We start from the raw sequence: 72,089 nt of genomic DNA, 5'->3' as shown, positions 1-72,089 counted from the left end.
TAGATTTGATAAGCAAAATCATTTGTGATAAAATAAATAATTGAGTTCGTTTGCATATCATGGGAAAGCATCTCCATCTCCATCTCGACCTCTCTGGGTAGTCCCCTAACCATTCATATTCCCATCCCCACTGTGGACAGAAAAACCTTAATAAATTCATAGGCACACTCATAATTTTTACCAATTGTGTCACAGATTAGAGACACAGAGACCCAGACAGGCACCCACCAAAAACGTCTTTAGACAGACTTCAATCAAATCGGGCTATCGGCGAGCAACTATCTCGGAGCCCCACAGGGGCGCACCTTCAATTGCGATAAGGCGTTAAAATTAATTATCGACTGCCAGCAGCTCCAGCAGCAGTGCGTTGTGCTGTCAAATCTTTATCGCATAATTGATTTCATAGCTACTGCGTTTGCTTTCAGCGTTCAGCGTTCTGCGTTCCGCGTTCGCCTTAAATTACACGCCAAGGGCCCAACAATTGGGGTAAAGCGCTACCTCAAAAAATAATAAAAACAACCACAACACGGCGGGAGAACCATCAAGAGACAACAACAAATCAACATCACGATAAGAAACTGTGATTTTTATTTTTGAAAACTGATTTTTGATTTCCTGTACAATTTTGATTAAAAACTCTGCCCCAAAAGCCCCCCCTCCCTCCACGGCCGTCTACCCTCTCTTTCGTTTTTCGTGTCTGTCAGGTTGTCTTCGTTGTGGCACCTTCTCCGCCACTCCACAAATTGAAAGGCTGAAAGACAAATTGAAAACAAAGTCTAATCAGTTGAGCAATTGAGCAATTTTATATACCACTTACTTACCGGATTAGGAGGTATACATACGAGCAGTTATAGGGCCCTAATTTAGATCAAGAGGTTTAGTCGCAGTAAAGGTATTCAAGATAACAGTTAGTATTTCGGGTATATGATTGATTAATTGAACTTTTGAATGTTGATTTGGCAAAACTTGGTGTGGTCTGTAGGCTCTCTGTTGCATATAGCATACATCATAAAGGAATCAGTATCAGCAGTAATATTAGTTATACTAATCTCTCCCTCTCTCCATAATATACCAACTAAAAAACGATTCATTCTTCTTCCAAGGTACTCTCCTTGTCGACTACATAGCCATTCCGATGGAAGTGTTGCCTATAATTTTCTTTGTTGCTTTTCCTAGCATTGTTAAAAGCGAGTTTGGAAATCTAATCACTGACAAGCTATGGCTGCCTGTATTTGATAGATAGTTGCTGATGGCACCCCACAAAAAAAAAAAAGAAAACAGTGGGGATGAGGAGGTAAGTGAGTTTGGGGCGAGGGCTTGAAATTGATTCGGACTGGGTTGAGAAATACTTTCAGATTTGGCAGCCGATAGGCCTCATGCAAGGTGCCAGTTAGCACTCTGTTCCATGGATCGAATATTGGTCCTACTGTCACTATAGTCCCTCAGGTACTGCCCTACCCTTTGCTGCGATTTCCACTTGAACAGACCACCATGTGTCGGGGCTGATTCTCTTCCCCGTGCTTCTCCCTGCAGCAACCTCCTCCTCTGGCTGCTGCTCGGTCTCCAGTTCATTCTCTCGGCCTTTTGTGTCTGGCGTAATTAAAACTTAAAACGCTTTTTGTTTTGCAAGCAGCACTTGAACCATTGTTCTCCACCCCACCCCACCACAGCCCACTGCCAGCCACCCCCTCGACTGAAGAAAAGGAGGAGGATGATAAAAGTATCTCAAGTGTTCCCTTTGTGGAAATTCCAATAGAGAGCGTGCGACTTCTTTGGTACAAAAAAATCCCCCCAATTGTTGAAAACTTTTTTCATAGCGGCCCACCCGGTAGGAGTTCACCAAGGAGCAGGAGCAGTGGCGGGAGCAGTGGCGGGAGCAGGACCTATACCACCACTTGGTGTACGGGGTTCAAGTGCGGCACGAAGCGCGTGCCCTGGCACGGGCCCTTCAAGTGCGCCAATATGTTGCAACTTCGAGCCCGGGGCACATGCCAAGGCATGGCTGCCAGGATGCCAGGACACGGAGATCATATGCACCTCGTATACGAATTTTATTTGCAGCAATGCATCGACAGCCGGCCATATGGAAAAGTTTTTTTGAATCAATAAATTTGAACAATATTGGAGACTGTGGATTGTTACAGAACAAAACCAAATCATTGAAAGCATTGGATTGACTGGGAATGGAAATTTATGAAGATATTCTGTTAAGATTTTATATAGAACTAATCCAAAAACTATTAGCTCTCAGATATATCTTTAGGAAACATATATGTGGACACATCTCCATAGATTTGCCGTCTCTTATTTGGATGATGGTACTCAAATCTTAAGAGGTGAAGTTTCATCCTGTCTTTGACGACCCCGTTGTAGGATATCCTAGATATTAATTTCGGGGGGCCAGCGCGAGAGCTAAATGGAAAGTTTGTCCTGTGCGAGAGCCTATATGTAGAGAGAGAGAGACATATGTAATGCCTTTCCTTTTACCATTGACGTCAGTACTTCGATAGTGGAAAGTTTCGTGCTAAAACGGACTTTCTAATCAATTCTAATCAATGTCCTATCCCGAAAGGCTATACTTTCTGGAGGAGTGCCACGGGTTTCCAAAAAGGAAAGGTTACCATATTCAGGAATGACCATATTTTGGGATCCAAGGATATTGAAACTCAAGTATTGGATCGTTATTAGTAGAAACTTACACTATAGTTCCTATTGGACATTCGATGGACTACCTGTAGTCCTGCTATGCGCCTACACCTGTAACCCTAGCCAGTGCATAAATCATCAATGTAACTGCAGCCAGGCCAGGCCAGGGTTCAGGGACAGGGACAGGGCCAAATAGAAATCTACCAAAATAAACGCCCGCAGAGCAGTCCGATTCTTTTGGCCCTTTCGCCTACGCCCTCGTTTACCCCTGCCAGCCTCCGTCTCCGTCTTCTGCCGTCTCTTTAGCTACCTCTCTCTGTCCATCGCCCTTTGCCAGGGCCTGTGACGAAATATTTAGTCGAAAATATTGTCCCTAATGCTGGCGCCAGACAAGTCTTATGCTGATGATGATGACAGACTTAGGCACCGTACACAAAACAAATCCAACCTGTCACACTAACGACTTCTGCGAAGACAATGGCCTGGCTGGGTCTGTTCTGGCCTGGCCTGGCCTGCTCTCTGCTCTCCGCTCTCTACTCTCCGCTCTCTACTCTCCGCATGCTGGCCTGTAGTTCGCTTTGGCTTTGTCTATAAGCCAAAAGTGTTGCACTAGTTTTGGGAGATTTTCCTGTGAGACAAAGGGCCCGGGGATCTGCATGGCTTTTGTGTTCGTGTCCGTTCGGCTGCCGTGTGCATATTGTGTATACATTTTATGGTGCAATTCCTTTGTCCTCGCAGCGCCGAAGGCAGGCCAATATTTTTATTGCTCGCTTCTGCCAGAGCAACTATCCATGGATGTAGTCGTATATGAGATGTACAAATAGCTGCCGCTAAGAGTTATGACCCGGCGCCTAGGAGCTCATCCCTCTAACAAAGGGCTGTGCTGTGAAAGGCAGTTTTCGCCTGGCGGGGATGGCATAGTATGGAATGAGCTGATATCATGTAGCGATCGGGGCCCGGCAGCACCGATCCTCGATCTGCACAGGCAAGATCTGTAGTCAAGTGGCGCAAGCAATTCAAAGGATAAGCTGTAAAAGTAGTGCAGATATTAGTAGCCCAAAGTGCCTTAGATGGGGCCACTGCTGATCGTTCTGATGTGGATCCAAGATTAGTGTTGATTTACTTTTAGTGGTTTGATCTTCAGAGATTATGGCATATATCCATAAACATTTTTCTTGCAATATACTTCCGAATTCTCGCTTTTCCATGCTATATAGCTATTCCATTTGGGCTGTTGTTGGAATAAGCTCGAACTGAACCAGAATTAAATCATCATGGGAAAACATGATGTAGATTTACAAAAACGAGAGCTCTATTAGGTTACATGTATCATTTGCTTTACATGTTTTGTATCCATGTTTGATGGACAGATACGAGTAGTATTGAATACATTGTACCATCAGAAAAACAAAGTAATTAAGTTTAGTTTGTTTATTAATCCTATAAAACATGATAAACGATACTGATTCTTTCAGTTCCTAATTGAATCTTTGGAGGTCAACAATGTCGGCGTTGATTTTGTCGGTCTTTATTTTGCTGTTTGCGGAAGCCTATGTAACGTATCAGAAAGAGCATATAGACAATCCTAAAGGTATAATCTTTACACATGTGCATCCTCCAGACGCTTTTCATATTAAAGCCTTACGATGCCCGTTTGGTGTCCTTCATCTCGCTGAGCGATGGGGTCTGGGATGTCAGCAAAGTGCGTATCATAGGCCGTGACCGCAAGATGAATGGAACAATCAGCTTACTGGAAGACATGGACGATGATCAATATTCATTCTACGCCGAGGCATACATCGATACGAGTGGCAGTGGCAACTACAAGAAGCTTCCCTACACGATGCCCATGACGCCCGCCTGCAAGGGATTCAAGATGTATCTGCCGTACTTTGCGGACAGTGCCAAGGTCGGAGTGAACATCGATTTTCCCGTTGATGGACCGCCATGTCCGTTACCAAAGGGCACGTATTATCTAAAGGACATTCTTCTCAACACGACCAAGTGGCCTTCTGTAATGCCACGGGGTTACATGAAGGGAGTATCGTATTTCTTCAAGAATGGCAAAAGTGCAGGAGTCCTTGAAGTAACTACCCATGTGGTGGATCGAGATTAGCCCCAAAAACAGGACAGGAATCGTACGATCAGTCGGCAGATCTCGCACCTTTTCCATATACTATTTGGATCTCTCCTAATCACCTGAAATCCAAACGATTGTTAAATCTCTAATAGATCTACTTGAACCATGTTTCAATACAGAATTTGTCAGATCCGTATCAAGTTTTGAGATGTCCCAAAGACCTAAATTCCTACAGAAATTGATATATAATCCCACAGATTTTCAGCAATCAAGATCGCCAAGTGCCAAAAACACTTCGGACACTGGATTTCTAGAACATTTTCAGGAAACCCCACAATTGTGAGTGCCAAAAGATTAGCCTATCTTCCCGCTGCTGCTATCCGATCTGCAGTCGTAGACAATTCGGCTGGCCGGAGATCAGAGACAGCAGCCGCCAGAGCAACACCTCCTCCATCAATACGGATCGATTCAGCTGCATTGATAGGCAAATCCAGTGATTTCCAGGGAAATCTGATATGCTTTCGGCTTGGACCCATTTTCCGGGGCAAGAATCAATGCCGGAAATTGCGATATGATCACTTGTCCGATCGGCAATCTACAGAACGAACTCGAGATCAGCAGAGAAGGAGAAGAAAGGATCGGTCCGAGCCGGACCGGACCGGACCGGACCGATGATGATGTGCACATTTTCTGCTAATCCTTCCTCGGATTGGCTCGGATTGGTTCGGCTAACGCCCAGCACAGACAGACAGAGCCGCAGACGGAGCCCGAGACGATTGCCTGTCGCCGTTGTGGCTTTATGCTAATGATCGGTTCCAGGGCTAGCCGAAAACTAGGCCAAAACTGTCCGGGAGAGGGGGGAGGAGAGAGGACCACAGCGTTAAAACCACTCATGGCTCATTGTCCGGCGATTGTTCCGTCAAAACCAAAACTAAAGAAGAAACCAACCAATTCGCAGTTGCTGTTGCTGTTGCAGTTCGCCTAAATGTTGCAAATCTGCCCCGTCGACTGGGCCATTGTTTCGGAGTGGCAGGCAGTGGCTGGCAGTGCGGCGAGTGCGAAAATAAAAATCTCTTAATCGGCACTGGCGACAGCATTCAATGAGTTCTGCACTGCCTCTGGCTTGGGCACTAGGCACTGGGCACTGGGAATGGGAACTGGCACTTGAAACATGACAATATCAATTTGTACGTACAATGGCCTAATCTGATAATCAGTGCAAACATGTCCTTTGTGTCCATTGTGCGTGGAACAATGCAAACGGCATAGTTGTGCGCCAGGATTAGGTGCCAAAGCCAGAGCCCACAGCCAAAAAAAAATAAAGGAAAAGGGCTCCCAATCGAGCGGACCTGGCGCGGGGTGGAGGGGAGCGGAGCAGTGCCAAAAGTTTTGGTTTTTGGCAAGCAGCCGAGAGCAGGCCGGGGAAAAAAGCTAAGTTCATTATGCGGACTATTAAATGATTAATGTGCATTTTATGGTAAACTCTTTCGGGGCGAGTCCCGGCCGGCCGGCCCCACAAAACGACCGATGATCATCATAAAAGGTAGACAAATAAAAACACGAGAGGGCCCAAAGATGATCGCTGCATGTAAAATGAACTCTCAGTCGAAGCGGAGTCGACTCCGACTCCGACTCCGACTGGCTTGTCAATCAAATTGTGGAGGCACACAACATAAAAATGATCGACAACAATGACACTTTGGGCGGCAGGAATGTCGCGGATAAGCATCAACACACACACACACACGCACACACATTTTGTGGCCAGCGCCAGGCGGAGAGAGAGAGATCGGAAAAAGAATGTTCATTTATCATCGGGAATTGGGAATCGGGTTGGGAATGGGAATGGGTAGGGGAATTGGTAGGGGAATTGGTAGTCTTGAGTAGGTGTGGCTTATGCCCAGCATGAATTAATCATCGCACAAATCAAATTGAAATCAAGCCACCGCAAAAACTACTCAAAATATCATAACAAATGCAGGACTTCAATCCGACCACAATTTAATGAGGTTCATCTGGCGAGGGTTGTCCTCCCCATTAGACACAGCATTCAAGAGGGTTAGGGAAGAGATAGGGGTGGGGGTAGGGCCTTAGAGACACTGCAATTCAACCGCAAATTGACTTGTTTTGCATTGTTGAACTCCACTCCCCACAAATTAGTTGCTCAATTGGGTAATAAAACCAAATGTGCCAAATGTTACGAAAAAGACAACTTTACCCTCCAACTGGAAGTTCTTCTGGGGATTGTCTCAATACACATAGAACCCTAAAAACAATTGTGCAATGGCATTAATTGCATTGCAGTCGAGTAACGGACAAAAACAAAAGCCACAGGACATCGCCTCAAATGGTCACTCCATATGCTGGGATTTCGATTGGGTTTTGGGATTGAGTTTTGGTTGGCTGGCGAGGACTACCCTCAATTATGTCATATCGGTGAATGCTAAATGGACTTTTAACTTGCTTTGATTGTATAATTTGCCTCATTCTTGCGGGGCTTACCTTTTATGGGCTGGCCATTAAAAAGGAGAACGAGCTTGCTCAGATTTATCAGCGTGCACGCCATAAAGTAACAAATAAATTTAAATACTAATAATAATAAAAAGTAATACACGCACCGCATGGGTGTTTGGGGGTATGGGGCTTGGGGGATCACTTTCGGTGGCATCCTCGCCAAAGGATATGCCAGGCACACACATTTATGGCCAGCAATTAAATGGGGCTGACTGCCATTTGTTTTATTATACGACTAACAGCGAGCGAGCAGCAGCAGCATTCCCCATCCGCAGGAGCATCGGCATCAGCGATAAGGCTCCGTTTTATTATTATCCTTTATACTTTTCGTGGGCTTTTTTTTTTGTTTTGGGTCCTTTGTTGGGGGCATGGCCTAGGCAGGAGCCGCCACACATTAGAATAGGCAAAGGCGAAGCGAGACACCAGAAATGGCTGTCATCGCAGCGAAGCCTGAATGCTCTTTCTAATTTCTAGCTAGTTATTCGAAACATTCAAAAAACAATGTACAGAATTAGGAACTTTGGAGTTTGATTTTAATTTTAATTAAAGAATACATTTTTTGTTATTTTAAGGAACAGTTTAACTGGGAACTGGAAAAAACTATGACTGGGGATTGTTGAAATATTTCCTTATAGTTTGAGTTCGTGTCTTCTATGAGTAATGTCATACTCCTCAAGTGGATTGGACCTTCGACATCTATAAGCAAGAATCTATGTACATTATACAATATACTCAACAGACTGGCCCAAATTTCGACTGAAAACTATCAGCATTAAAACTAGATGGTATTTTTACGTTGTTTTTCTCAGAAGTGGTGTGCAATATTTTACCAAAAGGTGCTTTGAATCATATATTGATAGGAAATGAATGATAGGTACATATTCACATGTTCAAGAGTCTTTTTAATATGTGTTTTCACTATAAAATTCTACCCCCAGATGGTTCTTAGTAGAAGCAATCTCTTTGGCCAACCAAAAGACTCGCTTTCATGGCAGTGTAGAGCAAGACAAGGCCATAAAAAGTCGCAATGCGCCATAAAAACAGTTAAAGCCAAGACAAAAGTCACACACAAACACAAACACACACAACACATACACCTACATACAAAGGCGATTTGGGAGTCGTTAAATGTGTGCGTGTGTGTGTATTTGTATATGTAAAAAGTCCTGAACAAATTAAGCCTTTCTACGCAAACAAACGAGCGCATATCCTTGTTAAATTTATACATATATAGAAAATATATATTCAAGAGATCTCCCCCCCCGTACAGCACCCCCCTCAGCCCCAGCGAGAGAGCATGTGCAAAGTAGGTTGCTCAAATCGCACACAACATAAAACATTTTTAATGCCAAACAACAGCAGTGGCAGAGGCTACAAAAAAGAGAGAGCCAGAGAGAGAGAAGAGACAATAAAAAGCACACAAAACGAGCATAAAAATGGCAGCTGGCAAAAGAAAATGGCCGCCCAGCCCAGCAATCCTCCGCCGTCGCCCCAACCAAAACGAGCACCCTCGCCATCCATTTTGGCGGTCATACATACAGGATATTGTGTAAAAAGGATTAATGTACCCCTTTTTCCTTTTGTTTTAATTGCATTGAGGTGCGCGGGGGCGTTCGGAGAGGTTCAGGGGCTTTGGGGCCGAAACAGAGAATGTAAATTGCCCAAAGGCGCCAGAAAATATATTATGATCAGAAGCGTAGCTGAAAGTATTCCAGAGGGATGAAAGGGATCGCTGAAAGGGTCTGGTCTGCTTGGACGCCTCTGGGGCTCTGACCACACGACGAATAAAATATATATTTGATGCCATAAAAATGTCACAGACGCCTTGAGTTATGCACCGTGGCTGTGGCTTATGTGGCACCCACTGCCCCATCCCAATCCCTTTTCCCATTTCCATTCGCTTTCCCCCATTTCCATTGCCATTGCCACATCTTTTTGGGCCGCAAACTGCTGGAAGCGTAACCCTTTTGTTTTGTATGCTATTAATTTATATGCGATGCTCAAGGAATTTATTGCTATATTATATAATTGTATTACATAAAGGGAGCCCCCTCTCCCACTCTCTCTCTGGTAGTTAAGATTCTGGATTAGCCGAATGGAAATGGTTGTCTTTTTCTCTTCGAGTTAAAATGGTGGCAACCTTAAGGATTTAATGTCGTGATGAATTGGAATTGATTGCAAATTTAATATTTTTGTACTCCTTCGAAAGTTATGTTCTGAAAACTTTGAAAGGTTTTTCCCATCATATACAGCCCAGGCATGTTCCCATTTGTTCGCCCAACACCCAGCCAGCCAGAGTTAACCAAGTCCCAATCAGAGCACCATCTAGACCCACGCTCTCGATGCGGCCATCGCATGTGCGGTTCTGCCACTTTTTCCGCGGAGTCTGCGAGTGTGCGAGTGTGTCTCTTAGTTAAACATCTCTCATTTATAAGCGCCCAGAGCCAGAGCCAGAGCCCAGAGAGGCCTAAAGTGCGGTAGCCGTTTAGCTGTCCGCACACGCAAATTTCCAGGCGCACACCTGCAGCCAGCGCCACAGCCAGACCTGTAGTCGGAGTTGGGAACGGGAACGGGAAGGGGAAGGGGGGCTGGGATGCCTGTGTCCCCAGATCAGGACAAGCTACCAAGTGCGGAGGGGCTAACTCTTTAATTTATGGCGCTTGTCATATTTTGTTAGACACGGCGATTAATTAAAGTGCAAAGCCCGAACCCGAACCAGAACCCAAACCCAAACCCAAACCCAAACCCTACGCTTGCCCATGGGCCGGGCTAGGGCCCGCAGCGGGCTAATTGAAAACCGCGCCAGGAGATGGAAAGCAGAAAGCAGAAGGCAGGCGACCCAGAGGCAACCGATTATTAAAAACGCAAGCCCAAAAAAATACTAAAAGACAGAAAAACAAAACTCAAGTGGCGCTCTTTGAGTAGTGGGCTAATAAATATCCCAAGATGTGGCGGGCAGACCCTGTCAGTCAACCAGTCAGTCGGGGAGTCAGTTCAGCATCATCCAGCAGGCACAGAAGGAACAGGAGGCTATGGCCACTCAATGGTCGAGTCATCGATATTAGCTCGATTCCGCGGAAGGCCGCAAAAAGCGCCAATCATTGCAGGAGCGGCAGCGGCGGAGGCCCCTGTGCCTGAGTGGCAGCCGGGGCGATGGCAAACACAAATGAGCAGCGCGAACCCACAAAATATTTAAAAAGTAAATTGAATTTACTGCAAGTCATCGAACGAAATGCACTTCCCTCCCTCTCTCCACTCGCTCGCTGTGGGCGTGGCAGGAGACAGCTCAAGTGCTGGTGCGGTCGCAGATGACATGCTAATTAAAAGACAGCAGCAAAACAGCCGCCAACTCGGGCAAATGGAGGTAAGGCATGGGCACAGGTACTCCCCTTCCTTCAGGCTAATCTATCTTATGCTGACTGCAATTTGTCAACCACAATTATGAGCCGATCAGAGATGGTAACGTGATAGGAACACGATCACGAGGCTGAAAGTTCTTTGCTCCAAATGTAGCTCCAATAAATGCAAAATATATATAGAGAGTACCACTCACGACTCGACTTTCGTATTCACTTTCGACTGTTGACTTTGTGAATCAGTCATCTCGAAATCTTGTGCCCTCTGTTCAGCAGCTCTAGGCCATCTCTAGATCTGGTCTCTGCCCACGCATTTCTCGGTAATCCGCTCCAGTTACTCTCATTGCCGGAGCCAGCCGGTATGCCTCAAATAATTACATAGCTTATTGTCATACGCCTATTCAGCTTATTATCCAAGGAGAAGGCGCGCGCGCCTTTGCCTTAACTGATCGATTTGGTGATCGAAACGCGATAATCAGCGCGCACACACAGAGGGAGAGGGAGAGAGAGAGGGAGAACGAGGGGGATCGAGCTTATAGATCCCCATTGAGACGCTGGCCAACCTACCTAAAATTTGAGATTGCTTTGTTTTTGTTTACTTTGTCACTCGATCGTAGGCGAGAATTTCCGATCAACCGGCTTCGCTCGTTGATTTTGATCGACGGCAGCAGGCCAATGTAGGCCCAGAGACAGACACAGACCCGACTACAACAGACAGAGTCATAGCCGGGCCAAGATGGATCGTTGACGAAGCCACACAGCGTGTTGATTTATTCCCCATAGACTTGGTAACTGAGCTGACTTGCCCGGCCTGAGTGGCATACGAGTGCACACATATATGGCATCAGATATATAGATACATCTATGTAGTATATACAAGATCTCTGCCATAATAATAATAATAATGCTGAACCACACAACGATGACGACCATAAAATGGAATGGCTTAGAATCGAATGGAGAATGCCCTTATAAAAGTATTGAATGCTCTCGAAAGGGGCTTTGGTTACACACAGACAAGCAGTTTTTGTCATTGAGAGATGATCGATTCTTGAACAGAATACATCTCTCTTAGATCTCCAACTAGCCCTAAGTCTAGCAAAAGCTCTAAATCATTTGGAATTCTTTTTGAAGGGCCCCATAGAGCCTTGATAAGTGCACATTATGGCATGTTAGGCAGTACATTATTCCAACACCCTCTTCAAACACGAACAAACAGATATATTTACGAGTTCTTGTAGTTATTCATCAAGCATAGCTAGTTTCGTATGCAGCTCAGGATTGTCGCTTGCTCCTCGTCGCTGTCACTGTCGACATCGTTGATCATTGGCCATGGCCAAGGCATGAGGCAAAGGCAACAGGCAACAGGCAACAGCCAACAAACCAGCCATGATTATGATCATGATGATGATGTTGTGGTTCCTTGGTGCTGGCTGTTCCCTGATTGTGGCCCTGTTGCTTCTGTGATGATTTCGTTGATCGCGACTGCAGCGGCGGCAGTTTGGGGCGCGACAAGAATAATTACAAATGTCACATGAAATCAGAAAACATCATAAATCAAATCAAATTATAATTAAGCATATTTGATCAGTTTCTCCGTGTCGCAGTCTCAGTTCCAGTCCCTGCTTATCTGGACACTCTGGTAATGGTAAATGGTGGCAGTTCCTGGCTCCTTGCACCTTATCTGCTATCTGATTGTGCCTCTCCGTGTCTGTGTGTCTGTGTGTCTGTGTGTGTGTGCTTGGGCCTAGTTTCGTTTTGTATCTGCGTTTGCTTTATTGAATCATTTCTACTTATTTGGCATAAGTAATTGAATTCGTGTTTATTTATGCTGTCCCATTGACGATGATGATGATGATGATGTTGTCGTTGATGGTGATGCGACCCAGGATAATCGCCGGGAATTCATTAATTTCCAAAGGCTCTCGCTCCAGCGATGTGTGTGGCTCGTATGTGGATTATTATGGAGGGTACTTCCCATCCAGTCTCCACTGTACATATGTAGTCTCTCTCCATTTTTGCCTTTAATAACATTAACATTTTGTCTCCGATCTGACTCATTCGAGTTGTTCCAATTCCATTTCGTGTGTCGGATTAGAGAGTCGGCTGCGTGTTTGTTTTGACGCGGCTAATGCCGCCATATCTTATAATTTGATTAATATGTGGACTGTATCTGTGAGTGAGAATAATTAGATTGTCATTGGCGTTTAAAGTGCTTCGGCCGGCCCGCTTAAAGCCATGTTTATGGCCAAAGCCATATATTGCACAATTTATCAGCGCCAAATAAAAGAGAATGAAATAAATACAAGCTCTGCTCATATGCTCCACAGAGGGTGGGTATATTTATGTTTAGATTTAAACATTTGCAAAACGAAAAGTCATAAATTACTTCCGCAGTGGCAAGGATGCGCCCAAGGATACAACCACATGCGTCTCCCCCCCCCCCCTGGAGCAACAACAACAACTACCACACAATCCACATGAAAAATCTTCATTTTACGATTTTCGGCAGTGGGCAGGAGGAGGAAGAGGGTGGGGTGGGGAGGGGAGGGCTGGGACAGGAAGTACAAAGCCGAAACACACATATCAAGAAAAGAAAAGCCAAAGCGCTTCCCTATGCCTGCTGAGATAAAACGTTGGCATAGAAATCAGTGGCATGTATCTTATGGATACAGCAGCCATTTTTATTGTGGATTCACTTCTTGGCGGCGGGGAGAGAGAGAGATGGGGGGCTGGAGCACGCTTGATGGAGCTGGCTGGAGCACTGAGGTGGGCCCTCAATTGTAGTCCTGCCGCAGTATCTGTAGCTGTAGCTGAAGCTGCCTCAACATTAAAATAAATATGTACAAATGCTTAGATAAATAGATACGCCAGCCCAAGTGATGTGCCCCCTGCAAAGGATGACAACCAAAATGGCGCAAAGGAGGCACGAACAGAAAGAGATGGCGATAGAGAGAGAGAGCGGTAGAACGGAGAAGGACGTACGGACGGACGGACGACTCATACACACAACATTTATATTTCAGCGGAGAAAGCTCGTATATTATCATAAAACAAGTTGCTGGATGCCGCCAGAGTGAGGAGGAGGAGACACCAGCACGGACAGGGGGATGCGATGCTGCTGCCGGAGTGGGCTGGGGCCTGGGTGCAGGGGTTGGGGGGTTGGGGGGTGGCGTGTGATGCGCAAAAGTCGGGTCGTAAATCTTGGCGATAACATTTTATGCGAAACATTTCTTTTTCTGGTCCAGAGGGAGCAGGCACCACGAACAACAAAAACAACAGCAGCAAGGACACCCACGAAAGGCTAACGGAGGGGAGGGGAGAGTGGGTGGGGGCGGGGGCTGGTGGTTGCGGGTGGTTTTGGTTTGGCTCTCGGGAGCTGCGTTTAACATTGGAAATCGCACGGAAAATGGCGCGTACAGTGTGCTCCGGCTCCGGCTCCGGCTCCTTTTCCTCCTTTCGCTGTCCCCCTCCACCCGCCACGTCTCTTCCTTTTTTTTCATGTCCTTCCAAAAGGAAAAAGGCAAAAGAAACAGCCACAGAAGCAGCAGCAGGAGCAACAACAACGCAACTTTTTGGGCCGTGACTTGGGGGCCAGGTTAAAGGCAACGTTTTTTTTTGCCGGGGAGGCTGTTGGAGGCCAGGCAGGATGGAAGCAGGATGTGCCTTGCCACGTTTTATTGTTTTTGTTGTATTGCCGAGGCTGCTCAGGGATGTGGGTGGTTTAGGATCTGCTCTGCTCTGGTGTTTGAAGAATTTATGGCTTTCAGAGATGTATCTATGTGTGGCAAGGGAGTAAGCGAGCCCAGAGGGAGTGGGCGTGGATAGGGGAAAGCCTGCAAGATAGAAGATTCTTTCCTGTGCAAAAACTGTACTTGAATACGAACACTTGGCCTAGAGAGAAGGAGATTTTACTCATTCAGGTGTTGACTGCCAACGCATGGAGATTTCATAGTTTTACAGAGGACACCGCTCCCTCTCCTGGCCCCCTCTCCACTCGGGAAAACTATGTCGAGTGTTTTGGCATAACAATCAACTATAACAAGAGTACAGAGAAGGTACGACGGCATGGCTATGAAGCAGTGAAACCCAACTCTCGAGGACAACAGAGGTAGGGGCTGGGATCGGGGACAATGGGAGGATACGCAACATCAAAGCCGGTGCAAATGCAACACGAGAGAGAGAAAACAGACCGAGGCTGCCTCCAGCCTCCAGCCTCCATGATGTGACAGTTTTCCATCAGTTTCCCTCCTCCCAGAAACAGAGGAAAAAGAAAATAAACTCAAACCGAAATTGTTTGCTGTTTTTTGTGCCTGTCGTGGCTGTGTAAGTGCCCGAAATCAGTGCAAGGATTCACATTTTTTTTTGTTTTTTGTGTTTTTGTTGTCATTGCATTTTGTCAAACATGAAAAGCACTTTTCACGATGTGCCCATGCCCTTTTGTTTGGTGCCCTGGCCATGTCAGGTGCAGACATTCGCCCCCATTGTCTGGATCGGCACAGAAAAGGGAAGGATGGAACCTCAATGGGAGAAAAGGATTCCTTATAAATGAAATTATCATAATTTTTGTTAAGGGTGTGCTCCCAAATTGTGGGAGATTAAGAGTCAGCAAAGTTTCTCACAATTAAAACGAAATCAGGTTGAAGGGAAACTTTCTCACAGTCTCACGGCCCAGCACTGGTCGCTGGTCGCTGGCCGCTGCTCGATCATAAAAATTGCAATAAAATTATGCGCCTAATTTTTGCATAACAACATTTTCGTAGCCAAACTGTCACAACAAATCACAACACAACAGTGGGGGTACGGGGGATGGGATGGGATGGGATGGGATGCGGCTGTGGCTGCCGTTGCACTAACCCCTAACGAGGCACAAATTGGTGGCAGGACCAGCGCTCTCTATGGGCAATAAAATGCCCAAATCGATTCGTTGCGGTCTCGCATAAACAGAGAGTACGAGAGGCGGTGGCATCATCCTCTTGGCTGTGTGTCCCTCCCCCCCCCCAGTTGCACTGCCGCTGACTATCTCTCCATACACTTCTTTTCTAATTAGCTTGTCTGGCAATTGTTGTTGGTGTCTCGGGTGTTGGTGCTGCCACTGCAGCGTGTTGCCGTGTAATTGCTGCGGTTTGTTCAAATAATTGCGCATGCAAATTTCTATTAGTCACACGTGGCCTCCGCTATCGAACCTGCATCCGCCATACACTGCGGGAAATCTAAAGCCAAAGGAAGCTTCTCCAAATTCTAGGGCTATTTGTGGAAAGCAGGTGTACAGTTTTAAGTGCTTAAAGAAGCAAAATATTGGCTTAGAATGCTCAAATAAAGGCTCCAAATTGTATTGATACAGGGTCTTGTCTGTTGAGATTCGTTCTCCTGGCAGAATCCTCTTGCAGTTGTTTTTCTTAGTGCATATGTGTGCCTGTTTCCATCTCACTCTATCAATGCATGTTCTATCTTCGATCTGGCTGCCTGTCTCCTGTGACTTTTATAATTATTTGCCAGCCAGGCTGCCAGGCTGCCAGGCTGCCTCCCAGGCTGCCAGGCTTCGACAAGGATGAGAATTTGATGTAATTTGGTTTTGATTCGTTGGCTCGCTCTCGTGTGCGAGATACATGACATATCTTGTATCTCGGATCGGGCAATCTTATCTCAATTGTGGGCCAGGCAATTCCCCCCTCAGAGCCACCACCCACTTTAGCCCTGCCACTGCCACTGCCACACCAGCACAATCCATCCCCACGCACACGTTTGCCGTTTGCCGTTTGCCTTTTGGTAATTTAATAGAACGATGCAATCGTCGATATGAGAATGAGAATTTGAGATTGCCTGAGCCAGAGCCAGGACCAGGCTGAGCAGGATTTGTCAGGCCTTAATACCAGCTACATCTCTCCCTCTTTCCATATACATGTACGTATATATGTGTATACACGAGTACATCCTTCTGTTTGGGGGGGGTTGCTGCGGGCGAGGGTTGCTTTTGGGTTTTGGGATTGTGTTGGATTGCTCCGAGATTCGAGCTCTTATCGGACCCACAATATCTCTGGCCTGACCACTTTTTGCGGCTCTTGCGGCAATTGTTGTCAATGTAATATCTTAACACAATTATTAAATTATTACACAGCAAGAAAATAAGCTTAAAATATTGCATACAAAATTGCAAATGTTAAAGCTACAGTGTAGACGTTTTCAAATATATTTCCGCTATAGAATGATCAAAGGTCTGTGCAAAACTGCTTGATTTTCGGGTGAATTTTGTTCAGTGTACTGCTGGGGAGAGATTATATTTGCCGCTGAATATTATTGTAATACATTTAAAGATGCAGCATAATTTGATGTACAAAATTTAATCGAATAACTGGGAATGATTGCTGTTGGGGGCATCAGCATATTGTGGCTGCCACTGGCACTGGTCCTGGGCTCCTTTTGTTATCGAATGGGAGCCATGCACAGACACAGAAAGAGAAACAGTTAAAATGAAGTCAAGCGACAATTTTCATTAAAAATGTTGCATTGTTTCGTTTTTGTGGCTTTCTGTGAATGAGCGAGCAATCATAATGGAAGGCGCCAGCTTATAAAACAAACAGCATTTCAATCAGCCACAGCTCGGTGACAACTCTGGCTGATTGCCGCACTCCTCCACTGCCCACCACCACCCCCACCCCCAGGCAGGTAAAATGTTAATCTGCATGCGCTGCACGCTTTGTCGGGCAAAGTTCATCCCAAAGAAAGCGACAAAAAGTGTTTGATAAATGACAAAGGAGAGAGGGCTCTGTTCGGAGGGAATGGCAATGGAGAGATCTCCTCATACAAATGCAATTATCATCACAAACAAAAGCGACAGGTTCCCCATCTCCCGTCGCCCTGGCCCTCGCCCTCTCTCCGATAACGAACGTCAAAAGGATGCGCCGCAATTGAAATTGAAATCAAATACCGAACGAAAGGATTGCAGCACCCGAAGGATATGTTCGATGACCAGAAAGAAGCAAAGACCAGGCCAGGCCAGGCCAGGCCAGGCCAGCCAAGCAGGCACACTCCAGCACTGCTTGAACTGCTTGCTCGGCGAGGGCTGGGCTGCTGGCGGCCAGAGCGAGACAACCGTAGTGCTGTGAGAGCTCGCCATTTTTGATTTGGGCGGCGTTTCTGTTTGACACATCAGTGACTCTCTCATTGGCCACTGCGAGTGCGCAGTGAGTGTGCGTGAGCATCTGCATCTGTGTCTGCATCCGTGTGTGTGTGTGTGCTGCCAGCAGCAGTGGCAGCAGCAGCAGCAACTGTTGTTGCAGATGTTCGTTGTTCGTTGTTGTCAAGAAAAATAGTTTTTTGTTTTCTGTGTTTTTCTCTTCCTCCTCTTTTTTTCGCATTTCATTGCGTTGCGAGAAAAGTTTGGACCTCTGGCGTCTGGGTCTGGCCTGCCTGGCTTTTGTTGTTTGCCATAATTTTTGTCACACAGCTGTCACACACACACACACACACTCAGATGCAGATGCTCACACACATGCAGCAGATGCGGCAGGCGGGCAGACAAAGGGGAAGCGAAGCTTGCATAATTTTCTCTCTGCAAAAGTTCACTGAACGTCAAAAATATTTGCATTGCACACACACACACACACGTAATCATGTATGAGGGTGCTGTGCTTGTGTGTGTGTGTGACACCTTTTCGGTTAGGCCAAGAAAAAAGGGTTAAAAAGGTTTGCTTAGGCTTCTAATGCCAGGAGATTGGTAACGAAGCTTGGTTGCTCTTTCGGGTAGTCGGAATTTGAGTTGATTTAAAGAGTCTCATAAGTTTATGGGGCATAGAAAAGGATTTATAGAGCTGGGAAGGATATAAGATAGATTGTTGGGAGAACTGTGAGGTAGCAATATTTAAGAAGATTCAACTGAGAGTAAGTACTTATTCGTAATAAAACAGAGCATCTTTTGAATAGGGAATACCTCAAGATTAACAACAGATTCCTGTCGATCCTTTAAATTGATGTGTAACTGATTCATAATCTGCCTTATGATAGGACTGATATCGTTGAAATTAGTTGATTCTTAGCCCTAAGGATTCTCAAAGTCTCATCTTACCGCTTCACTTCATCTTAGTAATCCACAGAAGAAAACCTAACGAGTGCCACCTGCGAGCGCATAAGACGGTCCAGAAATATGCTTTCGGTTTATAGAGGATCCCAAAATGTTTTCAGTAGATTTCATTATTGCTCTTGAAGCATCGAAAAGTGTATTAAATACATTTCTCTGTCTCAGCAATTGGCCAACTTCACACAACCACTATGGGGGTGCTATAAGAGCCACTTCTTTCGACTTTTATCCCGGAATAGATTTGCATGGATGATAATTTTTTTTGCGCTCCTTTTTATGCGGGCTAACATTTGGCCGTTATGAAATATTTGTGGGCTACAGACATGCACACACTGGCACCCATACACAGAGAGAGGGTGGCAGGGGGTACACGTATGCAGATACACATAATAAATAAACCTTTGTTATGTTTGCTTTCCGATGGCCTTGCGGAAAATGTTTGTATCAATCCATTTTTCACAGCTTTTTTGTTACTTTTTGTTGCCCTTTCATCACATATGAACCCTTCTGCCCCTCACCCCTCACTCCTCACTCTGCCTCTGCTAATTGCTTCATTTACGTAAAAGTTGAGAAAACTATTCGCCTGGGAAAATGGCCGCTTATGGAGTGTCAATAGTTTTCCATTTGCATTTTGGGGTGGAGGGGGTGGGGAATCATTTATCAAAACTTTTGGGCCCCTCATTAAAATACCAATTTAATTTCGTTGATCGAGTGCTGATTCGTTTCAATTTAGTGCAGGATTTCCAAATGCCAATAAAACTATCCATTAAAACTAATCACAGTCTAAAAGGCACTTTCAGATACAAATCGAATCGAATCGAACCGAGCCACAGATGGAATGCGGCCCGCTGGTTGGACTACTTAAAATAAACTCATTCTCATTAACAAGTACGGCAATCGGTCCGAGATAAAGGTAAATCAAATACGGTTAAAGAAAGTCTTTGGTAGTACAACCTGCAGGGCGGGGGCGGGTTCGGATTCGGGGGCGGAGGCGGAGGCTCTTGCTGTTGCTGTTGGTCAGTGGCCGAGTGAAATTAGGCAAAAGCCAGGCCAGAGCCATTAAAATCAAAGTCAATAGCCGACGCAGACGATGAACGAGTCAGCACTGGGCCTGGGCCTGGGGCTGGCTGCTGTGGCAAATTCTCAGGAAAACCCATAAAAAAATAACCAGGCAAGAAACCCAGCAACAAAAGTGACAAATGAAGTAACTCCAAAATCATGCTTAAAAGCAGAGTAGAGCAGAGCAGAGCACAGGGGAGGGGAGCAGAGGGGAGCAGGGGAGTTCACCGAAAATCGTAACCAAATCAAATCATTTGTATGCGCCACGCAAGACCAAAACACAACACAGCCAGCAAACATCAACCATCAACCAGCAACCAGCAAATAATCGTAAAGTGACGAGAGCTCGTAAACCCGAGAGTCGGAGGAGACAGACCCCGAGACTGACCATTAACCATTAAAGAAGCGCCGCAGACGCTTACAAAGAGTGCCCCAGCAGCAGCAGCAGCAAACGCGTGCGACAGGAAAATCTATAAAAAAATAAACAAAAAACAATGAAAACGAATCTATAAATGCATTAGCGTAAGCCCAGCCAGAGCAGAAGAAAGGTAAGATGATCCTGAATCAGCGTATGAATCAGTTGAATAATTGACGAAGAGATACGGGTACTTATGGAGGTATTAGGTGCATATTCGTCTGCGTAATCAGGTAAGGTTTTCTTTCTGGAAAGTTAACTTTAAGCAAGTAAGGCACGTCTCTGATTATGAGTTCTTATAGAGGTGTTTTGCCTAGGCACATAATTTCGTGCCAGAACTTAATTCAGAAGTGGGGACCACCAGAGAACGTAATTCATGGAGTAGCAAAAAAGAATTGTTGAAAAATATAGTATAATACAGTGAATACTCCTCTGCCAAACATCTTCCATATAATAATCATTTATTCCATTTATATAAATTGGTGGTATCAGACCTAAGAAGTTTGACTGTTAGGATTAGTTAATCAGTGTTCAAACTAATCTTGATCTGTATGTATAGGCAAAACACTATTAATACCATGTCTTTTAAAGGTTATTGAGCATTAGGAGTATCCGTCAATATATTCGATTGCGTGTTGGTTATCTCAAAGAATTTATTTCTATCTACCAATCAAGGTTGGAGGTTCTATGAGCAAAAGTATCTGCGAGTGTGCATATCCAACTTCTAGATACCAGAGACTGCTCTCATATATGTTCTTTACTGGTTCTTGAATATCCTTAAGAACACACACTTTTTCCATCACTTCCATCAAAGACTGACATAAGTCGTTTTGGGTCTGGTTATCCCACTCATTGGCTGTCTCTGGTTTCCAACGAGTATATCAGCCGAGTGCCTTATAAAGGATGCTCCGTATCAGACCCAGACCGACCAAATCAACGCCTACAATTATGATATAAACAAAACAAGGAATAAAGCAAACAGATGGCGGCTAACAAGGATGCTTTCCGATGATCAGACAGGCTTACCGACATGTAGGGCACATGGAAAAGGAGAGATTGAGTGAGAGGGAGAGTGAGAGTGATGAGCTCTGAAATCAGAGTTGCACTGTAGTGCCATCTCTCTCCACTATCTTTGGGCATCTCTAGCCGTTTTAGCCCGAGTGTGTGACACAATATGACATCAAATTACTATGCCGCTGGCAGCGAGAGCCCAGACCCGTTCTCCCCCTGCCCCGAAGCCAGCACCACCATCAGCATTACCATCTCTGCATACATCCCCCTTGCCGTACATTCGTTTCCCGCACGCCCCGTCGCACACGATCGCCTATCTGATCAGAGCAATCGCAAAAAAACGACAGCCGAGAGACAGAGACACAGCGACACAGAGAGAGAGAGAGAAAACACTCGATGCTGTTCTGTTGTTGTTTTTTTCGCTATTGTTGTTCCGGCCCTACGTGGTCCCTGACCCAACCCCCGTTCCCGTGCCCTGCCTCTGCCTCTGTTCGGGATCGGATCAGATCTCTAAAGCGAAATGCGTAAGCGCTTATCGTCCTTATCGAGAGCGTCGCATCTCCTCGAGTGGACGACCATCAGTTGAGATTTTCTCCCTGCCTGTGAGTTTTTTTAAGTAATTTGCAAGCCCAAATCTGGATCCGTATCTGAATCGGAACGGAGCGTTCATCATAAAGATGGTGTCTCATGTGTTTCGGTTTGTTTGTAGGTGTTGAAAAGATATCCAGGGATCGCCTTGTTCCAATGTTTGCGACGTGCCGAATAGCCTGATTGCCTAATGGCCCAGAGGATTCTCCCCTTTTCGCTAGGAAATCGTAAAATTATCCTGGCAGACACATCGTAATTTTCAAGCAGAAGCCAGAAGGGAACTCGAGCTAACCTTGACGCGGCTTTCGGGTCGTCCGATCGAACACAATGCGCAGGCTAACAATAAGTTTGCTCAGGTGCTTAGCCAAGCTTTCAGGAGCAGGACATACACGAACACAAGCACAAACGTGAAGCGGAAGCCGACATCCTGACGGCCAGACAAGCCATGGAAAAGCGGAAAACTCGCATGCATATGTATGAGGCGAGGCAGTGGCAGTGCCTGTCCGGGTAGTAGGACGAGCCCCAGCTCGACCAGCTATTTGCCAAGCGTATTGGCCAGGACAAAGGCCGGACAAGCGACGAGGGGCAAGGGGCGAGGGGCGCGGGACGAAGGACGAGACAGCACAGACAAGGTTCCATGAATTGGCAGAAAAGTAAAAACCCCTCGCCCAGACGATGGGCAAACAAAGAAGGCGGCCCAGGAGCGCCCCAAAGGAAAGTGGGAAAATGGAAACCAAATGGAGGAATGCCACAGTTGCAAAGGTTTCTGTGCCTTTGGCCCAATATGAGTACCGAATGCAGCCCTGTTGGAAGCGTGCTTTAAATATATGAGTCGGCAAACTCCAGCACCCAAAAACCTAGACAGATCTTTTGTTTGTGGCACTGCGTCCTCTGTTTTTCCACTGCCACCAGTGCCTCCCTTCACATACGTGCCCGGGCATTTGTTTGACTGCTAAACTGCAACATTCTGGGGGTTGCCATTGCCCGGCCGAAATGGAAAGCTCTCTCTCTCTCTCTTTCTCTGTCTCTGGGTACCAGTCTTTGTATCCCTTCCTCCGAGTGAAAGTTCTGTTCTTTCATCGGGAAATCGCACGTATATTTTTGGAGTGTATATGATTCCACGCTTTTGGTACAGGACTGAGCGACGGGACCTGCCTCTGTCCAACTTAATTTGCCGCTAAAATACTTAATATGAAAACAGATTTACACTGCCAGGCAACAAATCACTTTCGCCATACATGCTCCTGCTCCAGGACAACTAGCATACAAATGCAGTCAGGACACACACAGATACACTCGTGTGCGAGTGGAGGACATTTGCATAATTGACCCATGCAGGATTCGCGCACCAACTGATTTCATTTACGATGCAAGTGCTGACCAGGCCCAAGCCCACTCCCCCCTCCCCCCAGTCTCGCCTCCATCCTGGCGGTATCCATGTCCTGGCCAACGTATGCTCGAGCTTTTGCCCATTTAGGCAATTTACATTTATAGCCTGGCGCATGAGGTGCTTACGAGCTGCACAGGAAGTGCCGCCATTGGCGGTGCACTGCCACAGCAGTTGCTGCTGCTGCTGTTGCTGCTCCTGTGGCAGTGTCGGCAAGGGGCACTGGTGTGGCGTGGAGTGGGGCAACATGAAATTTACACCCGTTGCGGTTTTGGATACAGCCAATTTTAGTTGCCGTCGCTCGAATCGGTGCGGTTCGGTTCGGGATGGAGTTCAGGACTGGGTCTATGGCTGGGGCTGGCAGCCAAGTTTATTATGAAATTAGAACGCATGGCCAGGATTGGCTGAGGGGAGGGATAGAGATAGGGGAGAGAGAGAGAGACGGCGGTGGGGAACCAGGGACATGGACGTTGGACATGGCAGAGCAACGGGCGCTGCATTGCAGTCAAAAAACTGGCACATGACATATGAACTGTGCCCCGGCTGCAACATCGTTGCTATTCCTGTGGCGGCAGTTGTGTTGTCGCTTTGTTGTTATAGTTATTAAATTATATACTCAGCCTATAACAAAATCAACAGCAACATGGAAGACCAAGGAGCAGCCATATCTGACGGGGGGAAACAGGGAGCTATGTACCCAGGAGAGGGGCAAATGTTTGCCGATTATTGCCAAGGGTGATACATAAATAGAGAATGTTGATGACAGACGAGTAGCCAGGGATTTGGAATCAGCGGAAAGAGCTTTAGGGCGGAACTATCATCCAGATGGAGATGTACATAGATCTGTACATAAATCTTCAATTATGTAGCCGATAGATACAAATAAAGCCAATGATGTACATAAAATGTAGTATACAGTTGAGCAGGGAAACAGTATTGGGAACGAACGATATCATTTGGAAGCATCTGGAATCTGGATCCGTGCCGTCGAGCATGCCTTTCATTGGTTTTGGTGGTGTCTCAATTTCTGGTAGTTGCACTTTTCCTGATGGGCCACACATACCATTTGACTCAAGTTTGAATTCGAGCACACCATTAACACCAATCAGCACTTTCGGATGAGCGTAATATTCAATATTTGGCTCGTGCTCGCATGCGAGACGTAAAAACGGAGTCGTTTGGGTGGAAAAGAACCACAAACAGCGTGACACGAGTATCTAGACCACATATTAAGTCATATACCGAAAAATACGGATACCAAATAGGAAGAAAAATGAGCAAAAAGATCAAAATCCAAACGTTAATAGAAATATGATTACCCCGATTTATAATCTTCAATCAATCCGTACAGTCAATCATGAAAATGTTCTAGTTAATGGGACCAGAAGTCGTTCGCGGCTCCATGAATTTACCGCCTCTATAATATATAGTATGTATACTAGTAAAACGGGGGGTTTCTAATTACAAGTGGCAATTTAAATAGAATTTTTATTGTATTTATAAACTGTTGTGCCAGCCACTGATACTGATGATGCTACTGATGTTCTATTTTACCATGTTTATGCAATATATAAGCACTCCATGCCCAACTCACAGACTCGTACATGGCATATAGGAAAAGGCAGGCGAGGAGCGAAACTTTTGGAACTAAATCAGAATTTATGCTTTGTTTAAATGCTGTAAAAATGTCGCTGATTTCTATCGCATGACAATAATTATAAAAGAGGCAAGCAGCAATAAAGTGAGCTCAGTAATAATAACTGTCTATATGCATAGAAGACCAAGGGGCACAGAGATACAGATACATATACCATATAGTGTACTAGTGCTCGGATACAGATACACCACATACCCATACCCATACCCATACCAGTATTTAAACCAATTTTATGGAGCATTTAATTGTTGCTGCTTATGGACTACAACCACAACACAACCTCAGCAGCACCGCCACAGCCACCGCCACCGCCACTGAACAAATTAAAAATGGTAACAAAAGGTTAACGTAAATTGTTAAAACTAAATTATACATATAAACAAAACATTTTTATGCGATTAAAATCGAAATTACACGCAACGTGCGTCAGCTTTTTAGGGGTATGGGGATGGGGATGGGATGGGGGGGCAGACACTGAAACAGACACAGACGGTGCACACATGGTCTATGGCTTGGGCATGTCTGGTCTCCAGCTCCACGTCACTCCTCGTGCGGTGCGTCTCTGCTTGACGGCTTTCCACTTGAGGCTTCACTTTGGATGTCGGACGGAGCCGGAAAAGCTGCGCACGTGCTGGAAAAATATGCATTCATTCGAAGTAAAAGTCACAAGAATCGTGCATATGTGTGCGTGCATGGGTGCTCTCAGGTGGCCCCCAAGTCGAAAAGAAAGTTGGCAAATAATCCAAAATAAAGTTCTGACTTTTCGCAAAGATTTTAGCAAACTTTAAAGAATGAAATGAATAATGGAACTCTGACCTTAGAGCACTGATTCCTAGATAGCTTTCACCGTAAGTTTATTTCAGAAATTTAAGGAATCCATCAAACTTTTTTGATACGAAATTCAATTAAAATTTCAGATATCTTTGCGTGGCACTCATTTGCCTTATCAAGTCCTCATAATTTCAGATAATTCACTTGGGAAATACCAAGACCTTATTTATAGTCTTGTATTCATTCATATTTCACTGGCAGACTTGATCCATCGAGACACCCCAATATATTTGATAAACTCGTAGTAGCAAACCATATATTGTCCATTAATCTGCTCGCTTTAATTCTTGGGTGCACTATATACACATATATAATATGAAATTTCAGTTCCATTTTAGGCTGCTATCTGTAGAAATGTATTTCGGGGCTGGTACAACTTCCTAGACCAATTGAAGATGACGACGGGGTTATCAGCCAAGTGTTTAGTGCTTGACACAGAGACGTGCCAATTCATCAATTCTGATACCTCTAAGTAGACATGACTAGGCCCAATCTTAAGGCCCACGAGCAGACGCGACTGGCCCAATCTTATCGCTGGCTTACAACCCATTGAGATTTTTATGGGTGGCAGGAGTGTTTTGCCAGATCAGATCTTTGATGATACACATACATACATACATAGTGCAGGCGTTTATCTAATCTGTGGACAGCGATGGAACAGATGCCTTATTTCCATCCCATCGAAGATCTGCGATGGCTTACTCTCTGTGGGAATGGAATCCTTTCGTAGATCGTCTGCCAGATTGTTTCGAGCTCTTGTTTGCCTTGTTGTTCTGCCTGACACCGACACCACTCAACACTGTTTGTGGTTGTTGTTTGTTGTTTGTTGTTTGCTGTTTGCTGTTTCTGGTTGTTGTTTCTAGTTGTTGCTGTTTGTGATTCGTCGCTCGTGTTTGGTGTTCGCACCGTTTGTTGATCTGATTTTGGTTACAGGTTTTTCTTTTTTCACTCTTTTTCGTTTTTGGCAGCCACTTTTTTGGTGTGTATCTTTATCTCAAAATATGTATCTGTAACTATCGGGCGCGCTATCTGCGGCTGTAAGTATTTACATATATAAACTGCTGCTGTTGCCGGTGCTGCCTAGGTAGTCTCCCCAGAGGCTTTGACAAACGGTTCATTTTAGCCATAAAAACCCAGCCAGTTCTCGTTAGATACGTATCTCTCAGCTACGAGCATATGAACTTATGAAATGCCTTCAAAAAAGAGAGCTTAAGCCCCGAAATACATTCAAAAATATTCATGTAAAATTAAGTCAGCCTGGGAAAGTTTTCAGTTTGCAGCTGTCTTCCTGTACCTGCCGCCCAGTCGCCCTGCCCCCTCAAGAAGCCAGCATCCTTGTGCCACTTCACAGGTGTAGCGGGAGCGGCAGCACTTAACCCTTTTTTGCCCCAAAACTTTCCTGCTTTGAAGCCAAAATCAATGCGATGAACCACCACAAATGAGGCACCAAAAAGTTTCTCACCTACACTTGGAAAAAAGAGAAATATCATCATGAATTCTACATGTCAAAAAAGCACTTCTATAATGAAAAATATTTCATGGTGCAGGGTATACTGACAGATAACATTATGTCATTAAAATTATATTGGAAAATGTTATACAGGCATGGAAAAAATAATAAAAGCGGTAGATTTTATTGGCATTTTTCAAAATATTCTTCAATTATGTATGTTTATACAGTTATGTATATAATAAAAAAAATAAGGTTCAATAAACTTATTGTACCAAAAAATTATTTTTGTATTTTTAGGTTTGAAAACAAATAGAAACGCACTCAAAAATTTGTTCTTAGCTTGTTTTAAAACAGTTAAAATCGTTTTATAATCATAAACTAAAGACAAAAGAAAATATTAAATAACTATTCCTGCGGATCCGCTTTTGTTTGTATTTTATATTCGTTTCAGAGTGATTTTAAAATTATATATTAGGAAATCTAGTAATGCCTGCAATATCTTTTACTCGTAAGAAAACTTAAAGATATTGAAAATACTTTATCAATAAAAAATTAAACTACGTATGTACATTTTCAGTAAAAGGGTTCCCCCCATTCAAAGCAAGGACCAGTTTCGATGCTTTAGGACCGAAGCTTTCGCCTCCAATATCTGTCTGTGTGTGTGTGTGTGTGTGTGTGTGTGTGTGTGTGTGAGAGAGCTGTTTATGTGCAGCAGATGTAGCATGTAGCAGAGGCAGCCCGGAGGAGCCAACTTGCCAGCAAAATAAACGAGCTCAATATTAATAATTTGTATCTAGATACGCGAAAACTATCTTTTGAGTGTTTTGTTTTGTTTTCGCCAACCGAAAGATGCTGCTCTAGGGTTGGAGGTGAAGGCAGTGCAGGGGGTTGGTTGGGAGCATACAGAAATAACGCATGGGCATAATTCTGTAGTTTGCTTAATTTCCAGCTGCTAATTTATGCAAATTTCGTTTTATGTGCCAGCTATCTCACTCTACATCTCTCTCTCTCTCTCTCTCTCTCTATGTGTGTCTGCCTCTCAAAAAGAGCGAGGGAGAGAAAGAGAGACACACACACGCATGAATATAACTCAAAAATCGTCAGACAAATCTGCACACATGTTAAAGCCCATAAATAAACCACATAATCACAAACGGAACGATCGATGATTGTTGTCACTGTTTGACAGCCGGGCAAAGGCGGCAGCAGAGCAGCCGAACATTTGAACATCCGAATAGCAGAGGCAGAAGGTAGAAGGTGAGCAGAGGAGCCGAGGAGCAGAGCAGGAGCAGAGCGTCGAGCGTCGAGCGTCGAACAGACAACCAAAACGCAGCCGAGGCACCATGCCAAGTGCAGAGAGGCGTGCCGCAAAGAGATTATTGAACGATGCACTCGAGCATGACGAACAGCAACAACAGCAACAACAACAACACACGAACAACACCATGGAGCTGCACAAACAAACAAACCAACGCAACGGACATGCAACTGCAGCCCGAACGAACCAAACCGAACCGAACCGGTTACCTGCTGGCTGGCTGCTCTCACACACGGCCAAAAAAACACGCCCCGCTCTCCAGGCGAAAGAGTGACAAGCATATTGGCGAGTCGGTCGGCTATAGCCATCCCGCTTGCACCGCACAGAGCACTGCTTGACGGTGCGACCATCTTGTATGTGCCAAGCGCGCACACCGCCACACGCACCGAAGGCCGGCCCTCGTCAGACGAGTTGTTTCTCCCTCAAACACCACGAGCGAGCGTATCGGTGTGCCACTGCGGGCATCTGTGTGAGTGGCTGAACGCGAACGCGCTTGTCTTTCCTGTTTCGCGCTCGTGCCTGTTCAGTTGGACGAGAACCGTTGACGTGTTCGATGCAACCCACAGCACAGCAAATATAACTGAAGCGCTATCGTGTACGCCGTTTGTTGGCTCGTTCGCCGTTCGTTCCGTTCGTATACCGTTTACCGTACCGTACCATACCGTGCCGTGCCGTGCCGTGCCGTTTCCCGTTCGCGTTGGTTTTACGTCGGCGACGGTGTGTTTTCCGTAAAACTAACAGAGAAACAAACGCAAAGCCCGGGAGAAAGCTCAAAACGCGTCGGCAAAATACACCCCATTTGAGCCAGGGCCAAGAAAGTGTTGCACCAGCAAAAGCCAAACAAAACAGAGATACAAATCAAAGATCCCCACAACGGAGATACAACTAAGAGATCCCCACAACGGAGATACAACTAAGAGAGCCACCAAAACATAGAAACAAATCAAATCAAATCGCCCGAAAACAGTGTGACTAATAAATGTGCTAAAATGTAAGATTAAACAAAAGGAAAAACCCAAAATAATCCTATCAAAAACCAAAATTAAAACAAAACGTTTCCCCAACAATTGATGAGATTTTAACGGTTCAGCGCAGCGCCTTATCGAGCAATCAACAGTGCCTCAAGGGACCCAAACAGCCCCGAATACTGGCTGACACAGGCATCGAAAAATCTGGCAACTGGCTTATCAATTTATTGCTATCACAAACACCAACAGCAACAGCCAGCAGCAGCAGCAACAACAATCAAATACTATATTTTTGAAGACATTTAATGAAAAGTGTTTGCTTCTTTTGCCCCGTATCGCTGGTACTGGTGCTGCTGCTGTTGCCTCTACTGATAGATAGATAGATAAATTGATTGAGTTTCAACGCTGAACGCTGAACGCCGAACGCTGCTACGCAGAAAGAAAATCAAAAATTCTTGGATAGGAGGAGGCGAGCTGTTTGTCTTTGTGCCTCCCCAGAGTGGCACAGAGCGGTGGAGAGGTAGAGCGGTAGGGCCCTGCGCCGAGGTAACAAATTATGTTGCCTTATCATATTTCTGTAGCGCAATTGTCAATCGAGCGATAGGCATCTGGAATACGTACCTTAAAGATAGAAGAAGTCGGGTCCAAACCATGGGTTGTATTATTAATTTTTCGAAGCCAAAGCAAACAAAGAAAGCAAATAGCACGACTCCTGTTGATAGTAATCATTTTTTAAAAAAGTATTCAACGAGTGCAGTGCACACAGACACTCGGCACACACACTCCTCGTCCGAGGCACTATCTATGGCTGATAAGACCCCCGAAAAATTCCCCCCAAAAATGTTGTCTCACCTCTGGGGCTACCTGTCTAAATCAATAGAACTTGTCTGTCTGATTGTCTGATTGTCTGATAGTCTCCGATAGTGCGGATGCCCGTACTAATTCAAGCTAGAAGATAAACCTCAGATGAAACTCTAATTGGGCCCACACACATTCGCGCGCACACACACCTGCCTCGGTCCGCACTCCCACGCACAGTCCCAGGCGCCGTCTTTGACATCCCACGGATACGGGTACTTGTACATCCTTTTGTGCGCCAGACACACAATTGTCTCGGCTTTATGACAGTGTAAACATTGTGACAGGAGAGAGAGAGAGGAACAATCCGAGAACGTTGTGCCAGGGACATGTTTATTAGGTCGGTCCCCTGGGATGCAGGGAAGATCATCAATCAATGGGAGGGCTGCAACTGCAATTGCAACTGCCAAAGAAATGCGCACTTCCCACCATGGCCAAAGCGGTGGCGGTTAAAGTCTGGTCTCGGATCTGTAGAGCAGCCGTAAATCAACCTGCGGTTATCCTAGCCAAACTGCCACCACAACTGTACCGTTAGCGTGCCCATAAAGTACATAAAGTACATAGCTATAAAAACAATTGAACAAAAAGAATGTAAGGCTTGAAGTGCGTTCGGGTCCGATAAGGAGAGTGTTGGGGCAGCTGATAAGGCCAGCTACCGCTACCGTTAAAATCTTATCAAGCGCAGACACCTCGAAAGGAAAGCCACCAAAATTTCAGCTTCTAAAGTACAAAAATTTCTGAAATTGCAGCGCGTTCTGTGTGGTTAGGCGCGTGAACAGGAAAATGTGTGGTTGCTGAGAAGCCAGCGCTACTTGCCACTGCAACACACACACACACACACACACCCACCCATCCCCCAGCCCCAGAGAGAAGGAGCGAGGAGAGCGCGAGCCGATTCACATACACCCCACGGTAGCAGAGAAAAGCTTTCAAGATTATACTCGAAATGGATATGACCTCAACAGCGGAGGCTGCCGCGCGCAGCTGGTACGACAGTCCGCGCTTAGGCGGCGGCGGCGGCGGCGGCGGCGGCGGCTCAGGATCCGGCAGCAATGGCGGCGGCGTCTCCCCACACACCAACGGCCTGGGCAGCGCTGGCAGCAGCCTGGCCCACAGCCACCACAGCCTGTCCAGCGGCGCCTCCTCGGCGGGCAGCAGCGTCGGAGCGGCCCTCGGCGGCGGAGCGGGCGGTGCCGGTTCCGGCCTCGGCCTGGATACCAGCGACATGAGCGCGTTCTATGCGCTGGAGAGCAATGGACACCATCGGCGGTACTATCCGAGCTATCATCAGCACAGTAAGTACCCCGTGGGGGGGGCGAAGCATGGGGAAAGGTTCCACCTAAAATGGATTTATGTTTTATTTAATAGTAATTTCTTCCATCTTTTTTTTTTTTTTGTGGTTGTTGTTTGTGCCTCGGACATTTGTTCTAATGTCATTTCTAATGCGTTTTTAATGAATGTATTTTGTGGGGGAGGTTGTATAGTTCGAGGTGGTGGGTTTGTGGCCGCCCAACGCCCACAAATCGATTGCTTCGCGCCTTTTTTGTGTTGCTGAGTGAACGTTTCCGGTTGGCCGCCATAAATAATGAGGGGGAGGGGCCCACAGAAATCGCTGGGCTCTAGATACTTGTAGCCAGATTGTATCCTAGATATCCTCCAAAGCATTGAATTAAAGTTCTGCAGATAGCAGGGAAAGTAGCTAGACATTTCCCATTTCAACCCACAAACATTTCTTCTTTTTCTGTAAATTTCTGCACATAAAACGCAAACGAAAGTTTCCAGTTTCTTCCATAATTTCCCCCCATCATCCTCTATGTCTCTATTACAGTCTTCTGTTTTGTAGCCCCACCTGAGAATAACATCTCGTGAAAATGGAAATTTGTTGGCTGTACAGTTTTTCCTAATTGCCTGAAATTTGTTTGGTTGGGCTACTGTCCGGGCCAAAAAGAAAATGATCTGGGCTCATTAGTGCGGTGCGCGAGGGGCCCCCAAATGGCAGACGACATTATTTTCAGGGTGTATGTGTGTGGTTCACACGCCTCCAAAAAATTTCCAGTTCCGCTAAGTTAATTTTCAATTTGAGGAGCCACCGTGCACCGTGCACCGTGCTCTGCTGCTGTAGCCAAGAGTGGCTCTGTGGCTCAGACTGTGACTCTGCTGTCAGTTTTGACAGCTGATGGCCCAAACCCAAAAGCCAAAACCCAAACCATTTTCACTTGGCACTTAGCATTGCTGGGCCCCATTGTTGTTGCAGCACTGTCTCCGACTCTGTCTCTGACTCTGACTCTGGGGTTTGGCTTTTCGCTTTGGGGGTTTGGGGCTTTGGCTTTGGTTTGCATTTTGACAGTTCCACGTAAAACGCAACGAACACCCAAACGTGACATGCATCAATGCTCCGTCGCTGAATTTATTTCCTGCTCTTTGAGTGTGCAAAATTTTAATTTAAAATTTCTGTACACCAGGAATGTGTTTGCAAAGGCGGGAGGGGGAACGATCCCTGCCAAACAGAGAGGCTGCAACTGCAAAGTGATCAATCAGCTTTGGGGGGCTCCTTATCCTATTGCCTCTGGCTCTGGCTCTGGCTCTGCCTCTCCATCTCCCACTCTCTCTCTCCCTCGATTCCTTTTGCATTTATGTTTAATTCATGTTATTCATATGCCGACTTTATTGATGCTTGATTTGATTCCATTCGAAGCCAGCTCTCCTCCACCTCTGTAATTCATTCATGCACTCAAAACTTCTCGGATTCAAATCCCGCGCTCTGTTCGTTCAACATTTGACAGACAGTTTGTCTGACTGTCTGCCGCACCGAAGAGCGGGGACTCTGGGGCATCGATGGCTGTGGCTGTGGCAGTGGCAGTGGCACTCGCATCCATAACGAGCATCGCACCGGGGCACCTGTGGTGAGCGTTGATTTTAAAATTCATTAGTCTGCATATGTCACATCTCGTGAGGGCTGAGGAGGGCTGGGGGATGCCCTGGTTGGGGCTTCCAGTTGTCAAAATCCCAATTTAGTTGTCAATTATGAGTGGACGACTTTAGTGGCTGTCATTAGTGGGCAAATTAAGCAACTAGGGCTCGTCCCGCCCCTCGAATTTAGACGACACTCCCACACACACACACATACACTGTGTACTGGTTTGGGTTTTTATGTTAGCCAAAGTCATAAAAACCAACAACGAGACAGCAACAGCCGAGACTACAGCAAATGTGAAATTTAAATTTCAAAAGCAAACATGCCGAACATTTTGGCAATAACTTTTGTCGGCCGCGTGACTCTGTGTATCTGTATCTGTATCTGTATCTCTGTGTGTCTCTGTATCTGCATCTTTTTCAGTATATACTATATTATAGTATGTGTGTGATGTTTTTTTTATTTTCTAACATTTTGTTAGCTTTTTTCCCAAACATTTTCGATGAAAAATATATACATATGCCCCACGTTTTATTTTTTTTTGTTTTTCTGGGGCTCTGCTCTGGCTGTTTTTGCTATTCGCCTCCGACATGAGGGGCACTTTGGGCGGGCTTATTAGGCAGGTATTCGAGCACTGAATTATATAATTAAATATACAATTTTTGGCAATTTATTAACAGGTATTGCATCTATGGGAAAGGAAATCAAGCCTAAGATTTGAGGAATTTTTTAGTTTATAAATAACATAATTTACTCGATTTTTGTATAGTTAAAAAAATATCTGTAACTTTTCATATGCCCAGAAACCTTTGAAACACTTTTTCCCCTGCAGTTTTCTTTGGGAAAACACCTTCGAAATGCACTCTTTATCCAACGAATTTTCCCACTCTGGTAACCTTTTGAGCTTCCAATTAGTTAGCCTTAATCTGTTGGCCACGTCGGCAGCGCGGGGGCATAAAATACATTGTTAATTGCCAAACATTTGAAAACCTATTCTTGGCCGAGAAAGAGTGAAAGAGAAGCAAGCCACACTGCAGCCATTGCACTCTAACTGAAAGATAGAGATAGATATAGATATAGCCATTAATAAATTCGAATGGCAGAATGGCAGAACTGACCGGTGGCCAAGGCGGGGTCCAATATTGTGTGTCGTGCTTTTTTTTGTGGGCTTATCGGCCAAGCAGAATCGGGCAAATGAAAAGTTTGTTTTTGCTGGCTAGAATGTTCCCACAATCCGGCTGTGGGGACCGAGCACTTAACGCAAATGTCACGCACAGTGGCACCGACACACAAAAGGATATCAAATGAGATGCGGGCCCATTGAAAAAGTCTCTTGGAACTTGGAACTTGGAGCTCGGAACTCCTTCTGCCACTCTCAGAGTCTCTTGGTCTAGATCCGAACTGGCAATTGGTGCTCCTGGCCAGCGGTTACCAGTTACCAGCTACCAGCTACCAGGTGTTGCACTTGAAGCGCTCGCCACTCATAAATTTTCGTGTGGCCAGGCATAAAACTGCACAAAATTTCCAAGAAATTACAACACGGCCAAAAGCGCAAAAAGCACACAGGAATACTAGTCACACACAGGAGGGGGGATTCCTGGTTGTGTGTGTAATAGTTGTTGTAATTCACCGACTGCAACCACGAGGCCGGGAGGGTCTGGGGCTGGGGCTGGGCAGGAGTCATAGTCATAGCGTGCCTGCTGCCTTGTGCCTGAACCTCGGGACAGAATCTCGACTGCAAATCTTAATCCCGGTGCGCAAGTTTTCAACGAATTGCGGGCCTGTTGGAGAGTGTGTGTGCTATTGAGTGGATGGCCTATAAAAATGAGTTATGGTATTGCAATTGAACAGCTGGGCCACCGCTGCGTATGATTGATGTGGCCTCTAAGCCCATGAAATTCCCTTGGGCTTCCCTTTTCGCGAGGCGAGCCCCCCTAGTTTTTGGGTGGCTTTGGGCAGCATTCAATTCACGTTTGATTAAAACGTCTGCCAAATCATGCCACATTAATTATGACCCAAATTCCTGGAAACATTCCTCGTACATCGTACGATGCAAAGCGGCACTGTTGAGCGGCAAAGTTGAAGCGCTGTTTGTGTGATTGTTGAATGCATTGACAGTGGCCGGTCATTCATTCATTCGAGATGAAGATGGGGCATGGAGCATGGAGCATGGAGCATGGAGGCTTGCTTGCCACCGCCCGCGTTGCACATGTTTGATGCTGCTGCTGGCGCGATGTTTTAATTAGTCGTGGCAGCAAGAACTGTCTCTGCTTAATTAAATGACATAATTATAAGAATGCGATGCCAGAGGCAGTACCAAACCCTCTGCCTACGCCAAAATGCAACATGCAACACGTGATGTTGCCACTGTCGTTGACATTGCTGCGATGCTTCAATTAATTTGCACTCCAGCAACATTTCCTTCTCCGACTGACTGTTGGCTGGACTCTGCTGTTGTTGCTGCTGCCGTTGCAGTGTTACTGCTGCTTTGCATGCCACATAGCCAAAGGTGTTGCCGGCAAACCATCAGAGGTCCAAAAGGTGCCGCCACAGCCATTGTCCGCCACTGCCAGAGTACTCGTATCTGCAGCCACACATTCCCACTGCCGACACGTTTCGCATTCTAATTTGACATTCTCCCTGGCCCAGGCCCGGGCCCAGTCCAGTCCAGGCCGTGCCGCGGTTTTGCCTAGGTCTCGCCTAGTGTGAACAGCTGTCCTTCAATCACTATCAATGTCGCTGGTGTTGCCTGTGCCTGTGTTGCCTGTTGCTGCATCAATCTGGCCAAGATGGCGAATGCCACAGGCTCCTTCAAAGCTTGCCGACTGCTTCTGGGGAAACGGGGCCGGAAGTCTTTGCGTCCCAGGCGCTGTCATTTGTCAGTTTGAGATTTCCAGGAACTTGTTCACTCATAAATACATACACTCGTATATATTGCACAGATCTATATATAGTATATGCAGTGCCCCCTGACTATGCTGTGGCATCATCAATAAGGCAGCCAAGCACCGGCTACCGTTCTCTTTTCATTATTAATTTGTTAAATCAAATTGCGACTCGAAGGCGATTTATATCGACAACAATCAAGACAAAAGCTTACGCATCTTGAGCGGCAGTGGCAGCACGGCAGTGGCAGCCACATGTTGCTGCTGTTGCTGCTGTTGTTGTGATTTGTCTAACACAGCGAGCGGTCGATATGCCCCGTTCTGGCCCATACAATGAGCCAGGCTGGAGGCCAGCATTCATTAATTTTCCAGCCATCCAGCAACCGGAGAAAAGGAGGCAAAGAAGCCGTCGCGTCGCGTCGCCTCGCATTGCCTGCAACATGTTGCCAGCGAGTCTCGGGGCCCACGATTTGTGCATGCAATTACAATATTGAATATTAGCGCATTGTTGGCAGCTGCCAGCTGCCCCCGCTGTCAATGGTGCAACAGCAGCAGCAGCAGCAGCAACAACGACAACAACAGCAGCAGCAGCATCCGATGGCAACGGCAGCAAACATTTGTGTGCCTCTGATAAATTGTTGCTAATACATTTGTGCAGCCGTGTTTGGCATTGTGTGGCACTGGCTGTAACTCCGACGTGCCCCCGGTAGGCATCCACGGACTGCTGCAGAGTCCGTGGTCCCATTGCAGTGTCAAGTTTACAAATGACTTTTGCGACATTTGCCTTAACTGATCAAGCGCCCGGAATGGCTTATTAATCAGAGGAGGAGGCCCCCGAAAGAGTCATTGTACCCCCAGTCAAATTGCTTCCTAGGAAAAGCCCCCGCCACGCCACGCCCCGCCCCAACATTAGCTATCAAACTAGAACAATCTTACCAGGAATTGGAATCGAAATCACAAGAAGACGGAGACCTGTGCCAGGGGCCCCTCTCTAATTAACATTTGTCAATGCTCGGCTTCGATGAGCAGCCAAATTTGTTTAGATCGTTTGGGCCAGCCAACCAGTTTTAGCCAAAAAAAAAAAAAAAAAAACACACGAAGAGTCGCCTACCAAAGAGAACCAAAGAACAGAGCATAACAATGCAGCAATAACACGAAAATATGTGGACAATTCATGGGTTCTTTTCGGGGCCGCGTTCGGGGCTTCGATCACTGGAAATATGTGTCGCCAGAGACGCCGCCAAAAATTTGTTGCAAGCAGGCAGGAAGGGAGGCACAGGCAGACTCACGATTTTTCGTTCCGTTTCGTTTGTGGCCTTTTTTGGGAGGGCGCGCAGAGCAAAACTGTTTAGCATAATTTTTCGCAGCGGATCCTCTACTCTCATCGCATCTCATCTTTTGCGGCGGCGCGTGTGTTTAATAAAATATTTTATTAATATGCGAATATGCCACAAGAGTGGACACAGCCGCCGCGGTCCGCCGCGGTCCGAGAGCTCCAAAGTCGAGGTCGCATCAATTGAATTTCTCAAGCTCGCAGCCGCTTATGAATTTATGCAACGTTTTCTTTGGCCAGTTGCGTTTTTTTGTTGTTTTTTGTTGTTGTTTTCTTGAGTTTTCGGAGGCAGCAGGCCAGCCTTTTGTCTTTGGCCCTTTGTTGTGATAAATGTCAACGCGTTCTTATTTATGACATGTGAAGCAGCGCCCGCCGGTGGTCCCAACAGCAAAAAAGAAACAGCAATCCGCAACAGCAACTTGTCGGTGGAGCAGATGAATCCGCGGCTGCACAGCCGCACACTTGGCTGAAACACTTTTAGCGATCACTTCAAACGTTGACCAAATTTGGTTTGTGGCATATAAAAACTTGTCAATTTTAATGATTTCGCTGACGCTTCGAACTGTCATAAGTGCGAGCGAAGGCATTTGTTAGCGCAGGACACACTCGGGCATCCCTGTTTGGGGTGTTCGCTCATTAGCCGGCAAAAGAGACCACCAGCGGGTAGGAGATGGATGGAGAGAGGGAAACGAACGCCAAGCGAACTGAAAACTGTCAAAGCGTTTGACTGACTGACTGACTGACGGACTGACTGACAGCCGAGGCGGCATTTGCATAAAATTTCCTCTTCTTGGCTTTCGCCATTGCGTGGCAAGGATTCCAGGTGCCCCACTCTCCCCGTGCCACCGAATGCCAACTGCAGCCGCATTATTAACATTTCTGCCGCACTCCCCACCCCTCCAAGCTCCGCTGGAAAACAAATGGCCACAAAAATGGCGCACTTCAGAGCCAAAACCCAACCCAAGACCCGACTCCCCCTCACCCCACCTTACCCCCTGTGTTGCACTGCTTGTTGTCAACATGTTTCTAGTTTTTTGTTTGGTGTGTGGCAGGCAGCATTGTTGCACGTAGTATGCAAAAGCTGCTGGGGCCCAGGCCACGTAATTCACACGTTGGCCCAAACAACCTGGTTACGGCCATTACCCAGAGCCGATCCCAGCCGAAAACTATCTCTCCTCTTGAGAGCCCGGCATAGAGAAATTCTCCACAGAAATGCTCTTGTAATACGACAATTATAAAGCAATTAATAACCCAGAGAATTCCTCAAAAGAGATACTCGTACTCGCAGTTGTGCAACATTGCCCAGCTTGCCACAATGGCAGCGGCAGCGGCAGCATAACTTACAGGCTGCCGTTGCTGCTACTTGAGTTATTAAACGCATTATCATAAATACAATTGACAACTTATGACTAATGATAAGCTGGCATGCAACTTGAGGCAGGGCCGGGCCGAGGCTGTAGCGGGGGAAGGGGGGTGGGGGGGCAGTGCGGCATGCCGCAAATAAAGTGTTAATAATATAGATGGCAGAGGCAGCGCAGTTTGCGCTTAATAATGCAGCCTGCCTCTGACTGCCTCTGTTTCTGTCAGTCACTCATTCGGCCCCCAGCACGTCAGTCAGTCAGTCAGTCAGTCAGTCAGTCAGTCGGTCTGTCAGTCGGAGTCACGCAAATGCCATAATGCCAGGCAGGGAAAAGCAAAGAAATAATTAAAACAAACAAGCGCGCAAAATGCTAAGCAGCCCCAGAGACCAACCAACCAACCGACCAACCGACCAACCGACCATCCGACCAACCGACCTCTCTTCTTAGCCACTGTTTCAGGCTTCAGCTTCGAGTTCGGGGGTTTGAGCTCCAACTAAAACTACTATCAAGGTGTCTTTGAGGCGGCTAAAACTGACCTACCTGCTGAGCAGAGAGTACCACAGTACCACAGTACCACTGGTGGTGGCTAAAACTGGAATCCGTTATAGTTTATGGCCCGCTGCGGCCGCCGCTGCTGCATGTTTAAACAATTTCCAATTTTGGAGCAGGTGTAAGTGTCTCAAGAGAGAGGCAAAGACGCAGAGCGAGAGAGCTAGAGAGAGAGAGAGAGACACTTGACCGCATTTTGGAGCCGCCACGCGCCTACAACAGCTACAACATCTACATCGGAGCAGGTGAAAAGTCCTTGTTATATGTCTTGAGGGTAGCTCTGGCCATAAATTAAGCCACCGCCTGCAGACACACACTCACACGTGTATGAATGCATGTATGTGTGTGTGTACAAGGGGTCAAACCAGAGGATTCCCTGGCTCTTGCGCGAGTCCTTTGCATGATTGATTGTTGGCCAGAACAGGAAGCAGCTGAATCCACTAATCGACTCAGGAATCCCCTCGCAACAAACATCATCTACTGGGGCACACAGAAACGTCACAGAGAGAGAGAGAGAGTGTCCTAGAGTCTCGTTTTACTCATTTGCGGATTTGATTTGTCTCGATTGATAACGTGGAAAATCTCTCAACCCCTAATCCCATATCTGGCCCAGCTTTTGGTGTGAATTTAATTTACCAAAGAGCTGGCAATCCTTTTTTTTCCGCCCCGTGTCCTATCAAGATTGCAGTGCTCTTTGAGCGGCACCCAGCCGTGCCTTTTGTTGTCCCATTCAAATGTGTTGATGATGGCAAAAAGGGTATGGGGATGGGCATGGGGATGAGAGGATGAGAGGATGCTGTGCTGATGAGATGGCCGAAATGATAGGATCCAGCTGCTGGCTGCATTTTACTAATTGAAATTGTTGCAACAGTGCTACGCCAATCGGGACATCACCTGTTTTCTGGCATCTCTCTTTCTCTCTGTCATGGTCTGTCATCTTCAAATGTCCAACACGTCCGGCTAAGTGCATCGCATACATCACACATAGACATACGTACATTAATTATGTCATTCACGTCGTCGTCAAGCAAAGTCGATTGCAATTAAAAGGCGCTTTCGGCGCACAAACCATCCCCGGTCTTTGGCTTTGGCTTTGGCTCTTGACGCGACGCGGGCTTTGGGCCTAGATGGACAGGCGCTGAGAGCGTTGAGCGCTGTCAAACGCTTTTAAAATGCCATAGAAATGTCCAAAAAAGAGAGACAGAGAGAGAGCGAGAGAGCGAGAGAGTCGGCTTTTGTGGCTTTGATCTGTCACTTTGAAGAAATCAAGCGCAGGCCAAAAACTTCAAAACAAAACAAAAGTAACAAAAAAAACTTGCTTTTGTTGTACAGGTTGTTGTTGTTGTTGTGTAGAACGTGTCAGCCTGGATTTTTTTTGGCTTTGGGGACGACCAAGGGCAACCCCTGCCCCCAGCCACTGCCACAACACATACGAGTCATACAACAACAACAAAAGAGCTTTCCACCAGCACGAGCTTTGCATACCGACAACAGCAACAATCAAAAAAAAATGTCGTTGTTTCTTGCTGTTTTCTTCCAACTTTTTGCAACTTTAATTGCTGTGTACTCCGGGTCTTGATTTATTAGCGAATTGTTTTATGCACACACACACAGACACACACAGGTCGGTCCGAGAGAGGGCCTCAGGCCTCAGCTTCAATCCGATCCGATCCGATCCGAGCTTCCATCCGAGCTTCAGCTAACAGTGAGTCACAGGGCTGGCGATTAACAGCCGGGCAGCAGTTAACAGCGCTCTGTTATCGCCAACACCATCGGCGGACTGGGTACCCAAACAAATTGAAAGTTTCCAATTAAAGAAGAGCCGGCATTGATTTGCCAGAGCCGGCCGGAGTCAAGCCCCACTCCTCTGCCCGCAAAGCTGCACTCTATAATTTAGCATGTCCAATGTGATTATTTCCCCGAGTCTGGCCAAATTATACAAGTACAAGTCCGATACGATGATGACGACTTCATACGAGTATCCATATGTAGGTGCGGTGGGGGTAGGGTGGTGCGGGGGATCTTTTCATTCAAAGATGAGGTGGCACGTAGCTGGTAATCGGGTTTTGTCGTTGTCGGCGCAAAAGTGTGAAGTCTCGGGAGAAGCAGTAACAACATTTGATTGAGGCATTGGCCAGGCAAATACTATACATATGTACATATGTATGTGTCTTCCGCGGAACTCGAAGAAACCACAACTGTCCGACTGTCCGACTGTCCGACTGTCCGACTGTCCGACTGTGCAACTGTGTTGTGGTTGCTGGTTGCTGGTTGCTGGCCCTGGCTAATTTCTATAATCAGACACACGTACATATAATATCGCCACTAAAGCACTGTTATTAGGATAATCAAATGGATATTATCGGAGGCATCGATCCAGCCAAACCACCAGCCCATCGATCGATCGATCGAACCATCCATCGAACGATCATGTTCTTCTCTTTTTTGCAACCGCTGATTGCTGACGATGAAGGGGAATACCCTTTATCAGGGGATGGGGAATTATGGCTTTGTTTGGGGATCTGGGAATCTGGCAATGATTGGGTGCCATCAGGAGGGAGAGTTTGTGAAAAAGTTTCCCATGATTTTCGAGGAAAGATTCAATTTTGTAGAGCATTCCTGTTTCTCCATTACCCAAACCTCTGTGCTGGCTCTTGCCTGGTCTTGATTTGGCCTAATCCATCTTGGCGTGCATTGAACTGACCTACTGTTGGCCAGCCGGCTGGCTCTGAGTGCTCCTGCTGGTGCTGCTGCTGTGGCTGTGGCTGCTGCATAATCAAAAATAATTTCGCATACAAACAAGCCCCAAAGGCCTGCGACTCTTTGGGGAGCTGAAGCCAGCAATATTAATGATAATAATAAGAATAAGTGCGCCTCAAACAATTGCAACATGCCTCCATGGCACCCTGACTGGCACCCGCTCCGAGGATACACTCGGAACAGACAGACCAGACATGGGGGATATAGTCCCAGCCTATGCCGATATCTGGGGCCAACCGGCAGGCAGCATTGGCGCACATAAATCTCACTTGGTGTCTGCTAAATTATACACTGCCAGACATTTAGGCTACACTTTTAGCCGATCCCTGGCCATAGGTGAGGCGGCGGCAATGGCAACGGCAGAGCAGAGCAGAGCAGAGCCGTTGATCGATCTTTTTAGCTCTGGGACAAAAGTTTAACGCGATTGTTTATGATACAAATTAAACAATTTATGACAATGCAGAAGTCCCAGCACCAGTCGCAGTCCCAGTCTCAGTCTCTCTGTGGCTTGGCTCTCTTTGGTCTTGGCCATATGCAAAGTCGGCCCGAAGGCCGCAAGCGTTGAATCGATGGTGGATCGATCGCTTGATCTGTGGTATGGTGTGGTCAGAGGTTCTCTCTCTCTCTCTCTCTCTCTTTCTCTTTCTCTCTGTGGTGTTTCATAAATTATAAGACAGCTTTTCCGCCTTGGATCTGCTGGCTGGCTTTTGCTTAGCAAATTTGCGCGGCAGCCACAGAGGAAAACACGAGCGGAGAACAACCGCGTCGTTTATTATGAATTTTTATCGCTTCTGGTCGCGGCTTAGTCGGTTTATCTTCGTTATAAATTTGGGCCATAATTGATTTAATGCAGCATTTAAGTTGATTTTTTTTTAGCCCCAGATTTTTATTAAGCTCGGATTTTTTTGTTGCAGCATCCCGCATGCCCTCCACACATGCCACGCCCCAAGTGTGCCGGCCGCACTTCCACACCCCGCTGAGTCCGTGGCTGACCAGCGAACACAAGTCGTTCGCCCCCGCCAGCGCCTGGAGCATGGGACAGTTCGCCTGCCCCCAGGAGCCGCAGGTGGAGCACAAGCTGGGCCAGATGGGCCAGAGCCACCAGACGACGGCCGCCGGCCAGCATTCGTTTCCATTCCCACCGACACCGCCAAAGGATTCGACGCCCGACTCAGTACAAACCGGTCCATCCGAGTACCAGGTAAGCTGCTGGCCAATCGAATATCGATAACATATCGATGACTGGTCTAATTTCGTACTCTTCTGCGCCCATTTGCAGGCCGTTATGAACGCCTTCATGCACCAACAGGCCACGGGCTCTACCTCACTGACGGACGCCAGCTGTGCGCTGGACATCAAGCCCTCCATCCAGAATGGCAGTGCCAGCTCGAGCGGACCCGCCCCCACATCAGCGCCCAAGCAGCGCGAAGGTACTAACAGCAATAACAATAGCTCCAACTCCAGCAGCAGCCAGCAGCAGCAGCAACAGCAGCAGCAGCAGCAGCAGCAGAGCAGCAGCAGCAATCCCAACAACAGCAATGCCTCCTCCTCCGCCTCCGCCTCAGCCTCTGCGGCCACCTCCTCGAACGGGCTGTTCGACGGCACCGCGCAGGCGCACTACGCGGCCTCCAACAATGCCAGCGGCAGCGCGAACGGCGGCAGCGGGGGCAGCTACGACAGCAGCAGCTACGCGTCGTACCACCACGCCGCGCAGGCGGCACACCACCAGGCTGCGGCTGTGGCAGCGGCCAACATGTTCCAAAGTTCCTCCGTGGCGGCGGCCGCCGTGCGGCATAGTATGGGTGCAGCGGCGGCGGCAGCGGCGCACCACCATCACCACCACCACAGTGGACACCACCACCACTCCGTCTCCTCCGCGGCCAGTGCGGCCATGCACGGCATGGGCGGCAGCAGCATGGGCGGCGGCATGGGTGGCGGCAGTGGGGCGGGCGGCAGCTCGGGATCCCTGGGCGGACACAGTGGGTCCGGGGTGGGTGGCGGCGGTGGTGGCGTTGGCGTTGGCGGAGGACTGGACGTGAAGCCGGTGCGGACGAAGCCGAGGACGAGTGCTGGTAAGCAAGACAAAAGTTTTTCCGACATTATGCGATCTTGGTGTGGGTGAATAATCATTGTTGCTTGTTATCGATAGTTATCGATTGTACAACAATTCAATTATGTTTACCTATGTGTTGTGTCCAATGGAGCCGGCTTACATTGCTATCGAATGTGTTATCGAATGAATCGAAATATATCGATTTTGGATCAAAAGTGACAAATTTATTTCGACACTTTTGTCTTGTAATCGATCGATAACCAATGTAAACCGTCTCCAGTTGAAACACTTAATGTATAATTTTCATTATTTTAGTTTGTAGTTTTCATTTTGTCACCCGCCTCCGCCCCCGCCCCCCTGCTTTGATTGACGAACCCTTTTGCCATTTTCTGTTTCACACGCTCACGTGGGAAGCTACCAGAACTCTTCCTCACTTAACTCCTGCACCACACGGAAATCTTTGCCCCTGCCACAGACCATGCCCCATCCAAAAAAAGAAGAAGCGACATATACACACACAAACAAGTTGCACTTGACATGTGCTCTGGAGCAGCATGCTGGCCACATTCCCGCCACTTGAGCATGTTTCCTGCTTTTGCGGGCCGCGTAAAAATATGCAGAAAGATCCCAGCCCCAGACCATGTCCCGCTCCCACATTGCGTATACGCGGCGTAGCCGCTTGCCATGAAATCAGCACATTACAATGACAACAACGGCAGCAACAATAGGAGAGGAGCAGCGGCAAGCGGCAAGTGGCAAGTGGCAAGCGGCAACTGCTGCAACTGCAACTTCAATGCTATTGTCAACGCTTTGCTTGGCTCCACTGGCTTCTCATCAATGTGGTTGTTGTTGCAGCCTTATGTGTTGTTGTTGTTGTTGCTGTTGTGGTTGTTAATTACTTCATGTTGCTGCCGTGGCTGATGTTTGAAAAGACCCACCACACACACACACTCGACAGAAGCAGCCGCATTCATTCGCATTCGCTGCGGAAGTTGGACGCCGCTGCTGCACCTGCTTTGCCGTTGCGTTTTTGCATGGGCCCGACAACAACTCAACAACATCAGCAGCAACAACAGAAACAACAGAAACAACGACAACGACATCTTTATAGCTGCCTGCCACTTGGGCTATGCTATGCGTGAGGGTCGGAGTCGGAGTTTGAGTGCCACGGCCTACCCCCAAAAACGAGTCGAAAGGCCAGCTGGCCCTGCCTGGCTAAGAGCAGCTCTGTTAACGTTTTAGTTAGTTTTAGGGGTAAATTCCAGTTAGTTAGATGGACCTTATTAGCATCACTGATAGGATAGGTCACTCTGTGACCCCTGTCGAGGGCAGCACCACCATGCTTCCTGCATTCACCTGCAATTGTTACTGTTACAACACCGAGCGCACCCTGCTTAAAAGCTGCACCCACAAATGCAAATAGACACGTACCACCGTATCCCCCCCCCCCATATGAGCCCCATATATACTCGTAATCATGAGGAAGCGGCACCGAACGAACACAATACGAGGGAGAAGCTGCATCTCCGCTGACAAAATGTTTTCAGATTTCATTTTATTTCATTTTCTTGGCCAGGCGACAGTTTGCTTGCCTTAACTAACCCAACAAAAACAACAGAAAAATAAAAAATAAATACAGAAAGGTAGAGAGAGATGAGAAAAAATTGTCTGCAGCCGCATTGTTGGGTTACCTTCGTTAGGCCCAGGTCCTCCAACTCCAACTCCATCTCCATCTCAGAGCCAGGTCGAGCTTCGCTGCCTGTTGCCGTGGTTGTTCCCGTATTTATTTATCCTTTATCGCATCGCTTGCGATAAGTTTTTCGGGCGCAAGAACATGTGTTGCGAGTTTGTGGCTCGTTGCCACTGCCACTGGCAACAGCCACTGGGGATGCGACTGGGGACTGAGGGACTGGGAGACTGCCACGAATGTGCATTGAATTGATTGGATGCCATTTGGGCTTTTGTCAGGTGAAAATAAAAAATGTTGTGAATGAGCTTTAAGTAATTGATATGGGTATGGGCACTGGGCATTCCTTTGACTTCGAGTTCGACTTCGACTTCGTTCCCTGCCTCTCACTTCACTCAATCAGGGCTCTTGGGCTTAAACAGCAGGGATGTGGATGTGGATGTGGATGAGCCACGGTTATAGGGTCCATTGTTCCTTTGTCCGGGCCTTGACAGCTCTGGCCTCAAAATGAGGCGCTTGCCACTTATGTGTGGCATGCGCAGGATACCCTCTTAGGATCCCATGCCCCTTGGTCTCTCGCAGCGTGTCAATTATTCATACTAGGCGCATACTTTTCATTTTGCCTTTTCGCCTTTCAGTTAACAACCATTTATTGCTTACGTTTATCTCTCGTTCTCGTTCTTGTTCTTGTTCTTGTGTTTTGTTTCGAGTATTTTAAGCATTTTCATTTCTGAAATTTCAACAACTTTGAAACAACTATGAAACTATTTACTCACACATCCATGTGTCTTTTGTCTTTTGTCTTGCTCACCAGTAATTGTCTCTCTATTCAAGCAAAGCAATCTAAAACCTAAGCCATCCAAAGACCCAGCCATAAATCTGTATATTAATCCAAACAACTAATTAAAACCTGTGTAGACCAGAGATACCAGAGACCAGAGACCGAAAGACCGAGAGATGTGGTTTGTGTCTCAGTCTCAGGATCTCTGTCTACGTCTACCCACATGCAACAAATTAACGAGAAAAAAGGTACAACACATAAATTCTAGACAATTATGGCCCACTGACGCCAAATGTCAAATCAAGGCAGCAACAGTTAGTTAGACCTCTAGACCCGGGGACAACCTACAACCTACAACTACAACTACAACAAGAAGCAGCAGCAGCAGCCAGAGCCACACCGAAGATACAGCGAAGACGATGCCAAATCAGGCCCTAAAAACAGGTTCAGTTTCGGTTTCAGTTTCAGTTTTGGGTTTTCGGTTTTCGGTTTTCGGTTTTTCGTTGGGACCCCAGACAATGTCACACCGTAAAACACAACAACAGAGACCCGAAAACGGAGAAGCAGACGAGGAAGAAATACATACCAAAGTGTGCACAAATTTCCAAGAAATTACAAGGCAATGATGATGATGATTGTCCCTGGACCACAGTCCACGAAGCAGATCAGAAGTGGGGGAAGAAATAACAGTTATAAGCAGGCTACTAAATCATAGACCAACCTGCTACGTGTGTCTGGAAAACACACAAATAAATAAAAAAACCAGAAAGGAAAAACTGTCATGGGGTCAGAGAGTGGAAAGAGGAGTGTATAGAGGGGGTGAGACAGGCCACAGGACAGGCAAATTGATACCAAAAACAAACAAGAAGATTGTCTAAAACAAAGGAGAAAAGTGAATAAAACAAACGAGAGGAGTGGATAAAACAAAGGCTTAATGGCCATAAAACAGAGGGAGGCCCAAAGCTAAAGGAAAGGATGCCTTACCTTGCATAGATATACCTTGATTTTAAAGAGAGTCCAGCGTCCCACTCCTGCATTTTTCTATGCACACTCCGGATCCCTCCCCGCTCTCCGCCACTGCAGTGGCTGCTGTGGTTTGCTCTTTTTGTGTTGTCACAGTGGGCACATGGGGTAAAAACATCATTAACACATTTGATTTATTAACTGCCGAGTGTGGATATTCATTCCAAAGGAGGATTGGACCCAAAAACACACAACTTACCGGGAACTGCGCTAGAGCAAATCCCTAACCATAGAAAGCAGAACACAAGAGTGGTAGGGGAGGTAGGGAAGAACAAACAGTCAGAAGAGCAACAATAGCGGGCCACACTTTATGGCTTAATATGCTGCAAGCGAGGAGGAGGAGGCAGATCTGTAAGAGGCCAGCCCTTTTATGCTAAATGCTAAAGACCAACAAACACTCGACGATGGCCTTCCGTTGTTATGTTCTGTTTCTGTACGGTTCTGCTTTATGACAAACTAATAAATGCATAAAGTTTTCAATTTTCAACGGCTTCTGTTGGAGGTGCCAAGCGTGTGAGAGGCATGTGAGAGGGAGCAGAGACACATATGCATATGCATGAGGCTGTAGACAGTGCCAGGCAGAGAGAGAATTATAGCTAGTCAGAAAATTGCAGTTACTTTTGCCAGAGAGAGAGAGCGACCGAGGGAGCGAGCTTTTGTGCGCGCACAGTGGAGGGACATAAAAATAGCAGAGCAGAAATTCAATTGGAAATTTCTCAAGAAAGCACAAAACAAACACACATCTATTTTCAGACTTCAACAGTTTCGCGAAACGAAACGAAACTTTTTTCCCTCGCATAATTTATGCAGTTTTAATTCAGGGGGTGTTGCCTGTTTGATTGGCGGCAATTTCGGCCGGGGGCCCTCTTCCTTTCCTTCGTTTGTTACGCAGTTTGCCAAACGCAAAGACAAAAGCAACAGCAGAGAGGGAATGAAAGCTTAGAAGATCGACAATTGGGATACCCTCGATTGCTGGATCAACCAGAAAGACTCATAACTATAGGATAGAAAATGGCAAGCGAAAAATCATAATACCCACTCCAAGGGTAGAGCACACCCAACGGCACCCAAATGTGAGGCAATTAAAAAAGTCAAGCCGCCGCAAGTACTCAGAGAACGATAAAAGAGAGTGAAGAGAGGAAAGCAAACACAAAAAAAAACCAAAGCAGAGCAAACTTGCGATTAAATGAAAACAAATGAACTGTTTATTTAACGCGCCTCTGGCTGTGCGCACAGGAGGGAGACAGATGGACAAAGATTACTTGACCACACGCTGTGCGGGACAGCGTGGGTGCAGGGAGTGAGAGTGAGACACGCAGAGCGTTTAATTTAATTTCTTTGAAAGCTCAAGAACAAAATGTTTGGCATGCCAGAGGACAGGACGGACCAGGACAGTGCGGGACGGGACAGGACACGTGTGACAACAGCAGCAGCTAAATCACGTGAGGCCAAACCAAACCAAAAAATGAAAGGAATAACCGTTAAAGTTCTGTCATCAAAACGCAACTGGAATTCCCCTAATGGCATTTGGGCAGGCGACGCACTTAATGAGAGCCGAACACCCGCTCACTCCTCCAAATCCCACCACCCCCTTTTTGGGTGCGGCCGGCCAGTGGGCTAATATTCAATAAAAAGTTATGCTCATGTGGCCATGTAAAAAGCCCACCGTTAATTAATTACGCCCCTGGGTTAAGCTCCAAAAAGTAGCGTTAAATCTTTCTGTTTTCTCTTTAGCATAGCTAATGGTAGCTGCTGGGGGGGTGTGGAAAGTGGGTTGGGGCACCACTTTTATGACTAAATTTCAATTTCAAAGCAAACAGAACAGAGACAAAGGCAAAAAAAAAAGGAAAAGCACAAGCACTAAACACAAAAACCGAAATAATGAAGCCCATTTAGTGGCGTCATTAAATGAGTTGAGCAAAAGAGTAGAGCAGTGGGGAAGAAGAGCAGACGGAAGAGCAAAGACAACTGTAATATGGAACGTTAATAACGCGTTACATTTGCAACTTCATCTCTCTCCCACCCACACCCTTTCTTTATGCGTGTGTGTGTGTGTTTGAGAGACAAATCAACTTTGCTTACAAATTATGACTAAACTTATTCAAATGAGGCTGACTTACAGTTAGCCTAAAGAGAGGGAGAGCCGCCCAAGAGAGCGCGTAACTGCAGTCACTAGAACGAAACGACAGCGCTGCCGCTGCCGCTGCCCAGGCCTCTGCCACAGTCGCTGCTTAATTAAAATGTGTAAAGTCAGCAAAAGGCAATGTCGAAGCCCAGTGATAGAAAGGGATAGCGAGAGAGTTAGAGAGCAATGTGAAGGAACGGGACAGAGCGAGGGAGTTTAGCGGGGGAGACAGCGAGAGCGACAGAGGGAGACAGAGCCCGACCCCAGCGAATCCATCATTTCCGCTTCCATGCGTTTGCCCAGCAACCAAAAAAAAAAGGAAAGAAAAAAACACGAGAGAGAGAAAAAAACATAAAAATGACTGAGAAACAGCTGAAAAATGTGGCCCTTTGTTGTTGGTGTTGCTGCAACATTGGCAAACACAGTGCCACAAGAAAGTCTGACCACAGAATGTACCAGAACTACACGGACAAAAAAGAGCTTAGGATCATCACATAACAATGCAATATTCGTTTCCCATTCAAAATAATATTAATAAACCTTGAATTAACATTTTGGATAAATTAAGATCAACTAACATCAACTTTTTCCAGTGTATAAGAAATAGCATATAAGAACAGCAAACTTTTCCATCCATCGCTCCATTAATTTTGATTAATTTCTCATAATCTTCATGTTTTGTGCATTAATTTTTTGCAGAGGGTCGCGAGTGCGTGAACTGTGGCGCCACATCGACGCCACTGTGGCGACGCGACGGAACGGGACACTATCTATGCAATGCCTGTGGCCTATACTACAAGATGAACGGCCAGAATCGACCCCTGATCAAGCCAAAGCGAAGACTGGTAAGTCCCTAACCTATCCATAACTTTTGGTCCATCCATAAGTATGCCAACCCGCGGGGCTCCGTCATCAAATTAACTAATAAATTCAGCAACTGCAGAGAGAGAAAGAGAGAGATTCCTGGGAAATCGCTGCACATGAGCATCCATCTTGGGGCACGTTTCTGTCGCCAAGGGTCATAAAAAGCAGCGTGAAAGTTCTCAAATGTCATAATACTCGTACGATTCCGGGAACCAGATCCAGAGACAGCCAGCGACCCTCACCATTCCACAGTCGCACACTGATTGCATTTAGCATGGGAAAAAATGGAAAAAATGGTTTTGATTTGGAGGCTGACTTGATAACGATCGAGGTGCATCATCATTATCACTTAGCGCACTAAAAACATAATCAGACAGCAGCCAGCCAGCCAGCCAGCCAGCAGTAAGAGTCGCCTCGAGTGTGTGTGTGTGGGTCTAAAGAGCAGCAGCAACAAACTATTGGAAATATACGAGCATATGGTAAACCCGTGTGTGTCGCAGGCGCCAGCCAACGAAAGACTTAGGCAACGAACGCCAAGCGGGACAGAGACGGGGAACGTTCAGCCAAACAAAAAATTGGTCTATTAAAGATGCGTAAAAAGGCAGGCAAGAGCCTTAACAGCCACAAACAACAACCTGAACAACCACATGAACAACCAAACTGTTAAACGCTGGCTTGGCGTTGATTTTTTATTGGCATTTAAATCGTATGCATTTTGATTGCATAACATTAACATAAATAAACCATTATTGCGCCCCGCTCTGCCCCGCTCTGCCTCCCTGCCACTCTGTTAAGCAGCTCCTCTGTGACGTGGCTCGAGAGGGAATTCCCAAGAAATTCACAGCTGGAGAGCAGCTCCATCCTCTGGTGGAGCTCTGCCTCCCTCTCTCTCTCTCTCTTTCTCTGGAGGTGGAACTGATCGAAAAGTGTTTGTTTGTTGATTTTTTCGTTGACAAAATATGCAACAAATTAAAATTTATGTGGCACTCAGCTGACTTATGGCTCTGGCCAAGGGGGTCTCTGCCACACAGCCAGCTCCTCACCGCTGCCTACTCTTTGCCCTCTCCTTGGCTCACTTTTGTAGCACAGGATGCGGCCCATCAACATCAAATGTCCTTTAGCTGCTTGAAATGCAATTCAATTGTTTAGCTGTGCTCCACTGTTGGCCCTTCTCCTCCCGCCTCCTCCTGCCCTCCTCCCCGAGGCTGGAGGCTGACCATTGATTTTGTTGGCCAAAACTCTTTGGGTGGCAATTGTATTGATTCTGTATTCGTCCGCCAGTCGCCGGAGCGATCAGAGAGGGTCAAGTTTTGTTTGAGTTTTGCATACAAAGTTGAGTGGATGCTGGATGCTGCACCTGCCCCTCACTGCCAGAAGGGGCTTTCGGGGGTCCAAGGATAGTCCAAGGGTAGGGGATCTCATTGTCTGCTTTGGGGCCGCCTTTAATTAACTTTCCGAATTGTATGAAAACAGTCAACAAGTCGTTACTCTTTTGCCTGCAAAATTCTTTCGGTTTGCCTCTTTGGGTATCCAGTGTGGTGGTTGCTTTTGTTGCTGAAACAGAACAATGCAAATTTTTAATTTATGTATTTTAGCCTGCAACTCAGTTTCAGTTTCAGTTTCGGTTTCAGTCGGAGTTTTGAGCCAGAGTTTCTGAGTTTCTGAGTTTCTGGGCCCCGTTCGCTTACATATGTTTTCCAGTTGTTTCGCTGTTGTTCTGCTTTTGTGTTGGCCCGGCCCGGGCCCGGGCCCAAGCCCAAGCCCGAGCCAAACCGAACTGGCTAAGCAGCCCGCTGGCAACGCAATTATTGCATTTAATTATAAGGCCCAAAAAAACGCTTTTATAAGCGTTAAAGTTTCGCTTTGTTTTCGCTTTTTCTGTACTGCTGGCCCCCAGGCTCTGAGCTGCGCTATTAAGGGGGTGGGGAGGGGAGGGGAGCCTAGCCTTTGGTTCCAGCCTTGATGGGGATTTGTCACATTTGGCAGGGCGTATGCGGGTGACCTTATAGACAGTGCCGATCGGCACTAACAGACTTCCATTTTTCTTGATTATCTTATCGATTTGCCAACATTTGTCTTACAATCTCGTAACGCACTGTCCAGATAAACGTGTTTTTTTGTTCAAGCTATGGCTAATTGCCGATCCATGTTAAATCCGGCAGTCGTCAAAGAACACAAAACGTGGCTGGGGTCAAACGGGGCAGCTGCTCATCTCAGAGATCGTGACTTATAAACCAGCCCATGTGTGTGTGTGTGTGTGTGTGTGTGTGTGTGTGAGGGGAAAGGGGCTTGGCGCTTGCATTTTGCATAATATTTATGCCTCAGTTGCTGCTGCTGCCGCTGTTGCACTTAATTTATGCGAATTTTCACACAGTAAATTGAACAAAACGACGGCCACGTCAGGCAATACAACAAAAGAAGCAAAGGATGAATGTACAAAAACATTTATTTGTATGCTTATTACATTGTCTTATGTCACAGGGAAATAAAAAACAAAACCACAAAAGCCGCCATATCCATTTAGAAATAGTTAAACAATAAACCCATCAACACTTGACACAATCGATTAAGTATGCATTTAGCAAGAAAGAAAAACAAATCAAGCTCAGAGCTTAATTAATTATTAATCCGAAGGCGTATTTCAACGCTAACAACTCAACATCCATAAACAAATGCAAAATGATTAAATGCAGCGCAGCGGGAAAAATAAAAAAAAGCCGAATGAAAGTCAAGCTGAAGCTCATGGAATTCCACCAAAAGATACCAAGATATATAAGCTCTTACCATATCGAAGACTATGTTGATCAACGACCTCTCAGCGGGCTGTAAAAAGGTGACCTTTAAGAAAGAAAGAGATCAAGCTAGAAGTTCAGAAAGACAGGCTGTGGCTGTACAAATAGGTAGAGGGGAGAAAACTAATTAACACATTTTTTGGGGCCAGCTGTGGCATCCCCTCCAACCGAACCCATTCCATCCCATCCCATCCTTGTTGGCGTGGGAAAAATCGCTCTTTCTGACGCTCCCAAATTGAATGCAGAGGATCCCGGAGACGAGGACGATCGATAAACGAACGACAGCCAAATCAAAACTAAAGCAAAAAAAGAAGGAGAAGGAGAAGGGCTCGAAGTAAAAGTTCAATGCACGTGGCTGCTTCTTCATCAACTGCCCCAAAACGGGGCGTATACGCAATCGAGAGCATTAAGGTTTTGTTTCTTTCTTTTAGCTTGGGCTGTTGTTTTTTATTGGGGCGCTAGGATCTTGTTAAGCGGGGGGCTAATGTTATTAAAATGCACTTGAAAAAACACAGAAGGCCCTGGGCCAGGGACCTGATCAGAGGCACTGGGTCTGGGACTGGGACTGGGGCTGCTGCAACAGTTTGTTGCTGTTGTGGCTGCTGTGGCAGCCTCGCAGATCAATTAAAAATTAACGATATGAAGCGCAACGCAGCAAAAACGGGGCGTGCCCATAATAATAATGAAAGAGGCTCAAACGCAGGCTCAAAGGCAGGTCCAGCGAAAGGGTTGCCAGGCACTCCGCAGATGATTAAGGCCCAAAGAGTTAGGGACCTTTTCTTCTTCATCCTATTTTCTTTTTCGTTTTTGTTTCGCTGGCTTGTTAAGTGGGAATTCAGCCTGTGCTTTCGCTTTTTGGCCAGCGCGGCCCCCTCTTTCTGTGTGCCACCCCCTGAAGAAATTTATGGTGACTGTTTAATATGCAAATGCATAATTTTGCACAGGTTTCCCCCACCCGAGGGACAGGGTTGAGGGTTGCCAGTGCACTTTCTAACCCTTTTTCCATTTACAGACAACGAACACGCAGTCCGAGGGGTCGGGGGTCAGGGGCTGGGGCTGGGGCGGTGCGCGTGTCTGGGAAACATTCATTTTGGTGGGCAGTGGCCAGTGGCCAGTGGCCAGTGACTAGGCTCCACCTTGCCTCGTGGCTGGTTCCATAATTTATTTGGACTGTGCCAGTGCCTAGGGCCTGGTCCTGTTCCCGGGCCCCCCATTCAATGGCCGGTGACAAATATTAATGACGATTCTTATGCCCTCCAATGGGACCAGTGGCAATGGAGGGGGCAGCCGGGCGTAGTAGACAGTCTGTTGCAAGTCTAGTCTGTTACCTTTGTCATGCACTCCACGAAATTGATGAGATTTGAGGTGTTTCTACGGCAATTTCTTCACATGTTCAATGGTTTTTTCCCTTTCCAATCATTCTTCCTTTCTCTCAGTGTAGCTGGACCTGCACTGGCGCCTTCTGCGAATGCCAATGTGGGATTTTAGACATTTCCAGGCGACAAGCTCGACTCAAAGAGCCTTCACCTTTTGCCTTTCCGCAGATATTCCCCACTCCGCCCCCCCCTGCAAGCTCGTAAAATTCATTGAGCCGCATTAATGAGCGACATTAATGGCTTGTTTCTGTTTGCTGGCCATAAACCATTTTATTGATTTTTTACCTCCACTCCGGCGGGGCAGGTGTGATTTTTAGCAACAGTTTCGTGCCGCGGTTGTGGCTGCGGCTGCGACTGCGTCCCGAGCATGGAAATGAGCTAAGCTGATGTTTTAATTAGTCAAATTAGCCGGATAGCAAGGAGAGACCGGAGTAGCAGCAACTTCACACAAATACCCTAACCTGAACCGAGAGACGCCTCCTTTTTGGAACCGCCTTCAAGGAACAGCTGCAGAGCCAGAGAAAAGGGAAACGGAATGTTACAAAAAATACCAAATGAAACGTTAGGACTACTGTTTAAAGATGAGATCATAAAGATATGTGGGGACTCATGCCCTGCATGACTATAAAATATTCATAAAATTACATCTATATCCCCGCCTCTTTAATGGTCTCAATAAGATCTCGAAGGCAGGACCTTCGGTCAGATTCGATGGAAAGTGAGCGCGAAAACAAAACCGAAATTTTCGGATCTGTCAGACATTTTTGGGCGCCTGATTTGATAATCCCACCGAATCAATTCGGTAGCCTGTTTATACAGGTCTCTGAAACATATGTATAGTATACCAGGAAAATACCAAAATATCAGTAGAATTTTAAGGAAAATGAAATGAAGAGGCATAGATGAGAGGCCTTAAGGAAAATAATGATACGAAGTATACGAAAGAACTGTCAAAAATACTCTAGAAGTAGAAAAGCAGAAAGTGGGCAGATCTAATCGGACAGAATTATACAAAAAATATACCACACAAAAAACTCAGAGCGAAGAAGAGAAGCGAAGGACAGAGAGGAGCAGAGAGAGCTAGGATGAGGCCCACAAGGAAACATTTTCCTCTGGGCCAATAAAATTTGAATTTTTAAATTAAATTTCACAGTCAGACAAACACACACAGAAAGAGACCCGCACACACACACACACACACACACACACACAAAGCGGTACACATTTCCCGTTGTAAATGTAACTGTTATGTGCCAGACACAGGCCTCCAGCCTCCAGCGTCCCCCCTTCCGGCCCGCATCAGCCCCATTTTGTTGGGTCCTTCTGCTCCTGCTGCGGCTGCTGCCCCTTTGTACAGCATCAGATATATAAATTTTCTGCCCGCTATCTTTTTGCCATCTTCCCTGGCTGTGTACATCTGTGGGGAGGGGAGGCTCCAAAACAACCCCCAGAAAGGGGGCGGCCATGCGCTCTAAGCCCTGGCTGAGGGTTGCCACCAGCAGAAGCGACTGCGAAAAATTTAATGAATGTTTTGTTAGATAACGAAAGAAGTAGAAAAGCGAACCAAAAAAAAAAATGAGTTGATAAAATGTCCCCAACAGAGAGGGAGAGAGGGAGAGAGAGAGAGATAGCCTCACTCTCTGCCCGCAAGTGAAAGATGTTACACTGAGATAAGACTGTTACATCTACTCACTCTCTGCCTCCCTCCCACTCTATCCCGCTCTGTGTCCATCCCTCTTTCTCGCTCTTGGCTTGCCATCTTGACTGTGTCCCGTTGCGTATCTGAGATGGCAAAGGGCATTGCCATTGCCCGGCTCAAAAGAGAGCGCACAAAAGCTGCGCAATAAATAGAAAAGCAGAAGAAGAGACGCCAGTGGAAAAGGTGGGTGGAGGTGGAAATATATTTACTTTGTACATATTTACTCTGCCACCCACACACCCACTCGTAATGCTGCTGCTGCTGCTGCTACTGCCCTTCTGCTCTGGGGCCTCTCTAAGTTTTACTTACAATTAAATATTTAAATGTTTTTGTGCGAGTGTTCCTGAAAATGAAAACGAAATTTGCATAAAACAACAAAAGAGAAGCAATAACCGGGACAGAAAAAAACAACAGAAACTGAAAAAGAGGCGACCATTTTGTGGGAATGGTCAAAAAATATAAATCAAGGTGTCCGCTGGACTACCCAACAACAACAGTAGCCAAAGGAGAGAACAATGACGGATTTGGATACCCTGGGAGGGGCATATAATCCATAATCCATGTGGCAGCTAAAGTGTTACTTCTGGCTCTTCAATACAGTCAAAGATACGTTCCTTTATGCATTTCAAAATCGTCAAACCCTCGTCAAGGGTATGAGAGCAGCAGCAGCAACAACAGTGAGAGCAAAAAGTCACAGCCCCAACAATGCAAACGCATTTTGTCATGCATTGATAAATCACAATTTATGGGCACCATCTCGGGCAACAAAAGCAACTACAAGCGCACCCATACGTAGGAGAGTGCAAGTGTGAGAGCACACACACACACACAGACACACACGGCACTTATGTGCCGTGCTTTTGTTATTAATCGCCAAGCGCCATCTTGTTTTGTACGATTGTTGCTTTTGTTGTTTTGGCGCTTGCGCTTTTTGCATTTCAATTAAACCCCAAACGCCTGTCAATGTCTGACAGTTTGTCAATTTTCCCATCATCTACCGCTCCCCACCATTCTCGCGCTCTCGCTCTCGCTCACACTCACACTCTGTTTGCATTGACATTGATTTATGTGATTTGCTTTGTGATTCTTGTTGAGGTTATGTTGCTTTTGTGAGGTTATGTTTGCTGAAATTGAGGTTATGTTTGCTGCTCTTTAGGTTAGGGCGGACAACAAGCCTGATTGAATTGACACTACACTGTTGGCCAACAGAAGTTGGCACGCCCACCGGCACGCCCAGATCCCAGATCGAAACCAGTTGGAATGGGAATGGAATGCGATCTGGCGATCCTGTTTGTCACCCTATCTCCCGCCCTCTCGCTTTCTGTGGTGTTTTGTTGCATTGTCATGTTAACAACTTAATTTATATACGCTTAACCATTTTGGCCATGTCCTCGCTAAAGTCTGGTCCAAGAGTCTCCACATAATTACCACAAAACTTCCAGTTTGGATCTCTGTGTGTCTCTCTGTGTCTCTCTCTCTCTGGCTATACCTCTCTTTCCCGCCTTGTAGGCGTTGAAATTAATTTTGAATTTCTCACTTTTTCGCATTTGGTTGAAAATGTTACAAGCTCGTTAACACACGACAGTGCCACCAACAAAAAAAGAGAAGAAAAATGCAGACACCCAAAGCAAAACCAAACCAAAGCAAAGATAAAGATATAGTGGGGCAGGGGTTGGGGTAGACAGAGGGGCCCTTGCCATATGACCTCTGATTTATGTTAATCGCCAAATCGAGAACAGGTGAGACACAGACCTAAACAGATCGAGATCGAGATCGGCCCAGAGCTGAAGCTGTAGCTGGAACTGGGGCTTGGGTTGGAGCTGAGGCAGAGGCAACAATTAAAAATCAAAGTCAAACATGATCAACGCCAGTTTAAGGCCTCGTAGCCATGTGTTGTACCAGCAGCAGCCCGAACAAGACCCACAACTGGATGACTGGAAGGGTAAACACTCGTACGTACTCGCAGCACAGCAGGCCGTGGAGGGACCAGACCAGAGTCCGGCCGGGGCGCAGGGTACGCCATAACGAAGACCAAAACGCAGACAAAGTTTGTGCCACAGAGTGTGCTGCTGCTGGGGCACTTGGGAGTGGGGCGATCCAAGAGGGATCTGGGTTTTTGGGCTCTTCGTTCTTCGTTCTTCGTTCTCCTCTCGTGGGTTCTTTGGTTCTCAGTTCTTGTAGCCAATTCGTGGAAATTTAAGCGTGGCACAGACATGATCCCTCCTTGTTGCTGTTGCTGTTGTTGTTGCTGCTGTTGTTTTTGGGCAGTTTTGTAAAAATTGTCATTTTAATGAATTGATGCTGCTGTTAACCCAAGTCGAAGGCCCCAGCCTTGGGCCCAGCCTGGAGTTGGAGCCGAGGAGCACTGGAGTGAGGGCTTGGGCATGGGTTTGCTTTTGGTATGCCATTTAAAAAATGCTGTTGCCCGGCGTGTTGAGCAACTTTGTTTGGGACCTGGTCAGAGGCAGAGTGGTTATACGGCTGTATGGGGACTGTGCGTTAGTTTTGGCGCTGTTCAATTAGCTGATCGAACTTTGGCATTAGCATAATCAATTTGGAGGAAGTAGTCTAACCAGGGGATATCCTTTAGTAACCCTTTACTTTGTTTCCTTCTATTTTCCAGACCCTGCAGTCGCTGCAGAGCGCGGCCAAGCGGGCGGGCACATCCTGCGCCAATTGCAAGACCACAACCACAACCCTTTGGCGGCGGAACGCCAGCGGCGAGCCCGTCTGCAACGCCTGCGGATTGTACTACAAGCTGCACAATGTAAGTACATTTTTAAAGATATTCCATCGCATCCATAGATCACTGGTCATCGGAAACATTAGCCATTCCCCCCCCACCCCCATACATCCAGTCATCGATTTACGATTTAAGCGATTTTATGCCACATTTAACCCTCCCCCCCGTGTGGATCATACCATTCCATAAGTGTCGGACGGGAACACAGATTAAATGTGACAAAAATGAAGTGTCCTCCCACCCGGGGGGGTGGCCCTTCCGTTTAGCTTCTTCATTTGTTGCCCCAGCAGGTTGCACCCCTCGTGATGAATGGCTGATGATTATTTAAAGATGCCAGTTAGCCAGCCAACCACCCTCAACCACTCAATGGGCAGCACCCCTGCACCCGTGCACCCCTGCACCCCTGCGACGGCGATAAGCGTCTGCTCTGGTGTTTGGCTGTGAAAATGCGATAAGCTTTTCCCAGATTTCGGTTATGGCCAACGCGTGGCAGGATGCAGGGACCATCTCCCCCTTTTAGCTACGAATCAGGGTAATTTATGTAATCGAGCACCAGCTAAACTGCAGTGGATTGAATAATGTTATTTTCCCCATTCCTGCATTCTTATTAAATATTCATTAGCCACGCTTTTCAGGGGATAAGCCCAAGTTTTTCTTTCCTTTTTGTGTGTTCTTTTGGCCCTTTTTCTTAACGTCGTCTTCCATCTTCCTTTTTCTAAAACTTTGGGCTTTCCCGAGGCCAGTTTTTAATGAGTTTTGCGGCTGAACTTTTGGCACATTTACATGTCAGTGGCCCCTAAGTGATGGGCCACCTGTCCCTGTCTGGGCCCCACTGTCTCTCTGATACTCGGCTGGGAAAACTAATTAAGTTGCGGCCTGCCGCCTGCCGCCTGCCACTTGCCACATGGGGGAAAACTGCACTTCGATGGCTATCGGCAAAGGCGAAATATTTTTAATTGAGCCCGGCCATAAAAGGCAAATATCAAAGAGTGCTCCATTTTCGCTAATCTGATTTGAGACTGCGGGAAGAGAAAAAAACAAACTTTGCAACGTGCCACATGCGGCATATATGTATGTATGTATGTGCACTTTGGGTGGCTTTTCTTACAGCGAAATGTATTTTTGCGAGCATTTTCCCGTCAATTGGACAGTGGCCCATCGCGATAAGATGCCAATCAGCGCACATTTTTGTAGCTATTTCCATCTCTCTCTATCTCTCGCTCGCTCTCCCCGTATCTATTGCTGCCCCTTTCTGTCCCGCAGTTCATTTCAATTCAATTCGTTTGCTATTCGGCTTGGTCGCCTGTGTGGGCCTCTCTGCGAGCCCAAGTGATTGGCACATTTTATGGAAATGTTGCCGTACAGTGGAGTCTGGCTAGGAGCACTTTCCCCCCCAGATGTATTCCCCTATGGGGAGTGCGAGTGCTCGCTCTTCTTCGTTCGCTTTCCGCACACTTGCTAAATCTTCTGTCTGTTATCTGCCATCTGCTGGCAGTTCCCTGGAACTGTGAGCCTCATCATGTTAATTAACAGCAAATGAGACAATTGCTGAGCATCGCCCGATACTCGTAATCTTTATCTCTGCTTATCGCGAGGAGCAAGAGAGAGATGCGATGCGATGCCCGCTGTGCACCGGCTGGGAGAGTGTTTGTCCTGGACAATAACTCATAAAGGTGACCTAACGGTGCCCGGCGGCCTGGCGGCCCGGCGGCCGGGCTGCAGTCTGGCGCCGTCTCGCTCTGACCCCCTCCAACACACACGTCTCACACAATTTGCCGACAACAGGGCAGTGTCTCTGTCTCACTACTTGTCTCGCCTCGGGCTTGCATTCTGTGTGCAAGAGTGTGCGAGTGGACTGTGTGGTGTGGATGGTGGATGGTGGATGTGATGTGGGTGGGCCGCTGTCACATTGCAAGTCAACTGCAGCGGCGCGTGTGTGCGCTCCACGCTCGATTTAGATTTTATGCATAAAAAAGTTAATCTGCAGATGCTGCTGCTGCTCCCCGGGCGAGAGTGCATTTTCCTGCGAATTCCCTAATGATCAGGGCCTGTGTGCATTAACAACTTTATGCTTTGTTGCTGCATATCAATTAAAGCTTAAGCGCAGCTGCCGACTTGCTAATTGCCACAATTTGCGCTAAACGCTAGAGAGACTATCAATTACGTGGGCTGTGCCGCCGCTGCCGATCTCGCTAAGTGATCTTGATACAGTTTTTGTTCAACGTATACTCCCCTTTCCTCATTCTCATCCTCATCCTCATCCGACTCTGTAAGTGATACGTTTGTTGGGACGGGACAATCATGATCAACCCTCCGAAATGCACTCAAATCTCGGCACTTCAGAACTCCTCTCTTTCTATGTCCCAACAATTTAACAATTTCTCTGTGTTTGCTTTTGCAAGGGCAAAAAAAAAGGCACAAACAATGTCGTATAATTCACGCCCAGGTAAGGGAGAGCCCAAGAGCCCTATTCTGGCTCTCTTTGTCGCTCGCTCTTTGTAATGTAACATTTCTTTCTTTCCTTTTGTCATTGCTGCTGCTGCTGCTGCGGCGCCGCTCCTCCTTCAGCTCTGCTTCTGTTTCTATACCCTTGCAGGGGATATGAGGCCTATATTTTCGGTGTCCCACTAGGGTTTATATCTGAAACTGAGTCCAGAGCCTTGTTTTCGCTGCACTGTAATATACAAGTAAAGCTGCCATAGAAACAATGAATCTGCAAGGGTATCTAAAGCTTCGGCTCCTGCCTCTGCTGCTCCTGGTGCCTCTTCCGCTGGTGTTGTTGCTGGGAATAGGGTAACTCAATATTGTAATTGTAGCGCAATGAAGCGCATGCTGCCGCTTAGATGTTCGCAAGTGATAAGGCATTGCATATGAAGAGAGCCCAGCAGCAGCAGCAGCAGCAGCAGCAGCAGAAGCACCAACAATGGCATTGGCCAAGGGAAGACTACACTACGACAACAGCAGCGCTGTAGCGAAAGAGAGCACCGAAAGGGGGAGGGCACAAAAAAGTTGCCCGGGTGCCGTTGGCAGCGCTATCAGCGCCAACTAATCGCATTCGCAAATGTCGCTTATCTGATCGTGTAGAAATGCTTGTAATACTTCATTTTCACTTCCCGGTTGCACTCACACAGGCACACAGACACTCACATACACATGGCACCCCCAACTCCTGGTAGTTGCAACTGCAACAGACAGCGTGTGCAGCTAGCGGCATTTCCGGTCCATGAATTTGCATAAATTTGACCCATTTTAGTGGTCAGACGCCGAGTTTTTTCCTTTATTGATTTTCCCGCACAAAAGTTTTCACCTCTATTTTTTCCCCTACTTTTTACAGGTCAATCGTCCGCTCACCATGAAGAAGGAGGGCATACAGACGCGTAACCGCAAGCTGAGCTCCAAGTCCAAGAAGAAGAAGGGTCTGGGCGGCGGCTGTCTGCCGATGGGCGGCCATCTGGGCATGGGCGATTTCAAGCCTCTGGACCCATCGAAGGGCTTCGGCGGCGGCTTCTCTGCCTCCATGGGTAAGCATCTTCTCTGCAGCCACAGCTGCAGCTGCAGCGCCAATTAAACGGTTGTCACTCATACTAACGCCTGCTCTCTTTATTTGTTTCTCTCTCTCTCTCTTTAGCGCAACATGGACACCTTTCGAGTGGATTGCATCCGGCGCATGCGCATATGCATGGCAGCTGGTATACCGGCGGCATGGGGGCCTTGGGGGCTTCTAGTGGGCTGCAGGGAGGCTTCTCCACCGCCGGTTCTCTGGGCGGCGGTGTTGTGCCGCACTCGCAGCCCTATCACTTGGGACTCAGCTCAATGGTGAGTACTCCCAAGGAGGAGCAGCTTAACACACTCAAGGCTTCGGCAAAGCTCTGCCTTGCGAGTGGATTCCATTGAGAGCTTTCTTACTAATGTTTTACTATCTCTCTGCTCTCTCTCGCTCACTCTCTTGTAGGGCACCTGGCGCACAGACTACACGTGATGGAGTGGTAATAACTTGAACAATAATCTGTTCAGTTAATGCCACAAATGAGAAGCAAACCAGATGCAACAAATACAACAAACACAATGCCAAACTGAGGACTCCTTGACAGCCAGCCCTGGACAACCCGTCCGCTCTTAGCACTTGAGATCCACACATATGTGTGGATGGTATGTGCGGGTGTCCGGGTGTGCCAATGCCAATGATGCCCAGGCGCTGGTTTTTCCTAATTGTAAACATTGCGTGCAATTTTTAATTATTTAAGCTTTCGTTTTGTTGCTGTCGAACCGGACCGGACTCCGAGCCGAGCGAAGCCGGCAACAATAACAAAAACAAAAACAAAAAACACCCATTAAAATTAATTAAAGGGCTGCACATTTATTTGTATTTTATTTTCGCCTTTATGGCTTCTCTGTTTCATATTTCGCTTAATTAATTTAATTTCTCTCAGCGTATTCAATTGTGCTTTATGAACTGCCATAAAAAACAAAACGAAACAGAAACAGAAACGAGAGGGAGATGGAGATGGAGATGGAGACGGAGAGGGAAAGAGGAAGTTGCATAAATATTTATTGTGTATATATAAAAGCGAGAAAAATCAAGCACATAGAGAACTAAAAATTACTGCTAAAAAAAAAAGCAGACAAACACCGTTACAACGCACGTCCAAAAGAAGAGAATAGAGTTTTGTATGAAAGTTGAAAACAAAACGAAAGACGATTGTCCTAATTCGCGGAATGCAATTGAAAATTGCACGAAATACTTTATAGCGTATGCCTACTGTAAACTAGTTAAATTCTTAGACTCTAAACAAAACAGACGTGATAAACAAAAAATTAAAATCTATATATACATAAATATAAATATTCACTAGGGAGCGCCCTTAGCCATTGTAAAATAAATTTAAAAAATAACTAAATCGAAAATCAGAAAATATATAAATATTTCAAAGAGCCAGGGCCGGGGCAGCACCCAACTTTTAACTAACAAGAAACACACACACACACACTTAAATGTTCAATGTTTAAACCTAAGTCTTAAAAATATATACACAAAACACACACATTAATGCATAGAGATAAACATAAAGTACTAAATTTAATTAAATTAAATTAAATTAAATGTTAATGGCAATTTGTAAAATACATTTGTTAGCAATTTTTGTATAATTTTAGCAAAAGCCAGAAAAAGCGAAAACCTAAAAAAAGAGAGCAAATCCTAACCATGTATACCCCTAAGTTCTGTGTATAAAGCCGGTTTAGTCGTAACCCTAATTTATGTCCCCCACTACGATATTCATAACTATACATATACATATATATATATATATATAGTATATAGAGCTATAAATATGTATGATAAGCGATAAATGTATTGTAATTTGGCCATATTGATAGTTGAATATACACAAAAACCAAGCAAGATAATGTTTATTTAAAATCGAAAAAGAAAACAAAAACAAAAAAATCAAATGGAAAATTGTACTAAACTTAATGGCAATCACCAGAAAAATCCAACAAACAAAAAAAAAAAAAATCATAAAAATAAATAAAAGTAATTTATGAAGAAACAAATATACATAAAATACGAAAAATACAAAGCAAACGATTCTAATTGAGAACGGTAACTGAAGATGATTAATTGCCGCCGGATGAGTGGACACAAAATCGAAACTCGAAAGTCGAAAATCGAAATTGGTTTGGTAATAAATCCCCCTGAGCCAGAGCTGGCCCCACAATGATGTCTTCATAATGGCCATTTATGCTCATGAATCGGTCTTTAAATTTCGATGCGTCTTTCGGTACACCAGAAACGTGCTTCAATTGGGGTTCTTCTGGGTTCGGTTCTGTTCTGTGTTGGTCATTTGTTATGCAGCATTTGTTGCCTGGCCATTGAACGCTTGAATTATGAGTTGTTTGGAGGCGTGAAATGGCATGTTCTGCCACAAGAACAGCGCCGCAGAGCACCAGAGCTACTCAGCAGCGGCCAAGTTTGTTGCCTAAGTCTTTTGTACTTCAATCTGAATGCGCAGGCTGCGAAACCTCAACCGAGTTATGTTCTAGGTCCCAAAAAGCAGATCGTCACAGACTCGAGCTATGGGAACTCCACTCAGATCTATTAATGATGGCAAACGCGTGTCTGCTACCCATTACAGCCCCCTAACCAGCCGAGCAATATGCAATGATGACCCCATTAGGCTTTTGTCGCCCCGGCATCCGTTTCCGCTGCACCTTGCCAAAGGTTTTTTATTTGTTTGTTCGCGATTATCAATTTTCCCAATTGCAAACAATAATATAAATACGCAGCTATCGGCCGGATATATCTCATATATCTCATGGCAATGCAGTAATTGGGACGACAATTAAGTGCACGGCACGCTGCGAAGCAGAAAGGCAGCCAAGCAAGTCCGTATTGTTCAGTTATTGAGGCATATATCTCTGGCTGGACAGTGCAGGGCGTTAATGAAAGTGTTGTATGAAAAAAATAATCAAAGGAAGGGAAACTATGGTGATCGAAATACCCTTGACTCAATGTAAGTATTTTAACCATTTTTTCGTTTAAAGCCCGAAAGATTTTCAGAAAATTTCATAGATGAATCACTTCCTAGACTGACGAAGTTCGAGAAGTGAAGTAATTTCTTACCACCATTTTGGACAGACAATTACAAAAGAATCTAATGATCTAATCGAATATATAATGCCTATAATTCAATCTTCTTTCGAGATGCAATCTCCAGACTAACTTCTACAATCCAATCCCTGGAAGCGCCACATTTCTTCTGCTTGATACTTGGTACTTCCTCATTTCGAAATAGGCATCAAAATCAGTCCCTCAATTGCCCTACAATACTGAAACGGTGTGTTTCGTCTGTTTCGTGAGCATCACATGTCCACATCGGGCTGGGTACAGCCCTCGGATTGGCCATTAGGGCCCGACAAAGTTGCTGCCCAAAAACAAAAACTATAGGTATGTATAATTGCTATATAATTACTAAATAATTGAAACAAAATAAGTCATTCGAGTCAGAGCCATGGCAATTACCTCCCGCACACGAAAACACAGCAGACAGACAGACAGACATATGTCACGGGCCAATTGTAACAGTTATACGTACTAACTGTAATAGTAACTCCTGCCCAGTCCATCACTTGGCCAAGTGCGGTGATCAATGCATAGGCAATGACCAGCCATATAAATCAGTTAATCAGCATCGCAGATAAGCCCGGAACCATGCCCAGCCAATGGGAAACCATTCACACAGAGAGAGAGTGAGGAGGGGCACACACATGGGATGATAATGGGGCACGCCATCTGAAACCAGTTGGAGAACATGCCACCAACGACATAAATAAACCACACAAAATATGAGCATAAATCAATGGGTCCGGTTCGGTGTTGGGATCGGTGGCAGGGCTTCGGGGTGGATAGATGAGTATTAGGGAAAACTCTTGTCTCTGATGGTCCCATCGATTGCTATTCAGAGCCCCATGCATTAACTAATTAGTGGGGCTGCGACAGCCACAAGAACAACAGAACTGACAGGAATCGAAAAATTATGCAGCCCTAACTCTATTTTGTTTGTCTAAATAAAGAGTTAACCGAGTTAAATGAGTTTAACAGCTTCACAGAGGTTGAGGGAAGACCTGGAGAAAATGCATTTGCAGCAGAAGAAAATATATTTTAAAGAAGTGAAATGCAAAACGGTGAATCGTGATTGATCCTGAAAATTCAGTCGTAAATTACTGAGCTTTTAAAGACCTAAAAACCCTCTTTAAGAACCTGAAGTTTTGTAAAAAAGTTCAAATCAAGAAGAACTAGTCATTTCTGTCAAAATTCAGATTTAATCTGCAGAGTTCATCTCTAATCCCCGAATAATTGATAGAGAACTCATCCCGAATGTCCTCGAATCGTCTCTGCTCCAAGAATTTCTCGAACATAAAACGATAAGCAAATAAATTTGAATTAATTGAATTGAGTAAATCTATGATTGAATATTTCTATGGGGTCTGAGAGACTAAGCCGACTCCTCTCTGCGTGGTCAAATACCAAGACAGCAGCAAATATTTGGTCATGCATTAACTAATTAGTGGCAACAGCGATAGGGAGCCGGATTGGGGGCAGGGGTTGGGGTTGCAGATGGGGATGGACAGAGTGGAGGAGTCCCCATGCCTCGCTTTGACCATGTCCATTTCCACATTGTATCCTGGCCCTGCTCTCTCCCTCTCTCCCTGGCCCTTTCTCTGCCTTTGTATCCGTAGTTCTGCTTCTGTTTCTGTTTCAGTTCGTGCGTTTTGGTCTGCGTGTTTATCAGATTGGGAAATGTGCACCCAACAATGGGGCGACACACACAGATACGCACGCACACACAGGGACACTTCTTTAGATGATTAGCAGCGATAGTCGCAGGCAATAGCTTTTACCATTGGGAGTTCGAGTAGTCGATTTAAATGAATTTTAATACGAACAGGATGCGAGGGGGAGGGCAAGGGCGAGGGCGAGTGCCGGAGCCTCGATTGCAATTCAATTTAGATGGAAACAAACATTATAATCTGTGGGCCAATTTCCATTAGCCGTATTTATCATTGGCCGACCGAGAGCTCATCAATGCCCGGCCAACTGGCAAATGTAATTGCTTCTCCATTCAATATTTTCTACAATAGCCTGCCGCAATTTCAATTAAATTTCAGTTATCACACAGATACACCGCACGCATACAGATGCAGCTCCATGGAGCAGCAGGAGCAGCGCCAGCACCAGCACCAGCGCTGGCCTGGAGCTTAGTCCAACGATGGTTCGACTCCGATAGCAGCTACAACTCATTGCTCTAATTAGAATTATTCTAATGAAATTAAATTGCACAAATTGCATTTGCACTTGCACAAACAGATACTCAGATACTCGCCCAGAGAGGGGGCCTGATAATTAATTATAGAAATTGCCAGATCTCCATATGCTATACATTTGCCACAGCAACTTTGTCATAATTTGCTCTGGGGGCCCGGCCCTCCCCCCAACACACACAATCCACTGATTAACCAAATGAGCCGCCTCTGCTGCTGCCAAACAATCTCATTCCATTACAGTTCTCAGCTAATTTGATTAAATTAGGCATGCATCGGCCACTGCCACTGCCAGTGCCACTGCCACTTTCAATGGGCCTGTAACTGCATCTGCATCTGGCTCTGGCTCTGGCCAGTGCAATGTCATCACATGTCCAACTCCCAGCTCCAAACATGGCCCTGCCCGGGTCCGGTCTGGTCCTGGGCCTGGTCATATCAAATGCTTAATGGCAACGGCCCATGTCAATTCGTGGCATATTAAATAGGAAAATTGGCATTGGCAATTGCAACAGATATTAGTTACCTCTCGTTGGCCTGGCCGAATCATGGCCGAGGGAGCTGGAGAGCTGGCCAAGAGGGAGTGTGTAGGTAGGCCTACGACCATAACATTGCCGGCCACAAAATGCAGACACAGTGGGGCTTAGAACTACAATGCAGGGGATTCTTGAGTGGTTTTTATACCAGTTTGGAATATCTGCAACAATCCCTTCTTGAATATTTCCAAAAATATTATAGCTAACATTTGGAAGTCTGTGTCCCACTGTGGCCAGCCGGCGCTATCTGGGAGTGCGATCAATTTGTCGCTTGATTGTGTGCGTTTTTGCATGGCACATGCAATGAGCTTGCCTTTTAAGCCCCACTCCGGCCTCGGACCTGAAGCTGGACCTGTACTTGGTCCTGAAGATGGAGATGACTGGAGAGATGGCTGTGGCTGTGGCTGTGACTGTGGCTGTGGCTCTGCCTCTGACTGTGCCTGTGGAAAGGTTAACTGGCCTTTGGGTTAGTTGTTGACAACCAGGCACTGGCCATATTTGTGTATTATTGTTTAAAAAAAAAACAACGAAACAAACAAAACAAAAAACAGAAAAGAAAGAAATAACACAAGAGCACAAGAAGGAGGGGAGGCAGCAGAGGTGCCTGGCAAATATGACAAAGGCACATAAATTCGGTAGCCCCCGAGTGGTACGGATTCTATAAACAAGCACATGCAACATGCAGCAGGCAGCCACAAAATGTTGCCTGTCTGTCTGGCCCAGCTCACGCTGCAGAATTGTGTGTGTCGTCATCTCTTTGGCCGAAAGTGTCAAATTTCACGCAACATGAAGCGCTAAATGTTGCCAGCAACTGTGCTGAAGCTTCCTTTGAATCCCCACCCTGCAGCAACTACACTGAGAAAAATCTGTTTTCAAGTCAGGAATAAACTTCTCCAACAATCAGTGTGGTTTTTATCTTCTTGTATGATCTATTTCTCAGGACTCTACACCTCGGAAAGGCGTTTCCCCCAGTGTATCTCTGCTCCACACAGTTGCATGTTTATTGTAAATATTATGAAATGTTGAGAGACCTGCGATTGCTGTTCGGATCCGATCTGTTCTGGGTTGTTCTGTTCTGTTCTGTTTGCTGGGGCTTCTGCTTGGGCTGCGAGAATTTATTGATGCTGCCCGATAAATGCGCCCTGAGCATGGGTTCTCGAGGGAGCACACAGCACACAGGACACTCTCCACAGAGAGAGAGGGAGAGAGGCATAAATTTCAGTTTCCCAGAATTGTGCCAAAACGAATTATTGTTCCCAACATCATTTCTTGTGTAATTACCAGAGTCAAGGTGATAAGCAGACAGCACTTCTGATCCCTGGCTCGGTCTGGGGCTAACATGAACATTCAATTGCGGCCCAAATCCGCATTCCAGCAGCGAAACTCTACTTTCGTCATCATCATCATCATTAGCTGGAGGATTGGACAGTAGACAGTAGACAGTGGACCGGGGACCGGGGACAGGGGACAACAACATCATCGATGGCATTTGACAGGCGATAAGTGGTTCGATCTGGTCACGGCGTTGCAGTCCAGGCCACAGGCCCATGAGGCATGTGAAACAATGGCAGTGCATAGTTTTATACGATATAGTTTTTTTTTTTTTGTTGTGGTTTTGGTTTGGACCGTGGACAACATTAACCTGTTAACCCAAACTGACGGCGACGGCCACGGCGACGGCGACTGTTAAGTCCCCAAGCTCCGCTCGGGTCCGGTGTCGCCTACTTTTGGGACCTTGCCTGGAAACGCTCTGGCTTTCTGGCTCTGCCTCGATGCAGTGCATGAATAATGCGCGCCCACAGCTCAATAAATTTTCACTCTTTTCGCCACAGCCGGAGCCGAAGCCGGAGCTGGGGCTGGGGCTGTGACTGGGGCCGTCCCTGCTTGGCCAGAAACAAAAAATTCACACATCTTGTGCCTCCTCCTCTCTATCTCTGTGTGGGGACTCGACTGGCCAGGACTGGGACTGGGACTCGAACCAGCACTCGACGCCACAGCAGGGAGGAGGCGAGCAAGCACCTCCATGCTCAGCTGGTATGATTCATTTGCTGGCCTCCACGGTAAAAAGGCACAAAGCTAAAGGAACTCGCCAGAAATTGTTGCCAAAACCATTTAAAGGAATTCTCTGGAGTTAGAAGTGCCAGAGACACGATCAGGGACCACGGGACCACGGGGCCAGGGGCTTAGGACATGTTCATGGCCAAAAAGAAAAAAAAAAAGAAGAAATCGGAAAGGAAACAGAACCCAGACAGTCACAGACATTGGGTGCATTAAGAGACCTTAGCAGACTGCTTGGGGTCTGCAACCACCTACCCGCTCCCGCCCACCCCCGTTGCAACTCCTTCTGATCACCCCCTCCCTCCCCCTGTGGCAGCTCCTACTGCTGCAGAAGTTGCAGTTGCATCTCGCGATTCCATTTCCTCTTCGCATGATTTCGCGCTGCGCTCTCGGTGTGCGCGCCCACAATTGTCGAGAGATTAGAGATGCTGTAATTCCATGGCCTGCGATGCCGATTGGCCTGGGTGAGGAGTCGAGGTTTAAGCCAACTGCCACAACAAGGGGGACAACAACAGCAACAACAACAGGAACGACAACGGCAGCCACCACGACGACGACGGCGATGATGATGATGATGCGGTTGATTTGGGCTTATCACGTTCACGGGAGACTGCCAGACGCTCAAAATGTTTACACGGAACTGCAAGATTGTGATGTCTGAGAGAAATCCTTTCCTAGAGAGAAATCACAGAGAAAACGAGTATCGAACAGATATCAACTCTACCTCTTTATATTCCAATAAAAATCTCTAGAGAAGTTGATTGATTTACATAATCTCGTATTTTACCTACCGAAAACCTGATGTTCCATATTTCACAAATAATCATACTTAATGTTTGAACGTTGAAATTCAATCTCCTGTTAGCTGTCTGTCTGCGTGGAAAATACTTCAATATAATCATCATAATGATATGCAAATATCCGAACAAGACGTGCAAAACACAACCAAAACATGAATCTTCCAGTTATATTTGTAGAAAAAACAAATAGAATACACTACTATACTCTTCGAGTATCGATTATAACTAGTTTTGCTTTGATATTAAAATTAGAGTGAGAGATCCAGTCCTGGGACTACGGATGCAGAAGTTTCCAGAGTATCGATTTCTGGCAGGATTCGTGACTAATACTTTTATTTTCCCTTGGATTTATTTTTAAACCTTTTTGTAAATATTACTATACAGAAATTTGCATTGTTATTATGATATTAATACATGTTTTACAAAAATAAAATATTTTAAAAGAGTTTGTTTTATATGACATAAATATGAATTTATTTATTTATTGAATTACCAATTATCTGGTAATAATGAAACTTAGATACAAAAGGAGGAAAGAAGCGAATTTAAAAGTTAGTTCAGTTTAGGTGAAATGGCGATGGTGTAAATATCACATCCTATTAGCTTAAGGTATAGTTCAGGGGATAAGGTATGACAAACGGAGGTATAGTTGTGGCATATAACCCTAAAAGGTTCATGACTTACATATGAGTAAGCGGATTGGCCGAAAAGTACG

General features: G+C 46.3%; 2 protein-coding genes across 3 annotated transcripts; both read left to right on the top strand.

The window, feature by feature from the left end:
• Nucleotides 1-4,128: 4,128 nt before the first annotated feature.
• Nucleotides 4,129-4,920, top strand: LOC108154578. Its single transcript, XM_017284880.2, has 2 exons — nt 4,129-4,200; nt 4,268-4,920. The coding sequence occupies exons 1-2, from the start codon at nt 4,150-4,152 to the stop codon at nt 4,760-4,762; spliced, it is 546 nt and encodes a 181-aa protein (XP_017140369.1). The 5' UTR covers nt 4,129-4,149; the 3' UTR covers nt 4,763-4,920.
• A 23,983-nt stretch (nt 4,921-28,903) lies between these two features.
• LOC108156927 (GATA-binding factor C) lies at nt 28,904-63,782 on the top strand. Of its 2 annotated transcripts, none has more exons than XM_017288681.2 (9): nt 28,904-29,383; nt 30,968-31,513; nt 42,935-43,221; nt 43,300-44,092; nt 50,389-50,534; nt 59,044-59,187; nt 62,498-62,684; nt 62,792-62,979; nt 63,116-63,782. In XM_017288681.2, exons 2-9 carry the CDS (start codon nt 31,165-31,167, stop codon nt 63,140-63,142), a joined length of 2,121 nt encoding a protein of 706 aa, XP_017144170.1. In that variant the 5' UTR covers nt 28,904-29,383; nt 30,968-31,164; the 3' UTR covers nt 63,143-63,782. The 2 variants fall into 2 exon arrangements, with proteins under 2 accessions (XP_017144170.1, XP_017144171.1); XM_017288682.2 differs by having other exon boundaries at nt 28,905-29,383; nt 43,300-43,450.
• The last annotated feature ends 8,307 nt before the right edge of the window (nt 63,783-72,089 follow it).

This window comes from Drosophila miranda, chromosome 2, assembly GCF_003369915.1.
Source record: "Drosophila miranda strain MSH22 chromosome 2, D.miranda_PacBio2.1, whole genome shotgun sequence".
Lineage (NCBI taxonomy): Eukaryota > Metazoa > Arthropoda > Insecta > Diptera > Drosophilidae > Drosophila > Drosophila miranda.
Note: the sequence above shows the minus strand (reverse complement) of the source record. Positions and strands in the feature narration are given on the sequence as shown.

Coding starts and splice junctions, on each gene's coding strand:
- LOC108156927 (XM_017288681.2), top strand. CDS start 31,165: ATGGATATGACCTCAACAGCGGAGGCTGCCGCGCGCAGCTGGTACGAC. Junction 31,514..42,934: donor TCCGAGCTATCATCAGCACA/GTAAGTACCCCG, acceptor TTTTTGTTGCAG/CATCCCGCATGCCCTCCACA. Junction 44,093..50,388: donor GAAGCCGAGGACGAGTGCTG/GTAAGCAAGACA, acceptor AATTTTTTGCAG/AGGGTCGCGAGTGCGTGAAC.
- LOC108154578 (XM_017284880.2), top strand. CDS start 4,150: ATGTCGGCGTTGATTTTGTCGGTCTTTATTTTGCTGTTTGCGGAAGCC. Junction 4,201..4,267: donor TGCTGTTTGCGGAAGCCTAT/GTAACGTATCAG, acceptor TGCATCCTCCAG/ACGCTTTTCATATTAAAGCC.